Genomic DNA, 72,089 nt, shown 5'->3' on the forward strand with positions numbered 1-72,089 from the left:
GCCCTGCTCTCCAGTTGGGTTAGCCGCTCGGCCCCAGACCACATCACAACCGACAGGGCCCCGCTTCCTCTCCGAGCTGTGGTCTGCCCTGGCTCAACTGCTGGGAACCACGCACCACACCACCACAGCCGGATAACAACCCAGCGGCCAACGGCCTGGTTGAACGGTTCCACAGGTCCCAAAGTCATCCTCATGGCCCGCTGCACCGCCGAGGACTGGAAACATCAACTGCCGGGTCCTCCTCGGGTTGAGGACCGCCCCAGAGCCGACGGCACCCCATCCGCAGCTGAACAAAACCTATGGGGAACCCTCGTGGTGCCGGGAGAGCTCGTGACGGATGATCGCCACTCCCCATCTCTGCAGAGGCCCGCGACGTGGCCGGGCAAGTTCGCCTTTTGCAGGCGCTCATACATCGACAGAGCAACCACCTTCGCCGCCACAACTGTCATCCGCCACCCACGCCTTCGTCAGAGTCGACGCCGTCCGTCCACCACTAACTAAGCCCTACAGGGGACCCTTCCGTGCTGGAACGGAACAGCAAGGCATTCCGGCTGGCACTTCCAGGCAGGAACGACTGGGTTTCATAGACCGGCTAAAGCCCGCCTTCCTGTCGGAGAGTCCCGGCAGCGTCGCAGCACCCTTCCGCCCAAACGCACTCCAGCACGCCTCACCACCGCAGGCGCTGGCCGCCCAGGAAGGGACCGCCCCAAACAGCAGCCTCACAGGCGGGAGGCCCTCAGTTATCTCAAGGAGCCGCGGCACCCTTCAGCGTCCCACCAGGTACAGGGATTAATCAGACGCGCCCCTCGTCTTGGGGAGTATTTGTAAAGTCACCACCGGCGCCAGGATAGTGTTTCGCGGCGCCATTAATTAAGTCTCCGCTGAGCTTGTTTTCTTTGGTGACTTCCGTTTTTCTTCAAGCTAAATTAGTCACGCCTAAAACGTGCCAGGTCACGCATTTTAATCATTTTTACTTTATGGTATTTATACGAATGTCACACATTGTGTATCACATGTTTCTTCATTCACAGGCATCAAGACTGTATCTATATTGTGTCTCTGTATGTTTCGTATTGTAATTCGTACTGTTCACTGCATATTATTGTTTATTGTTTCGACCTCAGGTCACAGTCAATTCCATTGTCTCTCACGGCTCAAGGCCAGTCGGCCGCAATATAAGCCGCCTGGATCTGTAATAAATCAGCAGTAACCTTTACCTGCTCGTTTCTTTGACACCTTACAGGTCCCTTGTGGTAGACCTATCCAGTGTCCTAAAGAGACCCGTCCAGACATGCTACAGGTTACTTCTAAACCCACAATACAGATAGGTTTTACGGGATCAGCTCATAGAATTTAAAACATTATTCTGAAGGTTCGGATGATGAAAACAGAATTGATCCCAGAAGGTGGCATCTTAACAACAACCTCTTCAAGTACGCGCTTCCAGGAGAAAGCCTACGCCTGTTGGCTGGTGTGTGGTATATAGGCTAGTTTTAACCAGTCGATCGAAACCCACATTGTTCTTCCGTCAACCAACATCTGGAACGTTTTTGGTCGCCGTAGAAGGATTCTGTGTGGGCCAAAGTATGCCGGGAGAGGGGGCCGTTTGTGTGCATCGACTCGGATGAACGCGTACTTTACATTCATTAAGCCTGCGGGGACGAACACTTTTCTGTCTGCTTGGTACGTTGTTTTTGCTGGTAACAATTTCTCTATTGCTTTTCTCATTTCGGTGTCGTCGTTGGGCTCTTGTTGTCCGGGAAGGCGTCTGCTGGTAACGTCAATGCTTGGCTGTAGAGAACTTCAGCCGGGGATGCACTTAACGCTTCATATGGCGTTGATCTTAATCCAAACAGGACCCACGGCAGTTCTTTCCTCCAGCTGCCTTCCTGCCTTCCTGGCATCTGGTGGTTAGAGAGGTTTTTAATGATCTATGTAGCCTGTCGATTATTTCATTGGCTTCTGGATTGTAGGCGGTGGTTTGCGTTATTTTGGTTCCCAAACTATCAGCGAGGGCGTTCCACAGGACGGAAGTGAAGTTCGCACCCCTGTCGTTGGTGATGATCTGTGGAACGCCGTGCCTACTAACCCAGTCAGTAAGGGCTTTAACGCAGCTCTCTGTTGTCTGCTGCCAGATGGGGATTGTTTCCGGCCACCTTGTATTCCTATCTGTTATCATGAATAGATATTTGTACCCCTCTGATGGGGGTAGGTGGCCCAGTATGTCAATGTGAATGTGGGCAAGGCGGCGGGATGTCATCTCGTATTCTTATATCCCGCTCTCTGTGTACCTTGTGATTTTTGACGTTTGGCACAAGATGCATTGTCGTGCCCACATCTTGACGTCCTTTTTCATGACCCACCAGATACATTGCTCTGCTATCATTCTGGCAGTGGATTGGCCTGATGGGTGAGATAGGTTGCGGGTGAGGCCAAAAGCTCTCTTCTTTAAACCCTCTGGTATTCATCTCACATGTGATGGTCGCTGTTCCTTCATTGATCAACAGCTCACTCCATTTGAAGGCAGGATTTTGTGTTTTCTTCTGACCTCGTGTTAACCGCGTGGCTCTTTCTCCGAGATGCAGTGTGATTCATCGGCAGGTAGGCTGCATGGTTGAATACACACGCCTACACAGTAACTCAAGTTTTGATTTGGTATATTAAGAAAGTCATCCTGGATTAGTTGAATACCAGCCTCATGAAGGATTGATTCCTTGAATTCAATTAAATCTGTTGCTGAACTAGTTCTAGAAATACGGTCATCTATTAGTATTAAAGAATATCACGAGCTACTTCAAGATTTATAAGATCTCTGGCTAGCTCATCAAAGATATTTTCAAAAAAGGTGAACCTTCATGGGGATATAAACTGAGCCAAGGAAGACTTCACCTAATATTGGGTTATCTGCTTTCACCCACAATACGGAGTCACAAATTGTATTTTCTAGGACCTGTATCTGATTTACACAACTTTCTTGACAGATATACATAAACCATGAACACCTCCATATCTATGAGAATTATTTTTCTTAGGCCTGCAAAGTGAACAGATGCCAGGGATAGCATCTTCGTCTATTTGGTCACAACACAGATGATCCTTCCGTCAACAGACCAGCAAGCCTTCACATTATGGTTGATCCGTTTTGATCTGATTAACTTACGGTGAAGGAAAGTGAGGTCGTCCGCTGTGTAGACATCTTTCTTAGTCTCTCATAGACCCTTAAGCTTGTTTTGACTGATCCTGCCTTTTGTGTCACGCCTAAAAAATTGGCAATAATTAGCCTGGGTTGAGGTGGAACACCCTCTGGGGACCTTCTACCAGATAGCCTATAGCTAACACTCATATCTGATTCACTTACCTCAACTTCAATATCTCTTGCTAAATCAACTACAGACTGATTTGTATTCTCACCATTTGCTTCAGGAATGCTGTACACACTAATGTTTTCCTCACGACTATGCTGCTGTAGCCTGTCTAGCTCAAAGAATTGCTTCTGGGTTTTTGACTTTATGTTGTCCAGACTTTCCATCTTATTTTCGATTTCTAGCTTCACATTATGCAAGATGATTTTGGAAATACTAATCACATTGGATGCAGATTCAGTGAAAACTGGGCGCAAAGTGACCAACAGTTAAACCGTTGGACACCGCAGTGTCATGTCTAACTCTAGATTGCTTTTCAACATCTTAAACTGATGCATTTGTATCGGTGATTTCCACAACAGCAGCTCGAATGGTAACTTCTAGATCACTTGTAAATGTGATTTCATTTTCAGGATCGTCATTTGAATCATTTTCCAGGAGAGCTCTTGAACGGTTTTGTTCTTCTCCGCCATCTTGAACTAGAAATGCTTGTAAAAATAAAATTTTGTTCAAACCACCATGTTACTAAGAAGGATAAGAACTTATTTCAGGCCATAGACACATAATATCTGTCGACTTTAGCTTCATTTTACTAGATCCGAAATAGACCCATTCTCACGAACATTACATAATTTTTGCAAGCTGATGAAGAATCTTCTGGTCAATTTTACTAAAAACATGTATTTTTAAGATACATTCAAGGCGTGCAATTTTAGTGTAGCCAAAAAGTTTTGAGGATTACAAAAAGAGGCTCTCTTGGCTATTGAAATATTATATATATATATATATATATATATATATATATATATATATATATATATATATATATATATATATATATATATATTATATATATTATATATATATATATATATATGCATGCAAATAATTGCCTATTGAAAACAGTTTAATTTTAGAAAAGAAAATTATTATTTTACCTACCAAAGTTAATGAAATCATCCCAAAATCTGTATACATTCTCTCTCTCTCTCTCTCTCTCTCTCTCTCTCTCTCTCTCTCTCTCTCTCTCTCTCTCTCTCTCTCTCTCTCTCGACTTCGACAGAAAGAAATAGCAAAGATGACTTGAGATGATAAATATGGTAAAAAAATCATATGAAATATTCAACGCTGGGAAAAGAGAAGTGCCTCCGAGGAAAAGGAAGCGAACCGTGAACCAGGATCTGGTCTGAAAAATAATAATACACCGTCTCGCACCTGCAATGTTCGTTCTCTCCTGAGCAGCCCCGTATCAACCGAGAATATATTAAATGGAACAACAGCTTCCATTTCATGAGTATCACTATTAATGTTGTTTGTTTGAACATTAGTGAAACAAGCCACAAATGCCAAGGAAGAGAGGTCCATGTTTTAAAATGGATGAGAAAACCACGGCAAAAGAGAGTTAGAGTAAGATGTAAATAAAAGGTAAATATGTCAGGACAAATATATCATCGAACGATAAAAACATGTTTGCATTATAAGGAGCTGATAACCGAAAAAAACAAAATTTATTAAGGGTGCACGACATACCGAATGAAAATAAAGCATATGAAGGACAGCATACATCACAAAACTAGACAGATTTTGCTATAGTCTTACAGTACTGCGAATAACATTACTACTGTTGATGTATGAAATTAGGCTGTCAAGCAAAGCAATGAGGCACTTTCGGTCATTCAGCGCTTAAGACAGTGGAAAGAGGGAGTTGGAGTGCTTGCAGATCCAGAAAATAAATAAGATGGAATACAAGGATCCAAATGTGGAACGGGAGAAAACCCTACAGTTACCCTAAGAAGAAGTAGTTAGAGGGGTTAGACAGAGAGATTGAAGAAAGGAGGTGGAAATGAAGTAAAGTTGAGGGCTGCGGCTTGGGGCCGAAGGGACGGTGCTAGACGGTGTTAACGTTTCTGACGGTTTTTTTTTTTTTTTTTTTTTTGGTTATTCGTATAAAGCATTTTTATGTTGTTTTTTGTTTTTTATTTTGTTTTTTACTGTTTCACTGTGGCTGTCTTGAGCTCGCCGTCATCCATGAAGGAAGTTCCACAAAAATTAACTCCCCCCTCCCCCCTGTCTCGAGTAGCCTACCCATCATCAGTCGTGACTCTCGGGTAGGAGGATTGTCATGAAGCAGCAAAGTGCAATTCCAAAACTTTCCTGTTCGTTCTTCACGTAATACTGAAATGTAATGATGGTCTTAAGTGAGGCATGAAGTGCTTGGGAATCATTTCTTAACACCATAGCTTAGTCGATTTCAGTGTCAATCATTTTGACCAGCTAACAGAAGCTGCATGCTATATTTACAAGTGAGCCAAAAAGAGTGATTTGGCCCAATACTCCGTTTTTATACAAATGACACACTGTACCGAGAGGATAATTGTGAGCTTCCCGGCGGTGGAGTAGACATTGAATTTTATAGGCGTCTCAGAATGAGTGTGTTTTCGGTGTTTTGAATGCCTTTAAATTCGAAGTCATTTCGTTGTACTTACATTTCCTCTCCAGGTAGGGCTGCAGTATAGCCTATATTTTTCGGTGCTACTTTGGTTTGTTATCTATGCGTCACCTACTCCGAGGTGCTAGTACTAAACACCGTATGGTAAATGTAAAGTAGACGGCCGCACGAAGATATCGTTTATTAGCATAATTTGTCTACCACACAATATAGAAATGGGTGCATATTGTACTTTGATCCCCGAGGGGCTGCTAGTACTAAGCACGGCGTCCCAAGGAGGTTCCGCCATGTTTAATGCTAGCACCTCGGAGTAGGTGACATTCAGATAACAAACCAAAGTAGTACCCATTTTTTCCTGCTCCCTATTTATATGTATGAGCTCTCTCCTGTAAATATCGGATATAACTACCATGTGTGTACAGTGTATGTAACATATACAACAGATAACCTTTATACTGACTGAACATTAGGTCAATAACAAAAAACTGATTTTATGGTTGCCCTGCAGTCTCTCTCTCTCTCTCTCTCTCTCTCTCTCTCTCGTAGGGGATTAATGCCGCCGGTGCACCTCATGCGGCGCAATTTAGGCATTACTTAAGGGTCTTTGCAGCGTCCCTTCGGCCCCTAGCTGCAACCCCTTTCATTCCTTTTATTGTACCTCCGTTTATATTCGCTTTCTTCCATCTTACTGTCCACCTTCTCCTTACAACTGATTCATAGTGCAACTGCGAGGTTTTCCTCCTGTTACACCTTTCAAACTTTTATTGTCAATTTCCGTTTCAGCGCTGAATGGCTTTAGTTGCCCCAGTGCTTGGCATGCATACCTAAAATCTATAAATCAGTCAGTCTCTCTCTCTCTCTCTCTCTCTCTCTCTCTCTCTCTCTCTCTCTCTCTCTCTCTCTCTCTCTCTCTCTCTCATGTGCTTGCATATGTAGCCTTGGGGCGCACTTATAAAAAGTTACAGATATGTGCATCGGCAATGATGGCATATTTTTCACAGATAAATTCTGTCATTTAATTTATATGGCATATAATGTGTAAATGTCCATGTATGCCAGGTTCCGATATACATTCTGTATGTATGATTTTTATTGTTATACATAATTACATGTTTTGAGTGGTGGGTGAGTTTTTTCATAGCTAAGATATGGCGGTCACTTGTATTCATATAACCATAGCCTAGTCGATTTCAGTGTCAATCATTTTGACCAGCTAATAGAAGCTGCATGCTATATTTACAAGTGAGCCAAAAAGAGTGATTTGGCCCAATACTCCGTTTTTGTACAAATGACCCACTGTACCGAGAGGATAAGCTCGTTCTTTATTCACTGATTTTACACAATTCAGTTGCTAAAGTCAATTATAATGCATTTATCTTACTTTACGCTGTTGCATCTTTCTGTTCCAAGATCAGTGGCCGTAGATACATAATCTCATTCAACGTAGGATCCCATACCTTGTACTTTGGTTTTCTCTGACTTAAGTAGTTGATAATGGGTAACGAAAATATTTTGCTAGCGAGGCAGTGCTTTCTCTCTCTCTCTCTCTCTCTCTCTCTCTCTATATATATATATATATATATATATATATATATATATATATATATATATATATATATATATATATATATTATATATAGGTACGTGTGTATGCATATATAAAACTTGGTGTGGCTCCATAGGAAAAAAAAAAAGAGTTGTTGTTGCCATATTCATGCTTTAATTGTAGAGTCGAGGATAGCTATTCAGTGGTTCGTTAATTCAGTCTACTAGCACTGTACCACTGATCTCCGTTCTGCACGCATCCTCACTCTTTCTTGCCATCTATTCATCACTATCTATGTCTTACGCTTCTTCCTCCTAACACGTCAGATTTATTCACCATTTTCACCCACCAGTCGTCCCCCATTCTTTTCACTGACTAAACATCTCAAAACATTGCGTTAATATTTTTCACACTAAATGTATCACCACAGTCCGTGCCCCCTTCAGTTCTTCTTATCCGACTTATACCTCACACAGTTCATCTCAGTTAACTTTAGCTTTTTTTTTTTTTCTTTCATTCAAATTCAACATCTATATTTGACTTCCATAAAGGAGGACTGGCTCTACAGTTTCATTATGCATTCCCATGTCGACTGTTCCTTGACAATCCAATCTCTTCCAGATATTTACTGCATATGCTGCTACTTTCCTTGCTTCAGCTTTTCGGTGACTCCTTTCTTATTTCATCATACCATCATGCAATATATTTGCTCTCAGTTACTTAAGTAAGTCAACCACTTACAGTCTTCCACCCTCCATATCAACATTTATTGGTCATCCTTCTTGATTTCCATTTACCCTTATAACCTCACTGTTGCCTATTGTTATTCTCAACTTTCTGTTCTTTCTAAGTCTTTCAGTTGTTTCTGTAACTTCTCTTCACTATCCCCAAATCAGTAGTTTATCATGTATAAACATTAGCCACTCCATACTCCATGCACTCTGTGTTTTCTTCTTCAGCAATTTTGCACTTTAATGGAGTTCTGGTGACTTCATGCATCACTTCATCCATAAAGATATTACAACCATGAAAACATATTACACCCTTGTCTCAAACCAGTTTTTGCACCAAACCAATCAACCTGTTGCCCACGTATTCTAGCATATGCTTCACATCCATCATAAGAATTTCTAATATACCAATATTTCTTCTGTATCATTTATTCTCAATACCATCCACTTTGCCTCTTTTTTATTTTTGCCATAAGCTTTTATCAAGCTCCATGTGTGTCATGTACAGTTTTTTACCTCTGCTTTCAGACTTCCACACATCCTCTTCCTTGCTTAAAATATCACAGCCCTTTCTGTCAATCCTTTTATCAAATGTCTTACTTTCTCAATTAAAACCCTATTGTAAACGTTCTACGTTATACTGAATAATGCCGAGTTCCTGTAAGTCTTACTGTCACCTCTACTGCCTTTGCCCTTATACAAGGAACATTTAATCCCTAACCTATTAGTCTGTAACATATTCCTCTTCTAGACATACCTTACACATCCAGGTTAGCCACTTAATCAGACATTCAACCTCACACCGCTGCATCTCACATGTGCACAGTGAATGAATAACTGTGTATATCAACAAGGAAAAAGATAACTACAAAAGCCATGGCTTGAGAGGCTTTGTGATGCAAACAACAAGGACTCAACTTCTCGACTCTTTCCATTTATCTGTTTCCCTTGTGACTCCAGAGAAAAGTAAAAAATAAGTTACTGCCACTTTCAGTTGCATTAGGTCAGGGTGCCTTTAGGTTTTTGCAACCTCTGCAAGAAGCCTCCACAGACCATGGCCCAGTGCGATAACTTGCTGTTTCCTCAGAAAAATTATTCTATCTCATAGACTATTCGTAATAATGTCTGAGCATCTGATCTTTTGTGAAGGTCGTCCTGCTCTTGATTATCTCGTTGCTGCTTTACTAACTAGTTTTCCCTAAACTACCCTACGTTCATTACCAGCTCACTTCAGGTATCTCATGTGTCCTTTGTAATTCCTTCATCAGTCTCCACATTTTATAGTCACGTGTAAGCATAAGCCTGTGAACGATGGCCTGACAGATTATTGTTGGGAAAGGAGAACAACCTAGAGCAATCCTTCTACACGATAGATACCTTATATCCAGGCAGGAGACTAATATTCCAAAACAGTAAAACAGAAGAACTGGAGCATCAGACATCAATACTGCCAACTTTTTTGGTAAAGAAAGTCATACAGACAAAATCTACTTTTGTGGCAGCATTAAATGACAAGATGCTTATGTGCTGTGAAAAAAGCCAAAGTGCTGAGATGATGGAAAAAGAACAGCGCATTTAACATAGAATTATTAACAATTTACCTTAATTAGAATTCATTACAATACGAATTACTTTATTTGCTTTTGCATCATATTTTAAAAGTAATTTTGTGAAACTGGGTCCGTTGTTTATAATCACAAAGTCTCAGAAGTCATGCATTTGTTTGTCATTATCCAGAATCATCCTTCTTGTTAAATTACAATTATTTGCTGTGTTTCAAGCTTTGTGGAATAGTAGTATCGATTTAAAACCTGTGCATGCCACTGGGGAGGTATGTCATACCATTTGTAAGAGCTATAATTTTACTGGAACACTGTGATTCAACACAACCTAAGGCTTCCTTCTGATGTGAGGAATACGTATGGTGAAATAAGCGGATGGGCATCACCACCTAATTCCCTTCTTCGCTAAGCAGTAGCATCTTCCTCTAGAAGTGAGGGCTTAAAGTGATAAAACTTTTTTTTTTTATTCATTGTATCATACATTTTTCCGATAGCATGATATGTGTATTGGTGTACAATAATTGTCGTCTTATTTTTATGAGAGAGACAGAGAGAGAGAGATACCATTCAATTCTGTTCTAGTTCGTAGTCATATTTGAGTAATAAAACCTTTTTTTTTTTATCATTTTCCATACATTTTTCCGATGGCATGATATGTGTATTGCTTTAATTGTTGTCTTATTTTTACGAGACAGACAGACAGACAGACAGACAGACAGACAGACAGACAGACAGACAGACAGACAGACAGACAGAGACGTGACAAAAAGTAGCTTGTTTACCTGAGGTTTGCAAATGTCTTTCCCATAGTTCAGTTCATGTTCTTCCCGAATTATCCATTTTCCTTCTTTTATCGGAATTCCCTTTGTCTTTTTCACACTATATGATGATGTCATCTTTCTCCTTTCCCACACTCGTTTTTTCTTGAAATAAGAAAACTAAAGAAGGAAAAACCTGAATGCTATTGATATTATCATGACGTTCCAGAATATAGTTTTAAATAGATTTATTCAGTCTATATAATCACGCAAGAGTTCGTTGTGACTGAGCACGGCCTTAACGAATACAGACGGAACTCCTTTTTTGGTGTCGGGGGAGGAACTCTCTCTCTCTCTCTCTCTCTCTCTCTCTCTCTCTCTCTCTCTCTCTCTCTCTCTCTCTCTCTTGCCGCGTTTCACTTCCCGTGCTATATCAAACTTTACGGATTTTCAAATTGAGATCATTATTATCTTTTTGGGTGCAAGCGTTAGTGTCTTTGAAGCCTCACTTCTTTTTTTCTTTGGCCAGAGTCGACTTAATTTTACACTTAACTTTTAAACCAAAGCAAATGTAGCCTTCAAAAAGGCCATACTAAAAGATTAATGAATAAATAAACAAAAACACTCTCCTCAGGTGAAGTAAATACCATAAGGGTAGTTAGTACACATACAAATAAATTAAACGACTTTAGGCAGTTCTTGTGTTTTTCCGTCCTAAATGGCTTCATCCGAAACCGAAATAAAAATATGTCCAGGAACTTATTTATTCTACAGGTATTGATAAACATTAATTGAATCCAACTAGAGATTATAACAAGGAGGCATTTTGGTGATTCTAGTAAGACGTCTCTTGTCAAGATTTGTGAATATCTTATTAGCAAAAGGGATTTAAGGATCAAAGGCTATCAAGGCAGAGAGAAAGAGAGAGAGAGAATTCTGAGACGGATTGTCCACGTATCAGTATATTGGAAGAAATTCTATATTTAATCTAATGATGAAAGGTTTCGGTAATGTTTCTCAGTCAAAGTGCTTTCCCATTTCACCCAACATCTTTAGGTAAAAAATTATTAGAAAAGATTTTAATTTCACTTAAACACGAAGAACTTATCGATAAAACATTTCCTTTTGGTCTTCGATGAATTTGGTCTAACTATTCCATAACGCCATTATCGATATAGCAACATTCCCTTTTGGTCTTCGATAAATTCGAAGTGTCTCGTTGAGGACAATATAACGACCTAATGGTCAAGTTCGCTCTAGTTCGCGGCTGGTCTCTCTTCTGCCATCCACCGAAAATCAGTCAAGACTTGAATCAGTGAAGTGAACATGCTCACTAGCTTTGGATAAGGAGAACCGTTACTGGGCATATCGTGCGTTTTTTTCTTAATTAATTCTATTAAGTGTTCTGTTTTATTTCACTTTTAAAAACTGAATTTTCGGCAGGTTCTCGTTGATATCGGCTTTAGGTCGGTTTATTCAGGACTCGCGTGATTTTTACTCTCGCTATTTTGGGTATTTTATGCTCGTTCCCATTTCGTGATATTGAGTAGGACTTGTCATAGGAAGACTATTAATAGTCGATTTTCTTTCGTGCATTATGGCCCTAGTGTAGTTTGAGTAATCTTTTCCTATTTTATATTAAAAGTGCCCTAAAATCCTTCAGTTTCTTAAGTGTTAACTATTGTAAATTTTGTATTCGTTATTCCAGAAAACTATATATTAGTTAGTGACAGTATGAAAGGAAATTTATTTTGATTGTTCCTCGTTGGTATTTTTAGTTTCTCGATCATTTTTATAGTTTCTTGATAGTATTGCTTGAAGGCTATTTTATTTGGAATTGCTGCTGTTTTTATGTTAATTGTATTGATTTTGGTTGTTCCTCATTGGTTTTTTAGTTTCTAGATAATTTTTATAGTTTCTTGATAGTATTGCTTGAAGGCTATTTTATTTGGAATTGCTGCTGTTTTTATGTTAATGAAATTAATTTTGATTGTTTCTTATTGTTATTTTTAGTTTCTTGATAATTTTTATAGTTTCTTGATAGTATTGGTTGAAGCAATTTTATTTGGATTTCCTGCCGTTTTTGTGTTTATTATATGGATTTTGATTTTCTCATTGGTATTTCTAGTTTCTTGATAATTTTTATAGTTTCTTGTTAGCATTGATTAAAGGCAATTTTATTTGGAATTCCTGCCGCTATTATGTTGATTATATTGGTTTTGATTGTTTCTCAGTGGTATTTTTAGTTTCTTGAAAATTTTTAGTTTTCTGGTAATATTGCTTGAAGGTAATTTTATTTGGAATTCCTGCCGCTTTTATGTTAATTATATTGATTTTCATTGTTTCTCATTCGTATTTTTAGTTTCTTGATAATTTTTATTGTTTGTTGATAGTATTGCTTGAAGGCAATTTTATTTGGAATTCCTGTCGTTTTTATGTCAGTTATATTGGTTTTGATTGCTTCTCATTGGTAATTCGTTTCAATCTTAAATTGCTATATGTGTACATATTTTATAGTCTAATTGACTTTATTCGTTCGTGATGCCCATAAAATATTTTTAGATACTTAATTTTCAACTTTTAACCAGAATCTAGGTATCCAGTTGTTTATGCAAGTATCGTTTCTCTGTGTAAAGTTCCCCAGAAACGTGTCATTTCATGGTTAGCAACCAGTGATAATTTCTGAACTGCCGAGCGAATGTTCTTGACAAGTGCTCTCTCGTGTAACGGGGTTTTCTGTCATTTCTCCTTTCGCTGAAACTGGGTCTGTTGCACAAAGAAAACTAATTGTATAACAAGCACTGAGTCAGTGATTAGACAGTATGACTTTTATTGCCAAACCGATAGGGGTAAAGATAAGTAGATGTTAATGTAATTTAACGGTATCTTAACATGAGGTTTCTTGAATGGCACCAGGAAATGGAAGTGCCTCTGTTGTATTCGTTATTCCAGGACCCTGTAGGCTACATAGGTCATGAAAATGTATAAACTAATTTTTATAGTTTTTTTGTTAGTATCGCGTGAAGGGTATTTATCATATTTAGAAAAACCGCGGTTTTGACGTTTAGCTACTTATTTATGTTTCCCATTATATCATTTAAAGGGATGTTTCCACCGTCATACTAATGAGGAATGCACCGTCATACTACTGAGGAATCCACCGTCATACTAATGAGAATCTACTGTCATACTAATAAGGAATCCACCTTCATACTACTGAGAAATTCACCGTCATACTATTGAGGAATCCACCGTCATACTAATAAGAAATCCACTAATGAGGAATTGTAGAATTGTAGAATGAGGAAGGGTAGAATTTTAGCAGCCTAATCAACTTTCTTCGTTCGAGGTTGCCCTAAAATAGTTTGAGTAATCTTATTTTCATGTTACACCAAATTCATAGCCTCTCAATAGAATATGAAAGTGTCATTTTTCTAGGAAAAGTGTCCAAGAATCCTTCAGTTCCTTAGCTGTTAACAGTTGTAAATTTAGTTGATGGGAGAAGGGTGGTAGAGACCGAATATGCATGACAAGTGCTCCGGCGTATTATGCAAACCAATGTCATTATTCCTTTTGCTCAAACTAAGTATGTCGTTTATGGAAAACTAATTAGTTTCAAGCCAATCCAATAGGAGAAAAGATAAGGACAGGATATGAATGCAATTTACGGTATCATAGAAGTGAGGTTTCTTGGGAGGCATCGGGAAATTGGAAATGGCTCTGTCGTTTTCGTTATTCAACGGCCACATACATTAGTGAAGAAAGATGGCATCAAGCTCATTTTTAGCCTCTTGTCAGTATCGCACGAAGGCTTTTTCATTATATTTTAAAAACTGATTTTTACGTTCTTTTAGGCATCTTACATTTGTTTCCCTTTGTTATATCGTTTAAGATGAGGTTTCCGCTGTGCTATAGAAGAATTGTGTAACTTTTAAAAGTCTACTCGATTCCCTTCGTACGTAATGGCCGTATGCTATTTTGAGTTGTCTTTTCATATTATATACTAAATTTATCACTAATTGCAAGAATATCGTCACCCAGCTGTTTATGCAAGTGTCATTTCTCTTGGTAAAGTGACCCAAAATCCTTTTAATTTCATTGTTAGTAACAATTTCCAATTCAACAGTTGATGTCAAGAGACAGTTCGTTAATGTAAATGTCAAGAGCCAATTCGTTAATTGATGTCAGAGCTGCAAAAGCAAACGAAAGCACTTGACAAGTGCTCCTGCGTGCAAAGCAAACCAATCTATACCAGTTCTTCCTTTCGCTGAAACTGGGTTTGTCGTCCACTACATAGTTTGAAGCGCGATAGTCACTGATAAGAGCGTTATGGCAATTAAAATGTGAAAATTATTTCCCCATTGCAGTCCGGTAGGGGAAGAAATAAATATAGGAGAGGAAGTGACTGTAACTTAGGGTATCGTAGAAACTGAGGCCACTCTCGAATGGCCTCAGGAAATTGAAGTGGCTCTGCCGCGTTTATTTTTCAGGGCTCCATACATTAGTGAATGAAAATTAATTGTAAAATCAACTACTAATTAATAGAATTAGCAGGATGCTGTGATTGCTGAGTGGGATGCTAAGATTGTTCAGCAGAGTGAAAACATTGCAAACTTTCCGAGAATGTTAGATGACAGTATTACACAACGAATTTTCCCAGTATTGTTGAATGAGTTCAATAATAATTCGACGCAGAGTACTAGAGAATTAGCTGACGTGAGGCTAACTCGTAATATAGTGAGAAAAACAGGCAAACAAGGTTACGGAATAGAATTTACTAGTGGTAAATCTACACTGCCTTTGGGAAGGATCACTGGGAAGAGACCTTAAGTCTGCCCTGAAGGGGATGTCGGAATGCTAAATAATGATTATTCCCTGTAGACATAATCCATTAACATGATCTGAAGAGTGAATGGAGATCGTCAAATATCAGTACATGAAATAATGTAGCTGAGGAGCTTCTTTTAATGTTCAGTATCTATAGATTGAGTAAGTCATGAGAAATGTCAGATGTGTGCTGCAATACAGTCTGATTGTAGGCGGATCTTTACTGTTGTCTTAATGTGATCGAGTTTATCCATACGAAAATGAAAATGGTTTAGAAATAAATAGCCCTGTTATTTAGGGGTCTTAATTACTGCCTGTATCAATTAGGGTTCTGTTGTGATCTGTGAATGAGGAATTAAGTTACTGGACAGTTTCTCTGACTAATGTTTTTGGTCAGATTCTCCTCATGGTAAAGTCCGGAAATGGATGGAATGGGTAAAGCTTGTAGGAGTATGGTGTAGCACCAGTAAAGTAATGAGTGTGGTGCCTGTTGATTAAATATGGAAGTATAATGGTATATAATATGTAATAATTTGAACATTTAAATTGTGCTGTGGTAGTGTCAGCGGTGGATATCTGTAGAAAAGAGCATAAGTCGTCGTCTCTACTTCATTCATTCTCTTCTTGCTGATTCCTGCTTAGCTTCTGCGGTTGTCTCGAATGGTCACGACCTCAGCGTGGTGAGACAGTGGCACATGGTTCATCCAGGATGGATGTGTGACATTCGTCACGTATGATCCTTGGCTAACAGTGACCAAAACATCCCAGGTTAGTATTGAGTTTTTTGTTGTTTTTAGTTCTACACATACAGGACAAATCATTTCAAAATTTACTCCTTAGCGATTAGAAAGTGGGGTAGATATTTCACGTATGGTAAAGTCCTTGAAGAATGAAAGGGATAGTTAAAATTTATGACAATATGGCAGTAGTTAATTACTATAGAAATGTGAGATATTTCTACTAAATAAAGTACATTTATGGAAGTTAATTCTCTGTTGTTGATTTTTTTAAGGTCATTAAACTTAATTAAATCAAATTTTGTTAACTGTAGTATTCTGATATTTGTCTCCCAAATCAATAGAAAATATTTTTGAGATAGTAATGGTACGGTTTGACGGCAAATGCCTAATCTAATATACTTGGAGAGCACAGGAAATTAAGACTTTTCTTGTTTCAGAATACTGGGTCATCTTTGCTGCTCAAGATCGTCTTGGCTGCTCAAGATCATCTTGGCTGCTCAAGATCATCTTTGCTGATCAAGATCGTCTTTGCTGCTCAAGATCTTCTTTGCTGCTTAAGATCTTCTTTGCTGCTCAAGATCATGTGTATTGATCAAGATCATCTTTGCTGATTAGGATCATCTTGGCTGCTCAAAATCATTTTTGCTGCTCAAGATCATCTTTACTGCTCAAGATCATCTTGGCTGATCGAGATCATTTTGGCTGCTCAAGATCATCTTGGCTGCTCAAGATCGTCTTGGCTGCTCAAGATCGTCTTGGCTGCTCAAGATCGTCTTGACTGCTCAAGATCATCTAGGCTGCTCAAGATCATCTAGGCTGCTCAAGATCTTCTTGGCTTCTCAAGATCACCTTGGCTGCAAGATCGTCTTGGCTGCTCAAGATCGTTTTGGCTGCTCAAGATCGTTTTGGCTGCTCAAGATCGTCTTGACTGCTCAAGATCATCTAGGCTGCTCAAGATCATCTAGGCTGCTCAAGATCTTCTTGGCTGCTCAAGATCATCTTGGCTGCTCAAGATCATCTTGGCTGCTCAAGATCGTCTTGGCTGCTCAAGATCGTCTTTGCTGCTCAAGATCATGTGTACTGATCAAGATCATCTTGGCTGCTCAAAATCATTTTTGCTGCTCAAGATCATCTTTACTGCTCAAGATTATCTTTACTGCTCAAGATCATCTTGGCTGATCAAGATCATTTTGGCTGCTCAAGATCATCTTGGCTGATCAAGATTATCTTGGCTGCTCAAGATCGTTTTGGCTGCTCAAGATCGTCTTGGCTGCTCAAGATCGTCTTGGCTGCTCAAGATCATCTAGGCTGCTCAAGATCATCTTTGCTGCTCAAGATCATCTTTACAGCTCAAGATCATCTCGGCTGCTCAAGATCATCTTTGCTGCTCAAGATCATCTTTATAGCTCAAGATCATCTAGGCTGCTCAAGATCATCTAGGCTGCTCAAGATCATCTAGGCTGCTCAAGACCATCTTGGCTGCTCAAGATCATCTTGGCTGCTCAAGATCGTTTTGGCTGCTCAAGATCGTCTTGGCTGCTCAAGATCGTCTTGGCTGCTCAAGATCTTCTTGGCTGCTCAAGATCATCTTTGCTGCTCAAGATCGTCTTTGCTGCTCAAGATCTTCTTGGCTGCTCAAGATCATCTTTGCTGCTCAAGATCGTCTTTGCTGCTCAAGATCATGTGTACTGAACAAGATCATCTTTACTGATCAAGATCATCTTGGCTGCTCAAAATCATTTTTGCTGCTCAAGATCATCTTTACTGCTCAAGATTATCTTTACTGCTCAAGATCATCTTGGCTGATCAAGATCATTTTGGCTGCTCAAGATCATCTTGGCTGATCAAGATCATCTTGGCTGCTCAAGATCGTCGTGGCTGCTCAAGATCGTCTTGGCTGCTCAAGATCATCTAGGCTGCTCAAGATCATCTTTGCTGCTCAAGATCATCTTTACAGCTCAAGATCATCTAGGCTGCTCAAGATCATCTAGGCTGCTCAAGACCATCTTGCCTGCTCAAGATCATCTTTGCTGCTCAAGATCATCTTTACAGCTCAAGATCATCTTTGCTGCTCAAGATCATCTTTACTGCTCAAGATAATTTTTACTGATCAAGATCATCTTGCCTGCTCAAGATCATCTTGGCTGCTCAAGATCATCTTAGCTGCTCAAGATCATCTTGGCTGTTCAAGATCGTCTTGGCTGCTCAAGATCGCCTTGGCTGCTCAAGATCATCTTGGCTGCTCAAGATCATTTTGGCTGCTCAAGATCATCTTGGCTGCTCAAGATCATCTTGGCTGCTCAAGACCATCTTGGCTGCTCAAGATCATCTTGGCTGCTCAAGATCATCTTGGCTGCTCAAGGTCATCTTTACTGCTGAAGATCATCTTCGCTACACAGGAAGAAACAAATATGAGATGAATTTCTTTGCAGAGCATTACTTGAAAGGTTAGTTTTGTATTGTTAAATAATTTTATGCTTTTTTTATACAAGAAAAAGGTTTAATTAACCTCTCGAGGCTAAATAGTTTATAGATAGTCAAAAAGTTTATATAATTTCTCAAGACTAAATAGTTTGCGGATAAACAAAGGTTATTTAATCTCTCGAGGTTATATAGTTTACAGATAATTTTTATTTAATCTTTTAATTTTATTGATTTTGATTTTCTCATTGGTATTGGTTGTTTCTTGATAATTTTTATAGCTTATTGATAGTATTGTTTGAGGGTTATTTTATTTGGAATTTCTGCCATTTTAATAATTATATTGATTTATCCTATAAACTAAAAATACCAATGAGAAACATTGGTATTTTTAGTTTATTGATAGTATTGTTTGAGGGCTATTTTATTTTGAATTCCTGCCGTTTTTATGTTAATTATGTTGATTTTGATTTTGTCATTGGTATTTTTATTTTCTTGAAAATTTTTATAGCTTCTTGATAGTATTGCTTGAAGGTTATTTTATTTGGAATTCCTGCTGTTTTTATATTGTATTGATTTTGATTCTTTCGCATTGTTATTTTTAGTTTCTTGATAATTTGTATAGTTTCTTGATAGTATTGCTTCAAGGCTATTTGATTTGGAATTCTTGCCTTTTTTTTTTTTTTTTTTTTTTTTTTTTTTTTTTTTTTTGCTGATTATATTGATTTTTATTGAGCCCTGACCTAAAGCGACAGTGTTCATGTAAATAGTTATGTTGAGTAAAGTGGAAAACCACCTGGAGTTCCTCTTGCCTTGAACTGAAGTTGACTTAATTCAGCTGTTTTACCTAAAAGCAGTTATTAAGAAATCGTGAACTCGGAGGTTGAGTGGATTTTGTATATGGTGTATGTTTGAGAGGTTGGTTGAAAATTTTAGATAAAATGTGTGAAGGAAATTGAAATTTTGTTAAAATGCACAAAATACGTGCATTGATAGTTTCAGCGGCTTTTTTTGCCACTGGTGACAGCGAATGTGGGTCGTATTTTCTAAAAAGTTTGTTTATGCGATTTAACTGCCGTTTAAATCATTCTAAAATATGTGACGTGATCCTTTTCTAACATATTTTACCTGTATTTAATTCACTGCTAAATCAAAGAAACAAGGCAAGAAGAGATGTCATAGCAGCTATGCTGAACATAACGTAAAATTCCAACGAAATACTCGTACATGTTTCGACCCTTGCCAAGCCTCCGCCGTAGATCGCCTAGACCAAGGTATATAGAAGGGAGGTCTTTCAATATACCTTGGCCTAGACAATGCCCTTGAAAGGCAAGCACGTAATTACCCAGATCCAAGCGTTTACCCTTCATATTCGTCATCACAGTTGTCTTTAGTTCGCTTTGCGTCGAGTGGCAGACTTCATTAGCTCACTAATCACAACATCGTTATTAAAACGATGCCTAAAGCTCTCCCTTTCATGTTCCTGTGAACTGGGGATTTGTCCCGCAGTAGTCAGCACCTACTCGGAAGTTGTTAAGAGGATTCCCAAGAGTGGCTTTTCATTTAGGATTCCTGTTTGTTTGGAACGACTCTTCAATCTTGTTACGGGTGTGTGATGTTGTAGAGAGAGAGAGAGAGAGAATTAAGGTACTTGACACAGGGAGGTGAAAAAGATGGTCGGGGGCATGAGGAGCGTGAACAGGATAAATTATCGATAAGGTGGGAAAGACAACATTCCTGAATTGCACGAGTTCTGAGATAATTAATGTGTTCATAGCAATGGATTAACGTTATGCTGTAGTACCAATGGTAATGCATATCTACCCTTTATTCTGATATTTATTTCTTATTATTGTCCTAACAGTTGCTGCCGCTGTCTTGATTTTACATACATACATACATACATACATACATACATACATACATACATACATGTGTATATACACATATATATATACATATATATATATATATATATATATATATATATATATATATATATAATATAAATACAGGAAATATATATATATATATATATATATATATATATATGTACATATATATATATATATATATATATATATATATATATATATATATATATATATATATATATATATAATTTTGATATATTGTGTACTGTAATTATTTTGGTTTTTAAGTAAACCAGTTTATAGATACAGTATTCTCATGGTATGGAACTGTTCCGATGTTGCCTCTCCTAGAATATTTATCTTACGAGAAACGAGAAGACATCTTCCTTTTAGGCCATACTTATTTTGGGGGGAAACCTGTTTCTGGCTCGTTTGCCACTGAAGGCGTGTCCAGTCATTTTCTTTGATGGTGGGGGTGGGGACGTTATCAAATTGTCATAGTTGATCTGTACATGGGAATTGATGCAAAGGTCGGAAGGGTTACAATAATGAAAAAACAGTAAGTGATATCTTGAATATTGCAACGTTTTACGAGGAACAATATATTTAACATACAAAAGGCATGGTAAATGTAATAATGAATTTAAAAAGGGGTATAACAAATGTAACAATGAATTACTGAGGGGTCAGAATTTCTTGGCCTTAGCACCAGGAATTATTATAATTGTAAACACACGCACACACAGACATCATATGTGTATATATAAATATGTATATATATACATGTATGTATACTGTATATATATAATACATATATATTAAATAAATAAAAAAAAATATATATATATATATATATATATATATATATATATATATATACGAGTATATATAATATGAATGCAGGATTGGACTGGACGTAATACACTTTCATGAGGTACTTCGAGTTGGTTTTCTTTGCCTTTTTAATCATTGTCATAACATCAGCACTGTTTGCACTATCAAATCTCGTTAGTCTTTCGTTTGTTTCATTCTTATCAGGTTCAGTACTTACTTGATTTGTCGTTTCAACAAACGTGACAAATATACTCTCAATTTTTTTTCTAACAAAATTCATGGACATCATCAGCCAGGTCTAGATCACGGAAACCTTTAGGGAGCCTTTTCTCCCTTTACATTTCCAGTTAGGCTGTCAAGAAGCGTGTCACGTATTTATTTCCATTCCCGTTTCTCGAATTTCCTGAAAGTAATACGCCATTGGCCGCTTTCTTTTGAAGTAATTGTAACGAGATTTTTCTTATTATATAATCTTCCCATGCATTTTCAGTCTTTAGCCTGCGCCATTTGTCCTCTGGTTCGTTTCTGTTTTCTGTAAAAGAAAACTATTGTGCCGGCTTTGTCTGTCCGTCCGCACTTATTCTGTCAGCGCTTTTTTCTGTCCGCACTTTTTTTGTCCGTCCTCAGATCTTTAAAACTACTGAGGCTAGAGAGCTGCAAATTGGTATAGATATCATCCACCCTCCAATCATCAAACATACCGAATTGCAGCCCTCTAGCCTCAGTAGTTTTTATTTTATTTAAGGTTAAAGTTGGCCATAATCGTGCTTCTGGCAACGATATACGATAGGCCACTACCGGGCGGGGGTTAAAGTTTCATGGGCCACGGCTCATACATCATTATACCGAGACCACCGAAAGAGAGATCTATTTTCGATGGCCTTGATTATACGCTGTAGCGACTGTACAGAAAACTCGATTGCGCCGAAAAAACTTCGACGCATTTTTTGCTTGTTTCTCTTTGTAATCTGAGTCTCACCCATGGTTTAAGAAAGAGAACAAGGGAGCTCTGTCCTTGGTAACTATGCGTCTCTCCGTCAAAGGGCGCACATTATCTTATGTACTTTTATTCACCTGATCGTAAACTTTCGTAGGGCAATTCATAGCCTGCTCTTAATAGGTTACCATGATCATGGGGAATATTTGTATCTTCATTAATTTTCCGAGTAATGTCGTTGATAAAAACATGCCGAGAGAAGAAATTCGATCTATTCTAAAATTTCTTTTTCCTTTGCATATCCTTTATCCAACCAAATATGCTATCAAGAGAGATTTTTGAATAAAAGTATTTGATGTCTGCTTATCATTCCGATTCTTCGTCTTCCATCAGTTTGTAGATGGTGTAGTGATTCTGCTGGTTGGAATTGGAATTGGATTATAAAATTTAGGCGAAAGGCCAAGTACTAGGACCTTTGAGGTCATTCAGCGCTGAAAGGGAAATTGGGGGTAAAAGACGGTTTAAAGGTATAATCAGGAGAGAAACCTCTCAGTTGCACTATGAAACAATTGTTAGGAAAGGATGGAAAATAAGATGAAAGAAAGATCTGAACGGAGATACAGTAAAAGGGACGCTGCAAAGAACCTTAAATAATGCCTACAGTGCACCGGGTAAGGTGCACCGGTGGCTCTACCCCCCTACACGGTGATTCTGCAAGTGAATTGCGAATGTAAAATCCTCATAGCGAAGGTAATAAACCATTGTTGGAAATATGTAAACATCTTTGCCGTTCAGAATTTCAGAGTTGGGAAGAACAAAATTGGATACAGATGGCACAAGCTGGATTTTTTTCCTAGGTACTACCATAAATGTTCAATTTGCCATATTTTCACAGTATCCCATGTTCATTATTTGGTTCCCTCTCAGCGAAGCAAAGTTCATTATCAACAAGACTTACTTGACATTACGCTTCATCAGAGAAAATATAAGGTTATACATATTACAACAAAAAGCTAAATTGTGCGCTAGGTTGTTGAAGCATCTTTATAGTTAATGTGGGGCAAAGTCTTTAGACCAGGGTTAGGGTTGCAGCCCGAAAAAACAAGCTTGTTTTTTCCGATAAAAAAACGGGGTTTTTCGCCAAAAAAACACAGCCTGAAAAAAACAGGCCAAAATTTAGTTTCTAGTATATTTAAACATTTATTCACGTTCTATTGCTTCCTAAACTACAAAAAATGGCTAACTGTGCTTATATTATGCACAGAGTTTGGGTAGCAAGGCAGTTTAACACTGGAAAGAAAAATCTGTAAGTGTGAAAAATAAAAACTAGGGAAAGTAAAGAAAACTAATCGTATCTCAACCATCACCCACTTGAGATTATGAGTGTTTTGGGTACATAACTGCATTTATATAATTAGAATTTCAATATTTCACATTTGAACATTGAAATTTTAAATTATCAAACAAGTTTTACTGTTATTTTTCAATCATATCTTGAAACCATGAGGAACTGGGGTCAATTATTTCAATTTCAATGCATTTGAACAGGAAGAGAGGTATGGAAACTGTATGATTGGCAACAGTTCCTTAAAAGTATATGATACAAGACATATATGTGTTCAGTATCAAACATGTTCAGCTGAAACTTGTATCATACATGTATCAGATTCAGAGGTATGAAAACTATATGATTGGCAACGGTATGTATTGTACAACACATGTCCAGTATTAAACTTGTATCATATTTTCCTATCAATAATCTTTGTTCCAGAACCAAAGTAAATGCGCATAGCATGGCAGTGGGCAGTTGTTGTGCTTGGAGAGTTGGTGGAAGGTTACTGTGCTCATTACAAAAGGTAATTTATGATATGGTGAAAGATATCTCTTTCTTAGTGATATTCTGTTTACATTGTGACTTCGGTGTAAATATGAATATATAATTAAATATATATAGGGAAAAAATGGGATTCGTGCTTTTTACACACACACACACACACACACACACACACACACACACACACACACACACACACACACACACACACACAGATATATATATATATATATATATATATATATATATATATATATATATATATATATGTGTGTGTGATATATATAATTGTTATTAATGATGGTCACATTATTTTGAAGGAAATTTTGTTTTTGTGTTGTAACTTGTAACTGCAAGATTTTTTTTTAATTTTTCTTTGTTACTGATAATAAAAATCATATATGCTTGAGTATTCTGTTTGTTATTACATATCCTAATATCAAAAGAAAATTGTTCTGCCTCAGTATATATACAGCAATAATAGAAGAGAAAAATCACACTACTATAGATAACAAAACAATATCCTTATTTCAATTATTCCTCTAAATTCCTCTAATCTAGAAGGAAGATGAGTCTTGAACACATCATAAGTCTATAGTAACCACAAGTAAGGTCTTCAAAAATGGAGAAATTGGATGCAAGGAAAAAAAACGAAAAACACGAAAAAAAATATTCCGAAAAAAATAAACAAAAAAAAAAATTTCACAACCATAGGACTCTTGACAACGCGGTTGTAACAGTGTTGCCAACGGCAGGGTAATTACCCAAAACACGATAATTTGGCCTCATGTGTTGTGTGTAAGGGTGGTTATGTAATCGTAGCAAATATGGGTAAAGCGTTGGGTAATGACAACTTATCGGCTGTAGTGATATATAGTTTTCAGCAAAATAAAAGTTGCACTTAAAACAGAAAGAGAACTGTCGTCTTTAAAAAATAACATTAACTTTTATTGCAGTATATAGCAGAACGTACTGCTTTGAATAGTGTTGCTTTGGTGTGCTGTTCGATGTTCCAAAGAGTAAATCAGAGAATTAAAAATGAGGAGAAACACAGTTTTGAGTATTTTTAACGAATGTAAAGAGTGTTGATGAGTTAGTATTTACAAATTTATTATGCTTTGCTAAATTGGCTCAAACATTTCCCCACTGCAGTGCTGAACTGAGACTTAAAGATTTTTTCGATTCTCAATGTCTCAAATATAAAAAGGAAACAAAATGGGACCAAAGCTATTGAATACCATTTTACTGGTTAAATCTTCAAAGATATCTAATGTATGAAACTAAGTAAAGATGCTAAACCTGAATTCTACAAAGCTTGACAGTGTTTCAGTGTGGTTTTAAAAATGTAGATAGTCCCTAAAGGTTATCCTAGTAGGGTTATTTCACATCCAGAGTCATAGGATAATGAGAGGAAAAGTGAGTTAATTTCAATATCTGTGTAGTGTACTGTAGGGCGGAGAGATCTGCCAGATGGTGAAATTTTTCACCACATTTGGAAAATCTGATGAAATGTCAAGCTTCCTGGTGGTAAAAAAAAAGGTGAGAGTTTGGAACCAACCAAAATTTGGTGAAATCTGGTGAAAATATTGGCTACCAACGGTTAATATTAAAATGACCTGAAATATTTTAGTTTTTATTCACTTCAGTGCAGAATTCTCATTCGTTATGGAATTAATTACATTTTTTAGGTTAACTAAATTTCAGTACATAGCCAAATTGTCACTAGCGTAAACAACAAATGCCGTAATCAAATGTCGACTAAAGTGCTTGTTAGCATTGTTTGCATTCGATCTCATCTTATGATAATGGGAATCTGCTGCACTGAATTTGAAATTACTGGAAGCAAGTTAATCATTCTTTAATTGAACATGAAGTAAAACCACGTTTTTTATTTCCAATATGAAAGATAATTTTTTAAAGGTCACTTATAAAGAGCTAGAGGATCTCTCTAACAGTTTTTTTTTATTTATTAGTCGTTAAGAGATCTAGTTTTTTTCAGTGCTTTTCAAATTATGAAGGATTTTTTTTTTTACCAGGTTTGATACAAATCTATGCCACAACATGAGTAATACAAAATTTAGCAGTTGAAAAAATGTACTAATGATTTTTCTATTTCCATTTAGATTTATATGTACTATATTTTAATATGTTGCTGAATTCTGGAGAAATTTCGATGCTTGTCTGGTAAATTTGGCATCTCACAATCTGGCAACACTGAGGTGTGCGGGGTTGGCAGCTCTGGGTTGTAGTACTTTGAGTGCGTGTGTTTTGAACGTCGGTGATTATAATACTTGATGAAATACCGTCAATTGGGTTTCATGTGATGTTCTTAGGGCGTGAGTGTAGAAGAACTGGCGGTTCCGCTGACGAAAACAAACTTAACCTTTTCCAGAACGCCATGTCCTGACCTAACCAGGTCTTACCTTCCTAACCTCACTTAGTGCAACTGCGCCGACCTGGCAGGTTTTGGGGGGTTCGTCCCTGCCCCAAGGAACACTAAACATCGGTGACACCGGACTAAGATTCCGTTGGGAGGTGGTCCCGTCGTTCTGCAAACTCCATCATTTGAACGACCCAGAGTTTTGGTGAGTAGGCTAGTTTGGCTGGATTAGAGAAGTGTCAGTTACATTTTGCTCCTGTCTGCTGTTGTTGAAGGAACTTAAGGTGAATGTGAAGAAGGCCGCTAGAAGAAATCGTTTATTAGTATGATTTATGACCAAACGGTATCAAAAAGGTGTGTATATAGGCAACAGTTCAGATGAGATAAACGGAAATCTACATAAACAATGAGAAATGTACGGTCTTTTGAACTTATTTTACTTTCATCCCCGAGGGGCTGGTGCTAAACATGGTGTCCCTCGGGAATGGACCTAGACAAATCACGGTAAATTTCTCATCTGGGTTAATTTCTCATTGTCTCATATGTACTGTCTTATGTACACACTTTTTTTGTAATTATTGTTTGGCCAAAAGATTGTATTAGCCTGATAGAACATTGATAAAACTGAAGACAACTAACGCACCCTTCGGGTTTGGTAATTATGTTTACGTGCCAAATGGCTGCCGTGTTTAGTACCACCCCTTGGTGATGAAAGTAAAAACATTGGTAAAATTTTATAAGTTGCCAATAAGACTCTAGCCAGCCACTTTTGTGCAAAAAACCATTGTAGGTTTTTCATGCAAATATAACTAGGAAATGATAGGGCACCAAAAGAACCTTAAAATACCAATATAACTTAACCTAGGGGTGTTTACTGGTTACAAATTTGCTGTGTTAGCTATGGAGGGGGGGCCGGTATTCTTACCTTGTAAGTCGTAATTTGATTAATTTTTTTATTTATCATTTGCGCATAGTGTTTATGGGGTTCAAAATAACGAGAATGAAGAGCTCTTTTTAAAAATGTAGGTTACAATTCCATAGTGTGTATTGGCAACTTATAAGATAATACCAAAACATTAACAAAGGAAAGTAAATATCATGGACACAAACAAAAGACATGAACAGAAACAAAGTCTTGAATAAAAGGCAGTAAATATTATGGTCGCCAACTGGCAGGAACCAGGCTGCGGTGGTAGTCAATTTTACTATAATATCAGCGTGTGGCTGTCTCCTTTACATTTATTGGAGTTTTGGAGTGTTATTTCCCACTACCGGCCGTCCAAGCATAATCATGATCACAAATAAGTGAAGATAATGATAAAGCCATTTAATGGAGAGGGTGATTTAGCCTAATGGTGTGATTGAGGAAAGTGAAGTTGGTTATAAAATGTTGGGGAATTTTTCACTTTTCGTTTTTAAGAGGGCTTTTTTAAGAGGGCTTCTTGCCTCTAGCCCTGTACAGTATCAGGAGATTGGGAAAGAGGCACTGACAGATTTTAATAGAATTGAACCTAGGCTAGAGGAGACCATATACAGACAGACCTTTCGCAGCATATGGGAAGTTGGCTCATATGAGGTGGAGTGGTGGACAGGTAGACATGTTCGCAGATGAGATGTTGTTTACTGACTTCGAAGGCTTTTCAAGGGAAGGTTGGAGAGAGTTGTGAAGTTAGCAAAGGGAAGGTTGGAGAGAGTTGTGAAGTTAGCATAAAGTTATGAATGGGTTCTTAGACAGGGGCTCATAGGCTAGGTATAGATGAAGTAGCCCAAGAGCAGAATATTGTGACACTTCTGATGAGTGGCATATTGACTAGAGCAAGAATTTTAGCCACAAAGAATGTTAAAAAGGTAATTGCAAATCTAGACAATAAGCTGTTGTATAAAGATAGGATGGTTGAATTTTGGCCATTTAGGGCCATGTGTTTCTGATGCGGTAGATTTCATATAGCCAGGTTCTGTAAAGATAAAAGCTGAATTTAACTGCTGTTGATGTGGTAATGCAAACCCACTTGCATCTCAATGCATCCAGGAAACAACCAGTGAAGGACTGTTGTACCAGCTGCCACCTCCTCACTAGAGTGAAATTGGTATTATTTTACTTTAAACCATTACTAGATCAACAGAGTTTTTATATTGTCATGTTAAGTCTCTTGAACATGCTTGATATGAAACCCAGGGTCGTATGTGTCACAAATTTACTGTTACCAAAGTTTTTACAACAGATGTTGCCACATAGCCTACTTGGATTTTTTTCTGGGTTGTTTATGGTAATAGTGTCATGGAGTTTATTTGTCTGAATGCAGTTTAGGTATAGATGGGTTACATATCTTGAATATCTCTTATGTCTTCCAGGAACTGCAGGTACATTGGAAAATGCTATAACATAATTGGTTCTTTTGTTATAAGTCACAAATTAAGAGGGATTTCGTAAATTAGGCATTGCTTAAAAATGTCAGATTTACTTGGCAGTCATGGTGCCCTTAGTTTTGTTCTTCCTCCCCAGATTAGGCTATTTTGGCTGCATCGCTAATTTCCATGCTCTGAATTTCTTCTTTCTCACATAGATGGTGTTATTTGCCTTTGCAAACATTTGTTCCTACACTATACAAACATCGGTCTTTACATAGGAATATGCTTCAGCGCAGCTGGAGACCAGCCTTTTAACTTTAAACAAGGTAGTTATGTATTTGGCTACTGACTACGGGTGGGGGTCCCGCCCAGTCAGTATGCATTTACTCTGCTTTTGGCTGTGGAGAGAGAGAGACAGACATGTCACTTTTCCTTCTGTGCCTGCCATTTGACTGATTCATTTGTTTGTGGTATGTTTTCATGATATATATTAGTGTTGCTCTTTATGCTTATATCTGGAGATTAATACTCTTTTGTGATATAATGCAAATCCAACCCCTTGTGTGTTGCATATTCTATATTCTGATATAATAATACTGTAATGCAAATCCAACCCCTCATTTTACCCTTGTTGGTTGCATATTCACATAACACAGCCCTACAGCTTTATTAACCTTGAGAGTGGTCAGACTGGTTTTTACGTTGCCAGGGTACCGAGCTTAAACAACTTCCTCACCTCCACTTATACTCTACAATGCTTCGTCTTATTAAGAGTTTTATTCTTTGGCAGTGTGAGGGAAGGTTTGTGTTCTGAAAATTATTATTTGACATTTGTAATTTTTTGTGTTTTTCAGATGTTGTAGAGCTCGAGGGACTTGGGAATTAAGGGTTCTCTCGCTAGCAATAGCTCTGTACAATATGTTGCCGATTGCTCGTTCTGATTCATCTACAGGCATGCAAGCAGCTGTTTTTCGGGGTCCTATGGAACCCATGGCTCGACTCGGGGAGAGAGTGAGTCCAGAGAGTGTGTGTGCGCTTATTCCTACCTTCCCATCCCTGACTGGGAATGGTGCAAGGGTCCTGGGACAGCGAGACGGAGATAGACTTGTGGTAGAAGTTGAAGAAGGGAATCGAATTATCATCGCCATCTTCGCTTTCACTTTCATCTACTTGTGTGCTATCTCTTCTGGGTGCTCTCCCACATCTTAGGACTCGGGAACCGTGCTGTGGTTCTCTCTGAGACCCAGCAGCACAGGAGCACCAGGTGTGCAGGACTCCTCAGATATGACCCGTTGAAGAAATAACCTGTGTCACCGATACTATTTCCAGGAGTTCACCTCCCAGACTAGTGCATACCTCCGCTTGTGTTTCTTCGACATGGGTAGAGGGAGCAACTGAAGATCATCCTATACTTGACTTGGAAGTTCCAAGTGCTCGGACCTCCAAGGAGAACCATGTCACCCTGGGTACTCGCCCCGAGTTACCTTCACCAGTATCGTGGAGTTACCTCCACGAACTAATAATAGCATACCTCCTCCCATGTTTCTTCGGACACTCTGGTAGAGGGAGCAACCGAAGATTGTCCTGCGCATCTGAGCCTGAAACAGAGGAAAAACATGGTGCTGCCCCCACCCTTCTGGGAGGAGAAACATTCCCACCAAGAGGGATGGGACAGCATGAGGCATAAGATCTGGAGACCCTTCTCCCAAAACTTCCAAAGAGGAATCAATGGAAGAAAAGGAGGAGACAAACCTGATAAGGAAGGAGAAGCAAGACGAAAAACAGAACAATGAGGGACTACAGAAATGTCCATTGAAGGAGAAGAAATTCCTTCCCAAGATGGTGCCTCCAGTTTCCTCTTGTGCTACTTCTTGGCAAATCTCTTCCATTGCTCAGGAGTCCTAGAACAACATTCAGGGCAAGGGTTAGTCACATTACAAACATTCGATCTGCACCTACTACTAGTTGAATGGGGGTCAGTCTCAAAGGAAGCCAGAAAATGTGAGGAAGGATAGATGCCTACACCAGGACATTTCCTCTGAGGTTTACGGGAACTTTTAGCTGGGTTTTGGGATTGCATGATAAAAACCAAAACACGCACACTAAACGAACACTGAACACAAATACAACAAAGAAACACAGCAAAGGCAAACCGGCTATGGAGAGGAAGGAGAGAAAGAAACAACCTCTCAATGGTGGTAAGAAGAAAACTACAACGTCACCTGGTTGAAATAAGGTCACTGCCCTCTTCCCATCTCACCTCCATGATGGATGCCAGATGCCACCAATTCCTTGCATGAACAATTCTTGTTGTTTTTTACCGGTTTCCAGCTGGCGCTAGATTTACCCTAAAGTTAAGACCACAGGTTTGTTAGCTATGAAAAATACAAATTAAGAAAGAAGCGAAAAAAACACCCCTGGGGTTGCCATACTCCAATCTTGCCAGAGGAATTCTTATCTCTGGTCAGGATAACTCCTTACATTCCAGGAGATCCTTCAAGTTCCAGCATAGACTTTTTATATGTACTATACTACTACTATTGATGTTTTACAACAAAGACAAGTCGACCCAGACCTAGTTCGGTTAGGCATGGGAATATCCAAGGACCAAGTTAAGACAGAGGGCACTTTTACTTTTCAGGAATCAGCAGTAATGGAGGTTTCCGCTTCATTGGCCTTTCAAGCTATTTCTTCGTTAGACCTTTGGTCAACAGCAGAGGCAAAGATCTCCTCCACTGCTGTGGCCAAGTCTACAGACAGTGCAGCCATTCTGAGATTATAATATTACAGTCTGGTGGGAAAACCATCTTGTACTTGTCCCATCTAACGGCTAATATGTGGGCCAACAGGCTGCTTAAAAGAAGAGACCCTCTCCAAGTTCTTGAAATTTGTCAGCATGGATTCAGTGCTAGCCTTAGGGAATGGGGATATTGTTCTGACACAATATACAAACTGTCGCTCCTTTACGTTAGGAATTACTTTTAGCGTAGGCTGGAAACAGCCGTTGAACTTTCGAACAAGGTGGTTAGGCAGTTAACTACTGTCTGGGAGGCAGGAGTACTGCCTGCCCAGATGTAAACATTCCAATTTGCTTTCAGCTGTAGTGCGCTGCAGACGTGTTTCTTGCTCTCTGCCCTGACTGTCTTTGAGCTTTTTTCCCAGTGGGATCCTTGTTTTTTGTCTGAATATGAATGTGGATAAATCCCGTAAGCCCTCCTTCCCCCAGCGTGTGTGTCCTGGGGTGGGAGGCAAGAAATGTAACACGTTTAGATCTAGCGTTGATATGGACCCACACGCCCTCTGCCCCACCTGCAGAGGACGTGTTTGTTCTCGTGCTTCTCCCTGTTTGGAGTGGTGTTCCTGGTCAGCCGAGAAGTGGGCAAAGTTTGAGGGGAGGAGACAATACCATAGGAAGTCCGCCAAGGAGTCGTCGTCGTCCAAGGGTAACGCCCCCGACGACTTCCGTGGTGGCTGATCCTTTGGGATTGTTTCTCCCTCCCGGCAAGCTTCCCCCTCTTGCTACCTCCCCCTCGGGTGAGGACTCCCCTTCCCCTTCCTCATTCATTTCATCGGGTGTGGAAAGCCACGGGGGAGCAGACGTTCAGGACATCCTCTCTGGGGCCTCTCCTCACTGGGGGCACGAATTTTTTCCCCCGGAGCGGGTGGAGGCTTCCCTTTTTGACCCGACTCTGTCCTCAGGCTTGGGTGTGGAAGCATCTGTTGGTAACCAGGCACCTGATCTCACCTCTGCCTGGCTGCACCTGGGTCTTCCTGGCGTTCCATCACTGGAGGGCCTGGTATCCCATTTGTCAGGTGCTCCAGTGATGACCCATGCAGCCACCGCATCCACCACCACGACCGTCACCATGTCATCGTTTGGGAAGCTTCCTGTGACGGTGGCCTCGCACCTGGACACCCAGGTGTCAGCCACTCCTGCCAGGTTCCATTCCATGCCGCTGCCTCCTGGTTTCCTGGCCCCATTATCCCTGTGTCGCCCCTCGCAGGTGGTGATTTTGTTAGTACCATTCATGTCCATGCCTGCTCCTGTTGCTGACCCACGCTCATTCCTAACCACAGCTCCGGCTCCTGGCTACACTGACTCTCGGCCAGGCCTGGCTTCCCATGCACCACCCGTGCCTCCAAGCCAGGCTTCACCTACTGGCTTTCCTGGCTCCCACGCTGCTGCACCTGCCCTGGTAACTGCTGGCCCGAGCACCGTCTCCGTTACCCGGGTTGCGACTGCTTCCCTGGCCCCCGTGGCTGCGCCTATGCCTTCTGCTGCTCCTGCGTGGATGGGGGACCTGACTGCCATCCTGAGGAAGATGACGAAGAAGTTGAAGAGGAGATCGAGGAAGGTGTTGTCTTCATCTTTGTCTTCGTCGTTGTTGTCATCTGCTACCTCTTCTTTCTCTTCTCCCGAGGCTCACCAGCCGAAGAAGAAGAAGCCTGCCTCTCCCCCCCCTAAGAAGTCTCACACCGAGACTTGTAAGTGACTGCTTCCTTCCACAGGGAAGGCAGTGGGATCTCTCGTTGACCCCTGGGTCAGGCATATCGGGAGCCAAGGGCATGCAGACGGCGGTTTGCACTCCCCCGCTGCGCCGAAGATGCCTGCTTCTAAGGCCAGTGGGACCGTGTTGGGCACTCATTCGCAAGACGCTTCAAGTACTTGGGTCTCTAAGGAGACCCGAGCACCCTGGTCTGGTATGGGAGAAACCTCTCTACGTATGGATTCTGGCACTGGATGGGAGAAAGAGTCCGGGCAAGCAGGTGCCCTGACCCTTCCTGCTGGTACTTGTTCGAGTGCCAAGCCAGGTCCCCGAGAAGGTGTGCCGGTCCCTCGGGTCCAGGCACTTGGTGAGGTAGAGGAGAGGTCCCCTGCTCAGTCTTCCCGAGAGGTTTCAGCCTCGAAGGAGACTGGGGCGCGTCCAGAGGACAGTGCAAGTTCTCGCCAGCCAGCCACGCGCTCAACTCCTCCCAGTCCCCAACCACATCCATGTGGCCAGCATGGATTGGGGGAGCGAAGTGCGTGGCTCGACTTGTGTGAGCTGCTCTGCTCTCTTCGGGAGAACGCCTCACCCAGGCGAAAGCGTTCTCCTCAATCCGGGTTGCCATCACCACTGCGGGTTGGTGACCGCTCCCGGCCCGCTGCTCCTGTTGGTTAGGCCAGCAAGACCAGTGGGAGTGTCTGATCCTCCTCGCCTGTCCCCTCTACCTCCTGGGCTCCTCCCAGGGGATGCGAGTTGGACAGGAAGAACTCTGGTGAGTTTTCTCCCCAGAGTTCTACCTCAGGGGTGTACGTGCCCGACTCGGTCCTCGGTTCGGCAAGGTCATACACCCACGTGGTGCATGAAGGATCACAGGGGTCTGCCGAGGTTCTCCCTCCTGTAGGGAGAGTAGATCGGGAGGACCACACTCTGGAAGGACTCGAGGGTCCTCTTCCCCAGGACGCGGACACCCCCGAGATACAGAGGACTTTTGCCGAGGTAATTGCGCTGATCCGTCAGCACAACGACCTCGGGGAAGCGACCACGGCTGCTTCTGTGGATTGTCCTTCGTGCCTCAAATCCCTCTGGGGACCCAAGAAGGAACCCAAGGCTTCAGTGGGGCTGCCGTGGTCCACACTTGCTGAGGGGGTTCTCAGTCAAGTGAATGGTCTTGTGTCTGGGCAGGACAATTCACTACGATTGAACCACTTGGACAAGCTGCTTCCCCCTCCTCTGCCTCTTCAGAAGCATTTCCATACACCATCAGAGAGGTTATTGCTGCCTAAGCAGGTTGACCTGGACCTGGCTCGTCTGGATCCGGGTTTCTCGTTGCAGCAACTTACTGCAGAGAGTATCTCCCTCTCTCAGCAAGAGGCTGAAACCCTGGAAGCCACCGCCATGGCAGCTTTCCAGGCAGTCTCCTGGTTGGATCTGTGGTCATTCACAGTATCCAAAGTGGCTGCTTCCTCAGGTGCTATCGTACCTGGCGATGACTCCGCTTTCGGGAGACTGTGCCAGTCTGGAGGTAGAGCCATCTCCTACCTTGCCCACCAGACGGCAAACCTGTAGGCTAACCTGGTCCTGAAACGGAGGGACGCTGTTCTTTCTCGCTTCTCCAGGTTCATGGGGCCCGAGTCGGCAATGACCCTGCAGAACAGACCGTTGCTGGGGTCTACCTCTCTCTTCCCTGGAGAGTTGGTGGATGCTGTGGTGGACAAGCGTTGGGCCAATGACAGCGACCGCCTTGTTCACCAGGCAGTGGCCAAAACCTCCAGGTCTTAACGTTCCACTGTGGCCAGGCCCTTGGGTCAGGCTAGCTCTTCCTCGGCCCCTAAGAAGTCCCAGTCTTCAAAGGATTCCCATGGAAACACCCAGCCTTCTTCTTCCTCTAGAAAGGGTGGGTCTTCCCGCCCCTTTCAGCCCACTTTCCAGTTCTGTAAAGGGGCCAAGGGGAAGAAGAAGAAGGGGAAACGCTAATGGTGGCGTTCCCCCCCAACTGTTGCCGAAGGTGGGGAGGTGCCTGTCAAGCCATTGGGCAACATGGCAGCGATACGAAGCCAAGACCTGGATAGTGGCTGTCCTTTGGGAGGGATATCTACTACCTTTCGAGTCTCAGCCACCCCTCACCTACACTCCGGTCCACCTCCGCACCTACATCCAAGGAACACCGAAGGACTCCACGCTACAGTAAGAAGTGCAAGCCTTGCTGAGCAAGGGTGCTGTGGAAGTCGTGTCGGACCGGTCCCCAGGCTTTTACAGACGTGTCTTCCTCTTAGAGAAAGCCACAGGGGGATGGAGACCATTCATAGACCTCTCTCCCCTGAACCAATTCGTTCGCCAGACTAGGTTCATGATGGAAACGACTCATTCTGTGCTCGCTTCCATCAGGGAGAACAACTTCACGCTTACAGTGGACTTGAAGGATGCGTATTTTCAAATACCCATTCATCCGTCATCTGCGCAAGTACCTCCGCTTTATCCTTGGGGAGACAGTCTTCCAATTCAGGGCACTCTGCTTTGGGCTCTCGACCACTCCCCAGGTGTTCACGAGAGTCTTCTCCCTCGTGTCAGGTTGGGCCCATTCACAAGGAATACGTCTACTGAGGTATCGCGACGACTGGCTGGTCCTGGAGAGCTCCTGCTCGCAGTTGCTGCAGGACAGGGATCGGCTCCTTGAGTTTTGCCGCAACCTTGGGATCATGGTGAACCTCGAGAAGTCGGATCTCACCCCCAAGCAGAGGATAAAGTACCTGGGCATGTTGATAGACACAGTAGCAGCGAAAGTCTTTCCCTCAGACTCTCGTATCAGCAGGTTCAGGCAGGCAGTTATGCTCGATTTTGTCCTGGATTTCGTAGCAAAGACTCAGAATCCTTCAGTCCCTGATGCACGGTTCAAGTCTTTCACAATCCCCTCCACAGAGGACTTTGTAGGTAATGAACCAGACAAGATGCTACTGTGTCCTGTTAGAGTGCTGCGGCGCTATCTGAAGAGGACTCGACCTCTCCAGCCTGATTGTCGACGACTCTTCATTAGTACTGGCTCGACCAAGAAAGAAGTGACTAAGAACACAATCTCTTTCTGGCTTTTTGAAAGATAAGGAGAGCGTATTCTGCTGCTGGAGAAGACGACACTGGTACGCTTCATCCAAGAGCTCACGAAGTCCGCAGCATAGGTCCATCGCTCGCATTCCGGAAGAACATGTCGGTTTTCCAGGTGTTGAAGGCAGGTGTGTGGTCCCAACAGACCACCTTCACCTCCTTCTACCTCCTGGATGTTGCTCACAAGTCCTTGGACACTTTTTCCTTGGCTCCTGTGGTGGCTGCTGAACAAGTTGTATAGCTTACCCGGCTCCTCTAACAGGACAGGTTGCATCTCACCTAAGATGTACAGTTGTGATTGGGAGAATGAATGTAGAGTGACTGGTCTCTCTTCTATCTCCCCATCTTGGCTGTCTTCCCACGGGCAGGGAGCGGATGTGCCGTTACATGCTGGATCTGGCGGTCGATGCAGGTAAGCACTCACTCAGCTGGAACTCCCATTCTATTTCCACTCAGGTTTATAGAAGCGATCCCAATCATTCCCCTTGCAAGGGGGTGAAGGAGACCATGACAGTAAGACAAACCCAATGCTTGTGATTGCCTTAATGTCACCGACTCCAGGTTCTTCCTAACCTACTTTACATGAACTGACGATTCCTCTTTCCTGCAAAGGGACCCAGAAGTCTGACAAATGATCCTGTGTTTCTTACAACCCGATCATTTTGTCAGAGGCAGTTTTCCTTTCCTCGCTCTATCGACAGGAAGGGAAGACAAGGTGTGGTGAGTCTTCCTAATGTAAAGGACCGATGGTTTGTATATCGTGTTCGAACAAATCACAATTTTTAAAGTAAATTGTATTTTTCCTAACTATACAAACCCGAGGTCCTTTACATTACATTTGATGCCCAGCTCATGCCACCCCTCAATCAGATACCTGGGCTGAAAGGCAAATTGGAATATTTACATCCGGGCAGGTGGTACCGCCGCCTCCCGGACAGTAGTTAACTGCCTAACCACCTTGTTCGAAAGTTCAACGGCCTTTTCCAGCCTACACTGTAATTCATAATGTAAAGGACCCCAGGTTTGTATAGTTAGGAAAAACATAATTTATTTGAAAAATTGTGATTTTTAACCTCTACATCTCTGTATCCAAGAGATCAGTTAGACTCCGCACTCAGTAGATGTAGAGCTGATAATAATGAGAGGTTGGTACATCAAGCTGTCTCATAATCATCCGTCCCTGCTCGTGCTGGTGTAATGGTAGCTGGGAGAATATTAATTAGGAATAGCGTAAATATAAAAAAAAAAAGAGAGAAGCAGATAGATAGAAGATAGAGAAGCAGAGAGTGAGGTTGAGAGCCCCACCAGTTGTGGGTTGAGAAGAAAGCAAGGCTCATACTTTGATTCGTATTCATACTATTTAGCTTGTATATATATATATTTAACTTGTATATGTACAGTGTTATTTTTACTAGTGTGATAATGAAGTTAAAAGTTAAGTATATCTTAGTTTAACCGGACCACTGAGCTGATTAACAGCTCTCCTAGGGCTGGCCCGAAGGATTAGATTTATTTTACATGGCTAAGAACCAATTGGTTACCTAGCAACGGGACCTACAGCTTATTGTGGAATCCGAACCACATTGCAGCGAGAAATGAATTTCTCTCACCAGAAACAAATTCCTCTTATTCTTCATTGGCCAGTCGGAGATTCGAACTGGCGGCAAACAGAGTGGTAGCTGAGAACGGAACTCGCTCGCCCAACAAGGAACATGATAATGAAGTAAGAAAGCTGCACTGTGTCTTCCTAAGCCTTCTGGGACTCAAATGTTACTACAACTAATAACAAAGAAAGCTAGGGGTAGTTTACAGTTTAGTTGGCCAGGCCGTGCAACACCTGCCCGTACTACAATCACTCCACAAAGGTAAGTAGTTCCGCGACCCAACCCTGGTCGCAACCCCAAGTGCGTGCCCTGAGATCTGACCCAGTCTATTCCCAGTTCCAAGATGTCGTCCATACTGTCCGCGTCGCATTCCTCTCACGTGCAATTTGCCACCACCAGTCCGGTGACGATACTCAATTTAGCTATGCTTTGCAATGACGAGAAGTCATTGATAGTGTATTTAATAAAGAGTGGCCTTGTTGGTGACTTCAGTGGTGTTTGTGGCCACTGCAAAGAAGGAACTGTTGGTCTGGTGAAACATGGCGACAGTTTCCAGTGGCGTTGTAAGGCATGCCACTGCAGGAAACACACATCCATTTTCCAATGATTCTGATTTCGACTAAGGTAAGTGGGTTTTTTTTTATCAATTTACGGTTACACATTTTACTGGCTTTCTGGGTGGGTCGGGGGGCTTCGCCCCCCCGGCCAGGTCAGGGCACGCCGTCTTGTGTGAGGTTAGGTAGGTCCGATCCGGTTAGGTCAGGACCTGGCATAACAGGAAGATTTTGGTCGAATTGTGTTAGCTGGCTTTCTTGGGGGGTCCAGGGGCAAAGCCCCTGGCCAGGTTAGGGCACGCTGCCCTATATTAGGTTAGGTAGGTTACATCTGGTTAGGTCGACCTGGCATTACAGGAAAGGTTAGGTCTGTTTGTTATGGAAATGATGGTAAACATTAGCTTCCGACCCGCCACCATCTTGTTTGTATTCGTCCCCCAGTTTCCTAGTTGGAACCTACTGCCACCTGGTGGTGGGTACCGACCAGAAAACTGGCAGACGACAGCCTTGGCCAACTAAACTGTAGGCGCTCCAAAGCTAGAAATGAACTACAACAATAAATAAAGCAAAGAACATCGTAACATTTGAAGGTGGTAAAAACATTACATTGGTGACAGCTGTATGGAATCCAAAGAAGACATAAAAAGTGCAGTGTAAAGAACAAATCGACAAACAAACAATTACATACTCAAGAATTTAATAACAGAAGAAGTGAATCATAACGTCGATGAAATTCCCACTACAAAATGTCAACAGCCAAAACAGAACAAAGGAAATAACAGGCGACGAAGTGAATCATAACAACAAAACAAAACATTACCGCTTAGAAAATCCACAACTAAGAAACAATTGAACTACGAGACCAACGCAAGCATACCAGTCAACGTGAAAAGGCAAAACACTTTAGCCTGTGTGTTGGTGACTATTGAAACACACCCAAACAGATTCTATGCACAATCTGTTAAAACAGATGAGTGCATTTCACATGTATGACAAAACATTCCCGCTAGAGTTATCGACACACACACAAAGCAGATTTCTATATACAGTACAATCTGTTATAACGGATGAGTGCATTTCACATGCACAACAAACATTTCTGTTAAAATCAACATTACTGGTGAAATCTAAGAAAAGACGAATCCCTGATGAAGCAAGAAAAGGACAGTTTTAGTCAAGACACGCAGGATACGACGTGCCTACAGTGAACTACAGTGTTGGTCGTGAAAGGAAAGGTGAAAAAGTTCCAGAGAAACAGTGGTAACAAGTAACAGTTAAACAGAACGACAACAGAAATAAGTAAGTTGGGATTGGAAGGTTATATTATTCTCTCTCTCTCTCTATGATTATATGAAACATTTTTTTTATGTTCTCTTTCTTAGAAGGTATAAAACTTATAATTTTATATATGTAACTTACCAAATAATTACATAGCTATAGTTTCTACTTTATGCGGCAGTCAAAATTCGAAATTCGCGGTAGCGCTCTTTTGTTTTGAGTGTAGGTATGTTGCCCCGCCCACTTTCGGGGAAGAATAGGTACAACTTAGCTAAGGAGCTCAATTTCTTTCTGCCGGTTAATGACTGAACACCAGTTATTAGCAGCTCTCGTTTTCGTTTTCACCGAATGTCGGAGATCGTCTTTGGTGAAGTACTCTTTTGTTGGCAGCGCAGCTATTAGCTTAGCTAGTTTTTTGGATAATTTGAGTGGTATTTATTCATTTGGAATTCTTGACCATTATGTCTGACTCTAGTTTATCCAGCTTTAGGTACTGCAGCAAAGGCTGCAAAACTAGACTCACGTCGGTAAAATACAACCAACATACAATTTGTTGTACTTGTAGGGAACAAATTTGTTTCCCTGATTTGACTTGTGACGAATGTAAAGACTGGGAGCAGGGTAAATGGAAAACTTTACAGTCTCATTTAGACAAATTGAAAAGGGACAGAATTAGGAAAGCTACAGCTAGGGCCGAAGCTAGGGCTTCTGCTAGTATGGGCCATTCTTCAAGGGAAGATATTGATGTTTTACCTATCCCTTCGACGCCTGTGACAGCTTTTTCTCCCATTTCCAGCCCTCCAGCTTTTCCCATCACTCCTGTACCTAATTCTTATTCTGCTGAACCCAATGCCATTGCCAGCTTAGAAGCACAGGTAGACCAGAAATTTAATTTACTTGTTAATACGGTGTCCCAAATTGGGAATTCTGTGAGTCCTAATGGACAAATTTAATAGTGGTGTGTCAGTGGAGGGGGCGGCTGTTCGTCCCACCGATGCTTCTAGACCAAGGTCCCTGCTAAACTCCCCTTGCAAACATGGGAGGAAGCAAACTGACAGTCCAAGGGAGGTCGGTGGGGTTTGCCCACGAGCAGTCGTCGCGTCATCCGAACCCGTTGTCCACCGATCCCAGGCCGCGGATGAATTCTGTTAGAAAGGTATTAGGATAGATACGCACACTCTTTCTTCAAGTGGATCAGACTCGCCCACATCAAAGAGACGCAGTGACCGTTTCTCTCATGTATCTAGACCACTGAAAAGGCTAGGCGCTTCTATGGACTCCGATTCTCCCCCACCTCGTAAGCGAGCAGCTGAGAGAGATCATAGCCCTCTCCCGTCTTGTAGTTTCTGGGTTTCGCCGACAAGAGATTCTCGCTCTCTTTCTCGCACAAGAAAACGCCCAGACAATGTTCGTAAACGCCAGTTCACAGATGGTTCAGGATCCGACCTTTCACCTTCAGAGCGCCCAAAGTCCAAGCTCCCAAGATCCGAACGCCCATCATCGTTTGAGCGCACACCTTCGTCGGAGCGCCCATCACCTGAGCGCACTGCTCCAACCTTACCTGTTCGGGAACACCCAGCTTCCAAGACGGAAGAGCCCGTGTTGGCCCCCTCGGAGCAAGAACGGCAGTCTTCAGAGCGCCAATTATTGGCGAACCAAGCGTCCATGGACAGGGCATTTGCCTCTACAGCGGGTGGACGCATATCATCCATGCGCCCAGTCGTGGGTGGTGCATCTTCAATCAACCCCTCTTCTCATGCGGTCGTGACCTCTCATCAAGAATTTCCTTCAGTCCCTATAGACCCTTCTTTGGCGCCGCTTCAACTCCGGCTTGACAAAGTGTTGAGCCTTCTTGAGAAACCAATTCCAGCGGTACAGGACACCGCTCAGGACCCCTTAGAACCTCCAGGATCTCCTGTTTTGTCCGCCGAAGATCCTGTAGAAGAGGAACAACCCACCTCTCATTACTCGGCTCTACTCAGGTTTTTCCTGGTCTGCTGCCCGTCGTCCTTCTCCCCAGTCATTCCTTTATCGCCGGGTTCAGCTTACCTCGGCATGCGTCAACCTCCAGGTACCACCAGACTTCCGCGCCTGGTGTTGTCTTTGTCTTCGAAGAAAGCTTTCGGCCGTATGGATGCCTGGCTTGCAGAGAAGAGGAAAGTCAAGAAGGCGGTTTTCTGTTCTCCTCCTTCTTGCTTAGTAAGACAGAAGTATCTGGCTTATGCAACGGGAGAAGCTCCGTCCTTGGGAGGCGCTGCCCCCTCTCAAGGAGACTTCTCCAGTATTATTGATGCTTCTCGTCGTTCGGCCTTCGCTTCAGCAAGAATTCTCTTTTCATCCTCTGAATTGGACCACCTTCTCAAAGATGTTTTTAAAGTATTTGAGATTTTTAGTTTCTTAGACTGGACTATAGGAGCCTTGACTAAGAAAATAGAAGACTGTGCGTCACTTCAAGAAAACTTCGCATCGGACTGGCTGGGTGTTTTGGGGTGCGCAGATAGAGCTGTTAGAGATGGAGCAGTAGAGCTAGCTATCATCTATACTACGGGAGTACTCAAGAAGCGAGATTTGTGGTGCTCGTTTACAGCTAAAGGTGTCACTCCGTCAGAACGTTCTTCGCTTCTATTTGCACCTTTAGTCAAGGATAACCTTTTTCTGCAAGATATAATAGATCGGATTTCAGTCGATCTTCAGTAGAAGTCTACCCAAGATCTCATCACACAATCCACCAAGAGATCGTATTTTCCTATGAGAACAGCGTCTACTACAACTACTAGGACGTCATCACCCCTGCAACAACATCCCTTTCAAGGAGGTAGAGGCTGTCTACAGTCTCGTCTGAGAACCAACCTTCGAACCTCCAAACCATCTAGGAAACCATTCAAGTCCAACATCAGGAAATGAGACTGCGGTCCTTCATGTCCCAGTGGGAGCAAGACTGTCACATTTCTGGCCAGCATGGGAGAAGAGAAATGTGGAACCGTGGGTACTGAAAGTCTTAAGAGAAGGTTATACAATCCCCTTCGAGGAAAAACCTCCATTAGTAACCTCTCCAATCAACTTAGCAGCTTACTCAGTAAACTCAGAGAAGTTTTCTGCCCTATCTCGAGAAGTTTCAGCCCTTCTGGAAAAGAGAGCAATAGAAATAGTAGGGAATGTAAACTCAAGGGGATTTTACAACCATCTCTTCGTGGTTCCCAAATCATCGGGAGGATGGAGACCTGTCCTGGATGTCAGTGCCCTGAACTGCTTCGTTCAAACAACGAAATTCAGAATGGAAACGAATCAGTCAGTTTTGTCGGCCATCCATCAGGGAGACTGGATGGTCATGATCGACATGCAAGATGCGTACTTCCATATTCCAATTCATCCAGACTCCAAGAAGTATCTAAGATTTGTGTTCCAGGACAGAGTCTTCCAGTTTCGGGCACTCTGCTTCGGACTATCCACGGCCCCTCAAGTTTTCACCCGGGTGCTCGCGCCCCTTACGAAATGGCTTCATCTTCTAGGGATAAACATCTCTCTGTACCTGGACGACTGGCTTCTTCGCTCCCCATCGAATTATCAATGCACGGAGGACTTACAGAAAACGCTTTGCCTCGCCCAAGAATTAGGACTTTTGATAAATTTCAAGAAGTCGCAATTAGTCCCCACTCAGTCTATTCTCTATTTGGGGATAGTGATAGACTCTCGGAGTTTTCGGGCTTTTCCATCCCAACAAAGAATACTTGCTTGCCGAAGGAAAGTCCAGGACTTCGTGACTCGCAACTCCTGCTCAGCCAACGCATGGATGAGTCTTCTCGGAACTCTCTCATCCATCGAGAAGTTCGTTCCATTGGGCAGACTGCATTCAAGAGCACTTCAGTTCTACCTCAAAGCCAATTGGAACAGGAAGTCTTTTCCGGACTCGTTCATTTTCAACATCACTCCCCAGATAAAAGAGGATCTCAGATGGTGGTTGGCAAAAAGACAGATTTTCGGCAGGAAGGTCTCTAGCTCCAACAAACCCCGGCCTAACGTTATTCTCCGACACTTCGGATCTGGGTTGGGGAGCCCTCCTCAACAACATGGAAGTATCAGGAACTTGGTCTCCTTCCGAGAGAAACCTCCACATCAACGTGAAGGAACTAAAAGCAATTCATCTTGTACTTCTACATTTTGCAACGATAACCTACCACAAAACAGTAGCGGTGCATTCGGACAGCATGACCGCACTAGCGTACATCAAGAACCAAGGAGGGACTCATTCTTTTACCCTCAACGAAGCGACGAAGGAGCTTCTTCTTTGGGCAAGGAGCAACAAAACTCTTTTAGTGACTCGGTTCATTCACGGCAAATTGAACGTCATGGCGGACGAATTGAGTCGAGGAAAACAGGTCCTACAGACGGAATGGTCACTTAATCCACAGGTATGCACCGACCTGTGGAAACTGGGGAAAGCCGTTAATAGACCTGTTCGCGACGTCGAGGAACAATCGGCTTCCGTTGTATTGCTCCCCAGCCCCAGACCCACAAGCATGGGCAACAGATGCCATGTTGCAGTACTGGTCAAATCTCGACCTTTACGTCTTCCCTCCCTTCAGCATGGTGAGAGAAGTGCTGAGGAAGTTCAATTCTCACGTCAACGTGTCAATGACACTAGTCGCTCCCTTTTGGCCACAGAAAGAGTGGTTTCCCGATCTTTTGAGCCTTCTGACAGACTTCCCAAGGCTACTTCCTCAGAGGAAAAGTCTTCTCAGACAGCCACACTTCCTCTGATACCATCAAGGATTATCCACTCACGCTCTGACAGGCTTCAGACTGTCAGGGAACTTGTCAGAGTGAAAGGATTTTCAAGAAAGGCTGCAGAGGCTATTGCTAACTGCAGACGACAATCTTCCTCTGCAGTCTACCAATCCAAGTGGGCAGTTTTTAGGAAGTGGTGCCAAGAACAAGGAATTTCCTCTTCTAAAACTTCTGTAACTCAAATCACTGATTTTCTTTTATACCTCAGAACAGCGAAAGGATTCTCAACATCGACCATCAAGGGTTACAGAGCAATGCTGAGTTCAGTATTTAAACATAGAGGATTAGACCTGTCTTCCAACCAAGACATAACTGATTTAATTAAACATTTCAACACCAGTAAGCAAGCTAAACCCACAGGAGTCGCTTGGAATTTGGACGTGGTCTTCAACTGGCTTTCAGGTCCACCTTTTGAACCGATATAGTCGTCGTCTCTTCGCAATCTTACGAAGAAGATATTGTTCTTGGTGGCACTTGCCACTGCCAAAAGAGCCAGCGAACTTCATGCCATTGACAAAAGGATAGGCTTCTCACAAGGCAATGCAGTATACTCATTAACTTTAGAATTTTTGGCCAAAAATAAGGATCCGGCTAACCCTTGGCCTCGCTCCTTTTCTATCAAGAGCCTCTCAGAAGTATTAGACCCAGACGAGCAAGAGAATGTCCTCTGCCCAGTAAGAGCTCTAAGAGTATACCTCGAGAGAACCAAAAACCTTAGAGGTTCGGCCCCTAATCTTTGGTGTTCTGTTAAAAATCACAGCCGTCCTTTGTCCAAGAATGCACTGTCATTCTTTTTAAGATCCGTAATTTCGGAAGCACATTCGGCAATTCAAGACGATTTACTTCCCTCGTGCAAAGTAAAGGCTCATGAAATAAGAGCTGTGGCAACGTCTTTGGCTTTTAAATGAAACCTGTCTCTCTCTTCGATTTTACAAACAACTTTTTGGAGGTGCAAGTCAGTGTTTGCCATGTTTTATTTATGGGACATTGAGACAGTGTATGAAAAATGCCGTACTTTAGGTCCCGTTTTTCGCAGCTGGCATGGTATTGGGGGACAAAGGATAGGATGAATGCCTTCCCTTTTCCTCGATCCACTCTCCTTGAATAAGGGCAGTCGTACTTCTTGGGAAGTTTGGTGTACACTGATCTTAAGTGTCATCAATTGGTTTTTTATGGTTTTGGATAAAAGGTCGTACGGTGTAGGTTAATTTTATCTGGTCTTTGTTATTCTATTGTACTGCGCCCAGGGCAAGGGCAATCCACATATCATTATGTGACCCATTGGATTTTTTAGCTTTGGCAACCTGCGATTGACCTCCTACGTTGCAAAGCACCCACTCAGTAGAGGTGATTCTTGGCTCTACCGCCACACCGCTACAGGTCGAGAGGAGCTACGACCAGAGGCAGTACCCGTCTGCTGTTGCTCCCTCACCAGGTAAGGTTTCAACAAGCATTCCAAGATGCTAGCTAATTTGCTATCCCAAATTACCCCCCATATCAAGTAGTTTTTTGGGTAGTATATGTCCATTCATCCCACCTCCACTCAATGTGGGATTCAGCTATGTAATTATTTGGTAAGTTACATATATAAAAATGACATTTTTATAATAAAATAAAGTTTTATATATGCTTACCATATAATTACATGATCGGAGCCTGCCATCCTCCCCTCTCATGGACATAGAGCATAAACGAATTGAGCTCCTTAGGTAAGTTGTACCTATTCTTCCCCGAAAGTGGGCGGGGCAACATACCTACACTCAAAACAAAAGAGCGCTACCGCGAATTTCGAATTTTGAGCTGCCGCGTAAAGTAGAAACTATAGCTATGTAATTATTTGGTAAGTATATATAAAACTATTTTATTATAAAAATGTCATTTCTCTCTCAAAAATTTTATCTTATATTTTTTATGTTTGATAGATAGGAATCTTTAATATAACATAACATTCTTTTGATGAAATATTTGTTGAATACTGTTGTGTATTTGTGTATAAATTTTTTTATGATTTTTAGCATACTGGTAATATGCAGGATTCGTTTGGCACATTGTTGAATGCTGTTAGAAATAGACATTACATTTTAATACCAACAACAGTTAGACATAGTCGAATTCCAGTGCCAAGTTCACGAATATCATTAACGCAAGAAAGTACTAACACTAGTAACACAAAAAGCAGTATTAATAATAATACTAACACATTTCAGTTTAGAACAATGGCGCAAGCAGTGATCATTACGGAAGCCACACAATTCTGTGGAAGAGTGAAAAGTTCAAATCCTGACAAAAATAGGCTAGAATCATATTCTGTGAACCAGTGACTAGCTGATGCAGACAGTTGCATATCTACAGGGAGAAAAACACATGAGAGCTAAAATTGACGAAGCCTTGCTTCTCGTTAGTTCAGAAAGCAGTGATGCACATAGAACTTTAAATTCAGTTAGATTCAGCAAAATAACCACATACATTGAATTTAAATGCATTTGTTTATCAATCTGGGAACCAGTTAGTCAAAGTGATGCATTTTATATAATATTAATAAATTCCTTACCAAGCATTATGATGGAGAATCCATAGCACATCTTCACACAGATGTTGAAGAATCGACACACAAAGTGATAGAAGACTTAAGGAAACAAACATCACCATAGTAAATAAGAATGATTTTGGTGATGAAGAAAATGATTTAGTACATGTGCTAGCACATCCAAAACAAGATCTCATAAAAATGTCTTCCTAACATCTCACCAAAGAAGACTCAAGTTTTGACAGTTCAGTGTAGGGCTTGTCAACCATCTCCTTCTTCGTCCAAGAAAACTCAGCAACAACCCTTCCAGGCCTGGGAGAGGAGGCAGAGGCAGGGCCAGGGGAGGTAGACGATAGGAGGGGCGCTCCTCCCCATTTGCTGCCATTGGTGGGTGGGTGCCTGGCCAGCCATTGGGCAACTTGGCAGCAGTTCAGGGCAGAGACCTGGGTAGTAGATGTTCTTTGGGTGGGTTATGTACTCCCGTTTGAGTTCCCTCCCACTCGCCGAGTGTCCTCGTCACCAATCAACTTTTTCTCTATGTTTAACAAAACATCTAGACCTTCAAGGCGAAGTGAGGAAGGTGATGGAAAAGGAGCCATGGAGATCATGAAGGAAGTACTATCTCCAGGATTTTACAGCAGTCTCTCTGGTTCCCGAGACTACAGGTGATTGGAGACCAGTAATAGACCTATCGACCCTCAACCTCTTCATCAGGAAGACACGGTTCAGAATGGAAACTCCTCGTACAGTTCTTCAAGCCATCAGGGAGAACGATTTCATGCTCACAATAGATGTGAAAGATGCGTTTTTCCAGATTCCGATTCATTAATCTTCCCAGAAGTATCTTCGCTTCAGTCTGGGAGAGAGACTTTGCCAGTTCAAAGTTCTTTGCTTCGGTCTTTCAACACAAGTCTATAGCAGGTCTTCACCGTAATTTTGACATGGGAACCATCTCAAGGAATTTGGATCTTAAGATACCTCGACAACTGGCTGGTGGTAGCAGATTCCCAGTTAAAATTGATCCAACACAGGGATCGTCTTTTTCATTTTTGTCACAACTTAGGCATTGTGATAAATTTGGAAAATTCAAACATCAGTCCAAGTCAGAGACTTCTTTACCTGGGTATGATAATAGAAATGACAGCAGCGAGAGTATTCCCTTCGAAACAACAACTAGAAAAGTTCACGAACTTTGCCCATTTGTTCCTCTCCAAAGAGAGGCAACCCACTCATCAGTGGCAGGTCATTCTGGGTTTCCTGTCATCCTTAGGGAAACTAGTCCCTCACTGATGAATACACATTCACTCCCTCAGGTGGCGACTAAAGGAATTTTGGTCTCCTACAAAGGATCCTCCTTTGTTCCAAGTATCGTTATCAGAAGAAGTGAGGGAAGGCTTATCTTGGTGGCTGAATGACAGGAACCTGACTACTGTACTGGAGTGCCCCCTCACTCTCCACCTCCAGAGATTCTTCTGTTCTCTGATGCCTCACACGATGGTTGGGGAGGACACTTGGAGGATCTTCTAGCATCAGGAGTGTGGGATCACTAAGAGAAACAGCTTCATATCAACATCCTGGAGTTGAAAGCTGCCTTCCTAGTACTTCAGGAATTTCAGGAAAGGGCAGCAGGGCACTCCATGCTTCTAATGTCTGACAACACTACAGTGGTAGCCTGTGTCAGCAAACAAGGGGGGTTAGTGTCTCATCATCTTCTCAACTTGACAGTGCAACTGCACTAGTGGGCTGTATCTCAGTTAGTAGATCTCTCTGCCAGATACATCCAGGCAAGGACATGGTGACGGACAATCTGAGTCGCTGGGGTCAAGTTCTGGGAACAGAGTGGTCACTGCATCAAGAAGTGGCAGAAAGGCTTTTTCATCTGTGGGGAAGGCCATCAATAGACCTATTTGCAACGAGACATAAAAAACTAGAGGTATTTTGTTCGGTTGTTCCAGATCCCTGGCCCGTGGCGGAGGACGCCCTTGAACATCCTTGGGACAATCTGGACATTTACACTTTCCCCCCCCCATTTGCCTCATCCATCAGGTCATCAACAGAGTAATGATTTCCCAGAACCGTAGGATGACCCTGGTAGCTCCAGTGTGGCCTCGCACAGAATGGTACCCCGATCTTCTAGTCTTACTGACAGAAGCACCAAGAGAGATCCTGCCTTGGCGCAACCTTCTATGCCAACTGCACATCAAGAGATTTCACCAGTCAGTATGTCCTGTGAGCGAGAGGCTTTTCTTGCAGAGCAGTGATTGAAATGCCAGGTTACCTCAGGAGGTCTTCTACTACCGTATACCAGAGAAAGTGGGCCATTTACTGTGATTGGTGTCGTCATCGGGGGGTCTCTCCGGTTGGAACTACTATTCAACAGGTAGTGGACTTCCTCATTTTCCTCCGTAGGGAGAAACTTTCAGTATCAGCAATCAAGGGATACAAGGCTGCCCTAGGTTTGGTTCTATGTATGAAAGATGTTAACCTATCTTTTTCATGGGAGATTTCTGTGCCCAAGAGTTTTAAAGAGTCCTGTTCCCTGAGAGATCTTAACCCTTGATGGATGGATCTCCTCAATAGAGTATCTAGAACAGGTTTTGGGAGGTGGACAGATCCCCTCTGAGGAGGATTAATATTACGCACCATACGATTTGCCTATATTGAGTGGGAAAGAGTTTCCAATACTTCAATGGCCCATAAATGAATTGTGGTAACTAAAGAATTGAGCTCAGCTCGATCGTGGGCTTCTTGGGAATTTCAGTATTGTTCTTGACTTGGAGGGGGAATGTCTTGCTCCTCTCTCTGCCATAATGTCTTCTTATTTATTTGCTCATAAATATACCCAGGGATTACTGTTGGTTTTAGTTCTTATCTTTTATGATGTCAGTTATAGTTGTAATTTTGCAAAGAAATATTAGAAAAAACGGTATAAATCCAAAGAAAGTTACCGCATTTCCCAATCATAGTAAATGTATGTAAATATTTTACAACAAATATGCTCAGAATTTGTTACTGAATTTAGTTCTTATGTTATGATATTGTGTGATTTGTAATTATAATTTTTATATATGTGACTTACCCAGTAATTACTTGGCTAAGAATGTCTATTCAAATGGCAGTTAGAATTCTGAATTCCGCGGCAGTGAATCTTTTGTTTTGTGTAGGTGACTATGCCCCGCCCACTTTTGGGCTAAGATAGAGGAACATCGCCAACACGGCAGTTTGTTTCTGCCGCTTGTAGCATCAACCTGGTGTTGTTATAGCAGCTTAGAGTTTTGGATTTGTAATTTTCTTCCTTGATGAAGTATTTTTGTAACCTTTTCAGCATTTTTTCTCATAGTGACTTTTTGGAGTTGCCTTTTCACGACTTTTACTTTTCAACTAGTTAGGTATGTCCGACACTAGTAGTTCTAGTTTTTGAAATTAACACCCTCATCTCTCAGATTTTGATAAAATTTGGCTTTATAGGGAAATCACAGGCCCTGTATCCATTTCTGAAATTTTTAGACCAATCCAACAAACAGTTCAAAAGATATGACCTCGAGAAATTTGAGGTCACGTGTGAGGTCACATATTTTCACCGACCCATAACTTGGTTAATAATGATCAGAATTGCATAAATGTATATACATTTAGAATCAGAAAGACCCAAGGAATTTAAATATACAGGTTTTAAAACTGTAGGTTGAAAAATATAAAAGTTATAAAAAAAAAAATTTGAGGTCACAATTTGACCTCCGGGGTATCAAATGAGAAATTTTTTTATAGATGTGAAAAATGAAGGAAAGGGCATTAGCTATTAGAATCAGCAAAAAAAGTTTGTGAATGTAAGTATTTTTCGTGAAACTAACCTATAAGTGAACACCATATTGATAAGCCGGGCGTCAGTGAACTACCTATTTTTTCACACTTATGTTCATATTTTGACATATTTTTGTATAGACATAACAACAAAGTCAGGGTTCTTAGCTATGAGAAACAATCATAAAAAGCAAAGTGTATGTTGGTAAGCTATGAGAAACAATAAACAGTGTTGTTAAACAACCTGTTGAAACAAGTTGCTACTTGTTTAATTTCAGCATCCTTGTCCACAGGTTAGTACAGTTGCAGCCATATAATTGGGTGGCTGGTGGGTATGGTGCTCTGATCCTCAGAGACTATCAAGGCTCAAAACATCAAGTGTACACAGCTATATTTTCTAAAAATTTGTTATCTAATTGATATTTCTGTATTTATATATTTACAGATTACATCACAATGGTTCAACATTTGAAATACTGCCAGGACCCAATTAAAAAACAGATACACTTGCTGAAAAATGTGATAGCAGACTGAAAAAAGACTCATTGTTGTGTGTGAACTGTTGGAAAATTATAATGAAAACAAGTCTGATCAAGATTCAAGTGAATCATGCACTATTGACAGTGATTTGAGTAACATTCCTCCAATTAAAGATGTGAAAAATGATAGTGATTGCTTCATAGCGGAAAATCCTTCAACCTCACTTGAACCAGTTCTTGCACTCCTAGACCAAACACCAATTACAAAAAGTAAGTACGAAATCAACAATATAACATATTTGATACTAGCCTATATCTGCTTGAACTACTATATGAACAGTTATATTGAATTTATGGTAGCTACTGTGTATACACTACAACATATATAATTTGCAAGTTTTTACTTTGAAATGTTAAATCTTTAATATTACTATCGAGTTGACAAAATGCAAGCTGAGCTACATCCAGTTCTTTAGATATATTCAAGTGTGTGAAGTCTCCCTATCTATTGTTTTCAGAAGGGCTGTCATCAAGTCAGAAAAAGCGCAAGGTTCGTGGTAAGCTATTATCTGCTGAGAAATTCCTGAAAAAGAGTCTGGAACTCAGTTATAGTGCTGAAAATCTTGATAAAGAAAATAATAGTGCAGAACCTGAAACTCAGTCTGAAAAACATCTGAACAAATTAATGAATGAATTGAAACAGTCATTCATGTAGAGCAAATGTCACAATTGCAAACTACAAATATTGACACTCTCACCATACACAATTGATAAAACAGCTAGCTTCTTTCAAACTACATTATACATGGTAAAAAAAAAGCCATTTACTGAAATCAGAACATGGAATCCTTCCAAAAGTTCCAACAATGAGCAAAGGAAAAGTAATAACTGAAGAGAACAAAGATATAGTTAGAAGATTCTGTGAGTCAGATGATGTTGGTCAGATGATGTTGGTCATATGTGTTGGCAAAATTTAAAGTTTGCCTGAACAAAAGAAAAACCAGCCAAACGATTTCTATTACCTCATTTTAAAGGAAATTTAGTTATTACATATGCAAAAATCATTATAGTATGTTTTGTCATTTCCAAACAAAAGTGAGGTAATGTAAGATTGTAAAGTGTTAATGAACACAATGAAAATGTTTTAGCAATTAAAGCAGATTTATTTTGCTCTAAAATTATTATTATAACATATCTGAGTAAAAATGAAAATATTATAAAACAAAAAAGAATCCCACCTCCAAGTTGGATTTTCCAGTCTTATTGTAGCAGTGAGAAATTACGAAAGCCATGGATTTTCTTTTGCCAGTAACATAAGGGGACAAAAGTGTGTGTACAGGATAGTGCTGTACTTTAGTGCTCACAATAAAAACCAGGACTCTTGTTACGCCCGCGCCCTCTGTCCTGAACAAAAGGATTGCATTAAAGTTATCAGTGCTGAAGGTCCAACAAAGGTGCAAAAGCGATTGATCCTTGGAAATTTAAGAGAGATTTTGAATCATCAAAATGATGAAAAATTGGATTTTCCACATTTGCAAAATTACAGCCATGCATTGGTAGTGATGGGAATTCTGGTCTTTATCATCAAAATCCAAAATTATAGATCTGCATTGGGAGAAAGAGGTCTTTCTTACAGGATCTTCTGATTACAGTGTCTGCAGCAGAGAGAGAGAGACCTGCATGATGCAACTTTGCAATGATTGCCCAGGGAAGAGGGTGTCCTGAATTTTCTCGAGTTGCTTGACAGTGTGAAATCAGCCCCAAATGAAGTAACTTACAAGCAATGGGTGATTGTTGACTGTTGTACAGTGGTTGATAAGGTGGAACCACTACATGAATACTTATCCCTAAGCATGAAAATCTGTCGGTTGGTTCGTCATCACTTTGTTGCTCAGCAACAATCCCAGTACTATAAACAGTTGAAGGAATCGTTACCACCTGAGAGCGAGGTAGTTGTAGTAGGGAATTTCTCTGAGAATTATTCTTTTATTGTCCAGGATGCTGCTCAAGGTTTTCACTGGGACAGTTCACAGTGTACAGTTCACCCTTTTGTCATCTATTACAGATTATCTGTAGACCAGGAACTTAACCATTTTAGTGTGTGTTTCTTATCTGCATCACTAAAACACAACACTATAATGGTTTACACATTCATAATGAAGCTTATGACTTAGGTTAAATTCAGATGCCCACAATTAAAGACGGTGCACTATTTCTCAGATGGATGCGCTGGCCAATATAAGAACATATAATTTCACAAACCTCTGTTACCATGAAGAGGATTTTGGTCTGGCTTGTGAGTGGCATTCCTTTGCTACATCCCATGGGAAAAATGCCTGTGATGGAATTGGAGGGACAGTAAAAAAGAGCTACTGCTCGTGCCAGTTTGCAGAGAACTACTGAGAGGCAAATTCTTTCACCAGAACACATGTTTCAGTTTTGTGAAGAAAACTTAAGCAAGAAGATCAAATTTTTCTGTGTTACTACAGCAGAATTGAAAGAGGCAGAAAAGAAGTTGGACCATCGATTTAAGGAAAGTAGGGCCATTCCTGGAACTCAGAAATATCACAGATTTGTTCCCCTGGACAAGGAAGAGCTGATGGTGTATCCCATCTCAAGTGGCATTGGAGAAAAGAAAAGAATAAGGAAAGGTCACATTTCTAATGAACCTACAGTACTTGGTAACCCAAAGTGTATCAAACCGGGAGAGTATGTTGGATGCATTTACAACAAGGAAGTTTGGTATGGAATTGTGGAGGAATCCTGTGAAGAGTTTGATGATTTCTTAGTGAACTTTCTACACCCTTCTGGGTTGTCAAGAGCAAGTGCATATTATTATCCATCAAACAAGGTGTGCCAGGACATCATATATTAACTGTAATGAGTTGTCCTAGCCTAAGAGGAGGCAGCAGAATTCAATACATTTTTCCAAAAATAAAGAAATTGATGAAAGCATTGCAAATGCAAAACTTGTGTTGGGTAACACATAAATCCATAAAGTAGGTGTTGTTCTTTGTTATAACTATTATTTCCAGTGCAGATTAGCAGTAATATAAGTTTTATTTCTTATATTCTTGGTGTTTGCCAAGCTCAGAATTATATCAAAGGACTAAGATATTACAATTCCTGGAATATATAAGCAGTTTATAAATTTGGTGTTTACTTAAGTGACATGAAAAGTACCAACAGTGATTTTTTATTGTTTTGTTCACTTGTAAGTTATTTACATAAAAGTACCAACATTACCAAACATTTTTATGATTGTTCCTCATTGCTAAGAACCCTGTTTTTGTTTTTATGTCTATAAAAAATCTGTATTTCAAAATATGACCTTAAGTGTGGAAAAATAGGTAGAACTGACGCCCGACTTTTGAATATGGTGTTCACTTATAGGTTAGTTTCATGAAAAATACTTATATAAACAAACTTTTTTTGCTGATTCTAATAGCTAATGCCCTTCCCTTCATTTCTTACATCTATAAAAAAATTTCTCATTTGATACTCCGGAGGTCAAATTGTGACCTCAAATTTGGTTTTTTGTATAACTTATTTTTCAACCTAGAGTTTTAAAACCTGTACATTTGAATTCCTTGGCTCTTTCTGATTCTAAATACATATACATTTATGCAATTCTGATCATTATTAACCAAGTTATGAGTCGGAGAAAATATGTGACCTCACACGTGACCTCAAATTTCCCGAGCTCATATCTTTTTAACCATTTGTCGGATTGGTCTAAAAATTTCAGAAATGGATTCAGGGCCTATGACTCCCCTATAAACCAAATTTCAGCAAAATCTGAGAGATGAGGGTGTTAAGCACTGGTTGATCTGACAGAGAATGCCCCTATTGCAGTAAGTCTGCAATACATGGATGACAGTATTGACTTATGATTCTCACACTTTGTGTTCTGGTTGTAGAGGACAAGTTTGCTCTATTAATTTGACTTGTGACGAGTGCAGGGATTGGGGAGAACAGAAATGGAAAACTTTAAATTCACATTTAGCTAAGAGATCAGAAGAGGAAAGCAGCCCTAAAGCCAGCGGGAAATTAGTTAGTCAGGCTTTGACTCCTAGACTGACATTTCTGTTAATTCTCCAACTGTTAACCCTTCCCCACCTGCATCAGTTAATTCTCCTAAACCACCTACTCCTTCTCCTGGCTCCATCACTTCCGAACCCGATCGCTTCGCCAGCCTTGAGAATAAATTTGAGCAGCGATTAAATCTGTAAGTGAGTATAGTGGCCCAGTTAGGGGCATCAGTGCGTGTCCTGATGGACAAGTTTGAAAAAAGTGCTAAAGGTGAAGTGTCAGTGGAGGAGGCGGCTGCTCGTCCCACTGATTCTCCTAGGTGTCGGTCCTTGCCATGCTCCCCGGTACCTGGGAGGAGGCATACGGTATCCCAAGGGAGGTCAGTGGGGTCTGCCCATGGGCATTCGTCCCCTCAGTCCAGCCTGTTGCATCCCAGGTTGCGACTAGAGACAGCCGCTGGAAAGGCGTCTCGGAAGTTCATCAGCTTTCATCAAGCTCTGAGAGTCCTCGCCTCATAAGAACTGTCTTTGTCGCTTCCCTGATGAATCTTGCCCGCTTGAGACGTTCCTTGGGTAAAGATCAGTCCCCACATCCTCCTTACAAGAGAATGAGGGAGCCTTCCTTCAGTCCTCAGCCCTGGTGTAGCAAGTGGGACAGTCTGGAGCGCTTCTCCTCTCCTCAGCGCCAGGAGCGAGGATCTAGCTCTCCGCACCTTTCGAGCAAGCAGCTCCAGCTTTCGTGTAAGTGCCCTGCTCCTTCTGAACGTCCTGTATCGACAGAACGTATTGATGAGCGCCATGAAGCAGGCAGGCACCCTGCAGCAGCCAGGCGCCCTGAGGTGGTCAGATCCTTCTCTTGCTTTGAACCCAGCTCTTGAGCCTTTGTAATGTAAACTGGATAATATCATTCATCTTTTACAGAAGCCTGCAGCACAGACAACTCCTGAATTAGACTCGGTTTTGTCCCCGATCTCTTCTGAAGACGAGGAAGGGGAGCAGGACTCATCTTCTATGCTGTGTGCGACAATCCTCAAGTTCCTTCTGCAGCAGTTCCCTGAATTTTTCACACAGGCCACTCCTTCCTCTCCAGCTTCGTCTTTCTTGATGAGCAATCAGCCCATGAATTCGATGAGACTTCCCAAGATGGTTCTCTCTTCTTCATCGAAGAAAGCTCTTCGCCAAGTAGAGAACTGGCTTTCCGAGAAGAGGGAACAAGGGAAAGCCTGTTTTAGTGTTCCTCCCCCTCATCTCGCATGTATGTGGTACTTATCGTACGTAATAGGAGAAACTCTTTCCCTGGGAGTGGCTGCCTCCTCCCAGGGGGACTTTTCTGCGCTCATCGACTCAGGGCGGAGGTAAGCTCTTGCTTCAGCCAAGACATTCTTCTTAGGCCAGGAGATAGACCATCTTTTGAAGAGTTTGTTCAAGTCCTTTGAGGCGTTGTGTTCTCGACTGGTGTGTGGGAACAGTTGCCAAGAAGCATCAAGATCCGGCCTTTTTGTGTGATGAAGTTTCAGACCTGTTTAATTTTCTCTCCTGTGCAGATAAAGCTGTTAGAGATTGCTCACAGGAATTAGCTGCCCTTTATGCCATGGGCATGCTTAAGAAGCATGAACTTTGGGTCTCTTTCACATCGAAGGGTGTTACGGCCCCACAGAAATCGGCTCTCCAGCTTTCCCCTCTGGACAAGCAACATTTGTTTCCACAATCCACTGTAAGCGAGATTGCATCGAGTTTACACCAAAATTTGACTCAAGATTTATTGACCCAATCAACAAAATGCCAGAGGGACTGGTCTGCTTTCTCAGTTAAACTTTCACCTCCTTTCGATCAACCAAAGCCGTTTCGTGGAGGGAATCAAAGACCGCACTCCAGGTCCCGAGGGTTGGTTAAATTTGCTTCCAGTGCAGTCAAGAAATTTTCTTCCAAGCCATCCTCTCGCAAGTTAGAATTCAGTCCTTCATGCTCAGGTAGGGGCCAGGCTTCATCTCTTCTTGGAGAGATGGAACAAAACAGGAGTGGATTAGTGGGTGGTGAAAGTTTTAAAGGAGGGATACTCAATCCCCTTCAGGGAGAATCCGCCATTAACCAACACTCCCATTGTATTGACGGCTTACTCCACAGGATCGGAGAGATATTCGGCCCTATCAAAGGAAGTGTCCTCTCTTCTGAGCAAGGAAGCCATAGAAGTAGTAAAGAAGACAGACTCAAAAGGATTTTACAATTGCCTTTTTGTAGTGCCCAAGGCTTTGGGGTTGGAGACCGGTGCTCGACGTAAGTGGGTTGAACGTCTTCATAGAGAAGACAGAATTCAACATGGAGACCACCCATTTGGTTCTTGCTTCCATCTGTCAGGGAGATTGGATGATCTCCCTGGACATGCAAGATGCTAAGTTCCTTATTCCGATTCACCCAGACTCAAGGAAATTCCTCTGATTCTTTTTCGAGAACCAGATCTATCAGTTTCAAGCACTTTGTTTTGGTCTCTCGATGGCCCCACAAGTTTTCACTCGAGTGTTGGCTCCTTTGGCAGATTGGCTACATCTAGTGAGAGTGAGTGTTGCGCTATATCTAGATGATTGGCTGATTCATTCACCCACGTAGAAACGTTGCGTGTAGGACTTGCAGAAGACTCTTCTTTTAACCCAGGAATTGGGACTGCTAATGAATTTCGAGAAATCACAAATTAATCCTTCTCAGAAAATTCTTTATTTGGAGGTTCTGATACACTCTGAGTTTTCAGGCTTCTCCGTCACTCAAGAGAGTAGAAGACTGCCTGAGGAAAAAGTTAAGTATGCCTTAGTTTTACCAGACCACTGAGCTGATTAACAGCTCTCCTAGGGCTGGCCCGAAGGATTAGACTTATTTTACGTGGCTAAGAACCAATTGGTTACTTAACAACGGGCCCTACAGCTTATTGTGGAATCCGAACCACATTATAGCGAGAAATGAATTTCTATCACCAGAAATAAATTCCTCTAACTCTTCATCAGCCGGCCAGGGGAATTGAACTCCGGTCCATCGAGTGACAGTCTGAAGCTCAACCGACTCAGCCAACAAAGGGCTTGACTGCCTGAGGAAGGTAGACCGCTTCACTCTTGCTCCGCCACCCAGTGGATGAGCCTCTTGGGGACGATGGCTTCTCTGGAGCAATTTGCAAGACTGGGGAGACTGCACGTGAGACCTCTCCAATTCTATTTAAGAGCTTGCTGGGATCGGAAGGTGCATCAAGACTGTCACTTCTTTCCAATAACCTGGGAGATAAAGGAGGATCTGCAGTGGTGGAGGTTCGCAAACAGACTTTCGGAAGGGAAGTCTCTCTTTCCGGTGAGCCCTGACCTAGACTTCTTTTCCGACGCACCAGATCTAGGTTGGGGAGTGCTCCTCAGAAACCTGGAAGTCTCGAGGAGGTGGTCTTCGGAGGAGAAAGGACTTCATATCAACTTGAGAGAGTTGACAGCGATACATCTAGATCTGCAACACTTTGCGACGTGGGTTCACAACAAGACTATAACGGTGCATGCGGACAATACCACAACCCTAGCGTATATCAAACATCAACGGGGGGGCCACTCTTTTCACTCTGTGAAGTAGCGATAGACCTGCTATGCTGGCCGGATCAAAACCAGACTCGATTAGTCACCCGGTTCATGCAGAGCAAGTGCAGTGTCCTGGCGGACGAGTTGAGCCACCACAAACAAATTCTGCCCACAGATTAGACACTAGATCTTCATGTGTGTTCCAGCCTTTGGAATTTTTGGGTTCAACCAACCATAGATCTATTCCCAACTTCCAGGAATTACCGCCATCCTCTGTTCTGCTCCCCCTTTCCGGACCCTCTAGCTTGGGTGACGGATGCAACGATCCTCAACTGGTCCAACCTGGATCTTTACGCCTTCCCTCTGTTCGGGATGATTCGAGAAGTAGTAAGGAAATTTCGTGGCTCCCTTCTGGTCACAGGAGGAGTGGTTTCCGGATGTGATCGATCTTTTCCTAGATTTTCCAAGGCTCCTTCTCGAGATTCCAGGTCTTCTCAGACAACCTTGCGTCAGGAAGTTTCATCAACGTCTATCCTCTCTGGTCCTGACAAGGTTTCAACTGTCTACAGACTCATTAGAGCAAAAGGATTTTCTAAATCAGCAACAGAGGCTATTGCCAAAAGTAGACGCAACTCCTCCAATAATGTCTACCAGGCCAAGTGGGCACATTTTAGGAGGTGGTGCAGAAGAAACAAAGTTTCTTCCTCTAAAACATCTATCGCTGAGATAGCAGACTTCCTTCTCTATTTGAGATCATCTAAGGGGTTGTCTGTCTCAACAGTAAAGGGTTACAGAGCGATGCTCAGCTCCATTTTTCACCATAGAGGTGTAGACATCTCGAACAATCAAGACTTGTTCAAACTGGTTAAATCCTTCAATATCTCCAGGTCCAAGAAAGAGGGGTCCTTCTCTTGGAATCTTGATGTAGTTCTTAAGTGGCTTTCCAACCCTCACTTTGAACCTATGCGTTCTTCCTCTCTAAGGGATCTGACTTGGAAAACTCTTTCTAGTTGCCTTAGCAACAGCTGAGAGAGTAAGTGAACTTCAGGCAGTAGACAAAAGGATCGGTTTTTCGCAAGGGAACGCAGTCTGCTCCTTATTGCTAGGATTCCTAGCAAAAAGTGAAAACCCATCACATCCTTGGCCACGTTCATTTTCAGTTACAAGCTTAACGGATATTCTAGGCAAGGAAGGGGAGGGGAGACAGCTGTGCCCAGTACGTGCCCTCAGATATTAATTACATCGTACGGAGAAGATTAGAGGCGCGTTTGGTAATCTCTGGTGTTTGGTGAAGAACCCCTCTAGACCCCTATTGAAGAACGCTGTTTCTTTTTTTTTCTGGAGGGATCTCATCGTTGAGGCACACCCACAATTAGTGGAGACTGACTTATCGCTATGAAAGTTAAAGCTAACGAGGTAAGAGCAGTTGCTACTTCGGTAGCATTCAAACACAATGTTTCTCTCTCTGCGATCTTGGAGGCAGCTCATTGGAAATGCAAGTCGGTGTTCGTGATGGACTATTTGCAGGACGTCGAGACACTTTATGATAAATGCAGTACCCTGGGACCTGTGTCCGTAGCTGACGTAGTGATGGCCGAGGAAGTGTAGGAAGTGTCCCTTCCTTTTCTTTTCTCTTCACCTTGAAAATGGTATTGAGCTCTTGGGGAGCCTGGGAGGGTACGAAGTACCTGGAGTGCCCACCAGTTTTAGTGTTGGGCAGTGGTCTTGTTTTGTATCGTCTAATCATTTATGTTTTTTAATTAAGGTGTCATAGGCATTGGGACCTGTCCCCCACAAGAAACAGGAGATCAGCGCCTGCCCTATGAGCCTACAGAGGCCCAGGAGGACTTTAACTTTTTAATTATGGTGTAGGTGACTTTGTTTTGTGGTGTATTATATTTTGTGGTACTAGCCCAGGGCAGGGGCAATTTTGTATGCTTTGTTGGCCGGTGTACACCTGCGTCGCAAAGCTTGGTTTAATACTTCGTCAGCCTTCGGAGTACTCCTTCGCTGCAAAGTGTCCTACTTCAGTAGAGACGCGTATGGCCATGCCGCCATGTCGCTACAGGCTGAGATGAGCACCACCAGAGGCATTATCTACTTGCAGCACCTCTCACCAGGTAAGGAACAACATTTATCTCATCATTTATGATTTAAGCTTTTGTCCATGATTTCCCCCCACCTTTCAATGTGGAATCAGCGCAAGCAATTACTGGGTAAGTTACATATATAAAAATGACATTTTTATGATAAAGTTAAGTTTTATATATACTTACCCAGTAATTACTGATGGAGCCCACCCTCCACCCCACACATGGACTCTTTTTTGCACAAACAAATTGTTGTGTTGGCGATGTTGTTCCTCTATCTTACCCCGAAAGTAGGTGGGGCATAGTCACCTACACAAAACAAAAGAATTGTTATCGCGGAATTCAGAATCCTAACTGCCATTCGAGTAGAGACGCTTAGCTAAGTAGTTACTGGGTAAGTACAGTATACTGTATATGAGACTTAATTTTATCATAAAAATGGAAGGTAGGGAAAATTTTCTGGGGTTCGCATTATGTGTATTTAGCCTGTCCCTTCAGGGTTAAACTTCCTAATTGGGACCTAACACTGGTACTGTACTTAACAGTGTCACAAGCAGTCCATACAAACCCAAGACCTTCTTCAGACAGGAATTTAACTCTCTAGAAGGTTTTCCTGTTATCCTTAGCATCTTCCAAGAGAGTAATGAACTACATGGACTATCTTTTGACGTTCAACACACGAGGGGTTGGGGGTTTGTAGCCATCCCTTCACTTTCAGATTTTGTTGGTGATGACCATGATGAATTACTCTTATGTCCTGTTAGGGCACTGCACAACTATCTAAAAAGGACTTGGCACCTCAAACCAGGTTGTCAAAGACTTTTTGTTAGCACAGGCTGGGTCAAGAAGGAAGTGTCCAAGAATACTATCTCCTTTTGGCCCCAAGAGGTAATTAAACAAGCTTATTCTGCTTCTTCAAGTCCAGAAGCCAATTCAGTGCGTGCAAGAGCACATGATGTTAGGGGTCTGAGTCCTTCCATCACGTTCAAATGCACCAGTTGGTTCAAAGGATCTTAAAGGCATACCACCTTCACATCCTTCTATCTGCAGGACATTGCCCACAGGTCCTTGGACACTTTTCTTGGGTCTGGTGGTGGCTGCTCAACAAGTTGTGTAGCTCATCCAGTGCTTCTAGCAGGACAGCTTGTATCTTTCCTAAGATGTTGGTTTTGACAATGAGAGTGAGTGGTTTGACTGGCCTTCCTCCTCTCTCTCTTTTTTTCTCCTCTGCTGGTGGGCAGTGGAGAGAAATTATCTGTCATGCGCTGGAACTGGTCAGATACAGGTGAGCGTCGAGCTACTTCCCTTTAGTTTTACGATTGTTCATACTCAATAGTACAAACTATTTTGGAAGCAGATCCCTTCCTCTCTCTTACAAGGGGAGAGAGAGGAAATGATGACAAACAAGGCTGGTGGCTAATGTAGTTTTGTTGTCTTCTACAGTTGAATTCTTTATTTCATTACAGGACACATTGTAACAGGAATCCCACATTGTCTCTTAACCCAGATGTCTGGCTGGCAAGTAACCTTTTACTTCACAGTTCAGAGGCGTATGACTCCTTCATGTGTCCGTCTTTGACCAGGAGGCGGGCCCTGGTGAGCTGAACCTCCAGTCAATTCTGAGGCTTCTCTGTCCTCCCTACAAGAGTAAGTGGCCCTTATGGTAAGACCAAAGATTTGTTCTCGGTATGAACAAATGACAAATTTTTAAATCTATTTGTATTTCTCATAACTAACAAAACTGCAGTCTTAACATATACTGCCCACCTCAAGCCAACCTTGCATACTTTACTTGGGCTAGAGAAAACTGACGCGAAGCTTCCGAGATGGGCTAGGGGAGGTTGATTCCTCCTCCCTCACACTGCCATCTTGGCCATCTCCCAATGCCACCAACTCTTTGTAACTTTTTTTAACCGGACTCCAGCTGCCACCAGAGAGTTTCCCCAAATGTTAACCAGACTCCAACTGGCGCTAGAGAATTTCCCCAAATGTTAAGACTGCAGGTTTGTTAGTTATGAAAAATACAGATTGATTTAAAAATTTGTCATATTGCCTCCCCATGTTTTGGCAGTACAATAATAAGACTTGGTTGATGGCTGTGTTGTACTTAGAATGGCATGACAAGTGTTTAATTTGTAAAGAGAAGATACAAATTAGAGAAGAGACTGCCATTATGGGTCTGCTTCATAATTTGCAATGCTCCCAGCCATCCTCAGTCCACAGACAAGACTGTGGAAGTGGTTGTCAACGTTCCTAGCTTCTGTGAAGTCACTGTTGCAGCCACTTCCTGGTGTGATCAAGTGCATCAAGGTGACACACTGCCTTAACTTACGGTGAATTTATGCTGACCTTGATGTGATGTATAGGAAAGGTTCGCAATTAAAGATGCATTCAAGGCCATGCAACTCAGCTCACATTGGGAGCTGTTATGGAGTGAGGAAGTCAGTGATTTCAAGGGCATCTCCATAGTAGCAGAGGTCAAAAATATCTTTAATGCTGTGAAGGAGGTTTGCAAGGAAAGTTCTTCAGTGACATGATTAAGGACGACACCAAGGAACATACAAGAACGTGGAGAGGAATGAATATTGAGGATTTTGAGGAACACCTTGATTCTCTAGAGGAAGGTGAGGCAGAGCCACAGTTTTGATACTCGAAATTCAGTTTGGGTACTCAAGAAATTCTCAGATGTTCCAAAATACACTAGCCTTAAAAGAGGTCATCCTCAACTGTGATTCTTCATTAAAACAAGCACCCTTGTCACTAAGAGGGTGTTATGTCTCCAACCCTTGCAGATGTATGTTTGGTGAGGCAAAGTTAAATTAAACAAGTTCCCATAAATTTGTTTTCCAATAAAACTTAAGCAACTATCAGTGATACAATCTTCAAACTCCCAAGCTCCTGCCATTATTAAGGTGGTGGTTCCAAGGCTTGCAGACCCTGAGTGCTTTCTTTCCTCATCTTTTATCCTCTAGTCTCCTTTGAAGCTTCAGCATACAGAATTCAATTCCTGTTTTTATGATGTCTAGTTAGAAGTGTAAAATTTGCCTAGGGTATCACTTTTGTACTGTTCCACAGACGCTTTTATAGGTATGCAAATACCCTATGTCATGTATTATGCCATTTTGTAGAAGAATTTTGAATTTGTATGATTTTTATTTTAACATTAAAGTTCTGGAACCAGATCCATGCATACTTTGAGGGCTAGCTTTTATTTTTCAGGAAGTACATGCCATCTATTTCTTATAGTTTTGAAGTGATACAGATTTTTTTTATACAGTACTTATTTCAAGACTCACATGGTTTTTGCAGTTTAAATTATCTTTTGGGCCAGATATTCATTGACTTTGTTCTAACAAATGCTGAAGAAGTCATCTTTGAGATTTTAGGTCAGTTTTGACCAGTTACTTGTTATAAAAATACTTGCAGTTAACAAGAGATGGATCTAGTTTGAATGTATTTTGTCTCTTTTTAGGTTATCTGCATTTATATTCTTTGGTGTTGCATGTTCATCATCATTTAGTAAATTATTTTGCACAGTACTGAATTTCATCCAAGGCAGCCTTTCACCCTCCAAGGGGAGCTCTTGAGGAAGAATGCTGTTGTCACAGCTGGTGACTTTCTTGGGAGAACTGTGAAATGTATACCTGACCCTCAGTACAGTATACCCAAAGGGTTGTCAGTCCATGAATGTTGGCCCTAGCACTGAGGGTGAGGTTTGACAGATGGTTTTCTTTGCCGAATCTCATCACTTATCAGGTACTCTTAAGTTTCAACTCTTTAGGTCCATTAAATCCAGAATAGTTAACCGTAGTCACTTTCTTTTCTGTGTTCATCATTGGAATGCTTGTTAAACAGCAAGGGTAAAAATGAGCCAAGACATTTAGGCATAACAGGAGAGTAACCCAGTTCTTCCCTGCATAACACAAGTCTTTCAGTTTTATCAGTTAAATGAAGGGTGCATTAGCCTGACTATTGGACTTTGAGTTCTGATATGTCTAAATCAAGGTTTTTAAATAAATTTCTAAATGCCTGCCTATCATATAGGGTAGTTTTGACCTCAGAAAGGGTAGGGTAGTTTTGACCTCAGAAAGGGTGCATAGGTTCAAGGAGCTTCATAAAAATTGCAGTTATGATTGAAAACAATCATATTTAAGAAATTTTAGAATTATAAGTATTTTTAGGATTAGTGGAAACTACATTTGGCATTTCATTTTATTACAAAAGTATGAGCAATTTCTGTGATGGCCCTGACCAAGCAGTAAATTTACAAAACATACAAATTGTTTAAAAAAGCAACTCTCTGTACATTCAGTATAGTTTTGTCATTCAAAATTTAACAACTGTTGTCAAATGGTTAATGAAAATACTGTCCATATAATCACCGTCCTAACCTGTTACTGCAGTTCAGTTTTATTTTCCAACATATATACTGGATAAATGTATTGGCAGTGTAAAAGTCTTTGGCTTAGTTTAAGTTAAATTAAGGTACAAACCGAGGCACAATGAAGTGATATTTTGTCATTTTTAACTAATCTGTGTGGCATGCAGTAAAATATTAACAAAAGACTACTTTTCATAACTACTCTTACAGGATAAAATATTCAAGTAAATGCCACCTTCTGAATATGAACACTTCATACCACCAATTTTATTTTCTGGCTCAGTTTTCTAACATATAGTTATGTTACAGTTTCTTGTGTGCATGTAAGGACGATTTTTCATGTAATGAGGCAACTTTTTATTTTCATTTTAAACAGCCAGTAAACTCACAACCTTCTTATTTTTAATTATTAAAGTTTTACTGCTGTTTAATGCATATAGACAATGGCCATATTTTCATTAACAAAGTTTTCTGTGAGTAATATTGTATAGTATCAGGGCTTGCAACCAAACAAATACACTTCTTGGATTTTCATCATCCTCAAAACTCATAATTTATAAACAGTAATAAAATGTTTCATAATGCATGGCACAGTAACTACTTTCATAATCATTGAAAATTAAAATTGTGAAACCTGTCTTTGAACATTTGGTTAGTTTTTACATAGTACATAAATATAAAATAAATATAAAGATACAAGTTAAAGTATATAAGTAATATGTATCAAACATTTTCACTTCACTACTAGCAGTGTACTTATATTCCCTATCTCTTCAAACCAGCTGATATTTCATTACATTTCTCATGCACACTTGAGTTAGAGTATTCTTTTTTAACATTTATTTTAATTTTCAAAACTGCCATTCAAATGTGAAGATATTTATATTTGCTTAAGTAAATATTTATAAAAAAATTTAGTCATGCTTTGACACTTTACAGTAGAAAGCAAACCTGCTGCAATATAATTTTTGCAGTTAAACTTCAGGAGTGAAAGTATACGGTTTGGTAACTAGCTTTCAAGCTGGACAACAAAGAAATTATGTGTGAATGTCATAAACTCTGGATAACATTAGAAGTTTTTAGCCTTGGGTGATGTTACTCGAGAGTTATATCACTGTTAGATAAAGTAACTGCTTTCGCCTTAGTAAAGATGTCAAGGAAACAAAATTTAATCAATTGTACAGTCTTATAGATTTCAAAACTTGAAAAACATTTTTCCTCAGAAATTAGGGTATGTTTCTTAAAAACCTATCTTTCGGGCCAAGGAAGAGGTAAAGTCTTTGATTATCAGTGAGCAGTTGGCAGGGCAGCCCTTGTAAAAGTAAAGGTGTTTACAAAATCCACTCCACTCCTTCTCTATCCATATTTCCTTCCAAATGCTGAACAAACCAGCACTTTAAGTTTCCAGTTTCCTTTGCTGCTAATATTTTAACCCTGTTGGTGCCAGTTCTTTGACATATGTCCTAACATAGGTCTTTCCATATTTGTCATACCATACATAGAAGTAAAGAAAAGCCTGACAATTATTAGGAACTGGACAAATTAATAACCAGAAACCCATATAAGGTCATCAGAAAATAAATGTGAAAGTCAAGCTTCATAGAAATTCAGATACCCACCAAAATAATGTTTAAGCCAGGCAGTCTGGATCACCTACAAAAGTATTACAATACTGTATATAAAAATGAAGGTTATATTGAGAAAAACTTGAGAGAAATTGAAATAAATTTTGTATCTGTCAAGGACCAGCTCTGAATCCTTTATTGTAGCAATGGATTAGGTTGAAAAGGAAAGCAGAAAGGTAGGCCCCAAGGAGTTGCTATTTGCATATGATCTAGCAGATAGCAGAGTACAAGGACAGGTCACAGGAATATTTGAAAGAAATATTTGAAGATTGAATGAAGAGGAAAGGACTGTTAGGTTAAGAATACCTTAGTTTTACCAGACCACCGAGCTGATTAACAGCTCTCCTAGGGCTGGCCCGAAGGATTAGACTTATTTTACGTGGCTAATAACCAATTGGATACTTAGCAATGGGACCTACAGCTTATTGTGGAATCCAAACCACATTATAGCAAGAAATGAATTTCAATCACCAGAAATAAATTCCTCTAACTCTTCATCAGCCGGTTGGAGACTCGAACTCAGGCCTAGCGAGTGCTAGTCCACAGCTCTACCGACTCGCCCAACGAAGAGCTTGGGAAAGGACTGTACTAGTACATAAAACTAAAGTTAAATCATTGGAAAGGAAGCTAAGGAGAAAGTACAGTTGGGAAACTGGCCATGCAAGTATGGGATGGGCTAAACTCAAAACTTGTAATAATGCAATAATGTTGTCTTGAGAAGCTCCATTGAATGGAAAAGAATGTACTTGCAAGCAAAAAAAAAAATTACGGTGATTGGAAAGGAAGCTAAGGAAAAAGTACAGTTGGGAAACTGGCCATGCAAGTATTGGATGGGCTAAACTCAAAACTTGTAATAACGCAACAATATTGTCATTAGAAACTCAAGATGGCAAAGTATAAATGGAGTAGACTGTGAGGCATGAATTGAGACTAAGAGCAGCAGTAGCATGGATAAAGCAGTGTGCTTGGTTAATATTGGTATCCCATTATTAAAGAACAAATTCTAATGTGTATAAGACCTGTGGTAGTGTATGCAAGAGCCAGTTATAATTAAATGTAAAATACTTCAATTAGGTTAAATTATAAAAAATCTAGTGTAGAGCGCAGTGGACAAATGAACTTCAATAGAGATGTGGTATCCAATTGCTGATAAATTGATTATATCCCCAAAATTCATTTGAGATGATTTGGATATACCATGAGGTTAGAGAGGAACAGTTAGTTAGAAGTGGAATCTGGGGAGTGAGGACCAGTGGGGAGACACTGGAAACCATGGAAAAGGTACTTTGATGAAAATCAAGACCAGATGAGATTCAGGTAGGAAGCACAAAAGACATTAGTAAGCTAAAGAACTCATTTTATATCTAACCCTTTTAAAGGAAGTTACATAAAGGCATAATGATGATGATGATGAATGCCTTTTGTGAAAGCAAGTTCTCCTAATATTATATATTTAAAAAATAGCTTCAAAGTTTTTCATTATCTCTGACACATAGGGCCATAATTATAGTTGGGTGCTTGAGAGATCAAGCAAGGTACAAAAGTCCCCAACTCCAGTAAAGCCGGAACACACACGCACAAAAAATTTACATTTACCTAAGAAACAAACTACTTCAAAAATATAAACATTTGTTTTGAATCAAACCTTTCGTTTCCATGTATGTTAGTATATTCATCATGTATGCATTCTTTGGTTATCAGTTATAGTTTACTGTATTGAGAAAATGTTGTGTGTAGAAGTTTAGCGTACAAGTCTGTGAATATGAACGGTTTCAAAATAATTCTTTAAATACAAAGGGGATCATTAGGATTCCTTGTAAAGAGCAAACAATTTATAAAAATTCAACAGAGCTATGGTAGTGATTATTACAACACAATAAGAATTAAACATTGCTTCACAACATTGAAATTTTACAAAATGTTTTAAAATAAAGTACTTCATAAGATAAAGTAGCTTCATGCAATACACTGCTTTTCTTCTGAACCCATTATTTATGGATTTCTGGACAATCTAGACAAATTTAGGATTACCTGATGGTTTTGCTGGAAATATTTTAAAACTCATAGAGGGATAATGTTACCTAGGTTTCAAAAACTTATTAAGCAAAGAAACAAATGAAATTGTAGAACAATAAAATGTTAAGAAAATTGAATACTATACTTAAAAAATAAAAAGTTTGTGAAGATTAAATGGAAATACAAAAGCACATTGTTACATACTGGGATGTTTACATCCGATCAGCTGATATACCATACCAGGTCATGGTGTTAAAAACATTAAGGGATAAAATTGTTTCATCTCACTTATAATGTATTTAGATTTTCCATATATATTAACTTATAGTACTGTAGAGTTTATTATTTGGAACAATACTAGTTACTTGGATTGGTATACCTTAGGCTTGGCATGATTGAATATAGGCTAAGTAAATTTTATAATTTTGTTGCTATATTAGGTATGATTTTTGTATTCGAAAGATAAAATAGTTTTAAATTACACCTTTAATAGTTACAGTAACATTGCTGTACTATGTAATATAACTTTGTCAAGGTTTATGGTGTAATTGTTGGTAGGCAATGTTAAAAATGTTTCTTTGATTGTTAGTAAGAAATATGTTCAAAATGTTTCTTTAACTTTTTATTATATTAAGTAAAAGAAAGATATAATAACAATAAATGCATGTGAATTATTGATACAGTTAAAAAAATTGAATTGCTACAACTAAAACTCAAGCCAAATAAAATAGGCATGTAAGCTTTCATCTCTTGCTGCACATTAAACATTTTCTTGAATTTAATGAAAAAAACAAGTTGTTTTGTACACATTCTGTCAGGAAATTTAGTCATTTGATTCGTTTGTTTTATAAGAATGAAACATTTTCTTAACTCTTTAGTAACTGCCGTGTGCAGTATATTACTGTATATTATTATAATCTGTATATTATTATAGTCTGTAATAATTGGTCTGGTACATACAAAATTGTAGGTTGACAAAACTGCTTAATACAGTACTTTGGTTTTTTAACTGCTGATTATTTTAATATGATATTTATATGAATTATATCAACAGAGATGAAAATATCTTATATTACACCTTTATTGAATTCATAAATTTGGTTTTGCCCAATATTAGTGTGGATAAGCAATGTTTTACTGTCTGGTAAACTAAACTCAAAACTGCTGAGCTATTCTGAATGAAGCTGATTTTTACATTCGTGCTCCAGTGTTGTGCTAGCAAATGGAGTTAGTGTGCATTTTCTTTAGCATACTATACAGTATATACAAATGCTTGCAAAAAAAAAATATTATCAAAATAAATGTTTAGAGGCTCTATATATGTATTTTTAAGGTATAACACCTAAAAATGTACAGTACCCTCCTATAATGACAAACAAAATGGTCCATTTGATGTAAAACCATTGTCAGTTTCCTGCTTTAGCTTATCAACCACAAAAGATTATTTCAAACCATTTAACATAATAATGTTGCAAGAAATGTCAAGGGTTTTCCGAAATAGAACAGCTGATCACTGCAGTTAGTTGATGAGAACTTCTTCTAGTTGGAACTTTTTGCTTAAATTGGAAAGAATCTGGAATGATTCCAAAAGATTAGATTTGAACCCCCTTGAAAAATAAAAAACAGTAGTCAGTCTCTCAAAATGACCAAATGCCTTGAATTTGGTACTTTTAATAATTATATATATATAAACGGCTTAATGCCTTGAATTTGGTACTTTTAATAATTATATATATATAAACGGCTTAAACTTTCAAGTATAAATATATTAAGTCCATACAAGACTGGCCAGAAGGATTTGTTCTGTTGGAGGAGAGGTATACCTTGCTCAGTAGCTTACAGCTTCTTTATTGGACAAATTTATTGAAAGCTTAAGATAATTTTCTCTATAGTTTATGTTCCAGACTTTTCATTCACTGCTGAGTGACATTTAGTCATAACCTCTTCATTTAATGTTTTATTACACTAAATGAAGGGTATTACTTCCACCAGTTGGAAAGGAGTGAAGTTTTACATACCTCTCCATCTAACTCAGCACAGGATACTGCCAGCTGCCATGGCTGACTTGGTGGCTTTCTGTCAACCTGTGTGCAGGATAGTGCACCTGATGCTCATTGTTTCTGCCCTAATCATGAAAACCAAAAATGTCTAACATTATTGCACCTCATTCTGTCAAAAATAGGTAATACCCTAAGAGAAATTATTGGGAAGGTTCAGCAATATCTGATAGGAAGGTGTTGCACCAAAGAGTGGGAGAATGGAAGTGTCTACAAGTAGTGCATGGTTTGGAACTTGTCATTGTGTTATTTCCAGCACCATACCCCACAGTTTTCTGAAATATGAATTTTTCAGTAGTGTAAATGGCTGTGTGTATGCATACATATTGTGACCCACAAATATGTATGAATTGAAGTAGGCTCCATGTAAAGGAATCCAAATCCTAGCTCATCAGCTGTTCCTAATGGCAAGGTAATGGAAATGAAGTGAAAGATTTGCAGTTATGCAGAACAGGAATGGCACCCTGCTGACTGTGCAGTAAGTGCCTCGAGTCCTGTCACATTTGGTCAGTAACCTTGATATACTTGGTCACAGTTTTCAGTGGCATAAAAGGTGCTGGACCAACTGATAATAGCAAAGGTGTCTTCAGCTGCTAGTGGCAGCACCTTTAGGTAATAGAAAATCAACAGCCAAATAACCTAAACCATGTACTATCCAAAGCTGGGTAAAAGAGTGGGAATATCAATGAACTTGAATAAGGAAGAAGAGTGGGTGGAACTACCAGGTTATGCCAAGCAGAAACTGTTTAGTAAGCCAAAGATATGCTGAAGAACATATCCAAACAGAAACAAATAGGCTGATTCCTTCCTGGTGTTGAGTTGAATTTGCCACTCTGTCTCCTGGAGTGACTTGTGGTTATAGATAATGAAAAGGAAAGCTAGCTCCAAGGCAAAAGAATGCTTACATTCTGTAAGTAAATCCATGGTATTGGCAATTTTGCTTCCTGGTGCCATCTAGCAACCACAAAAGTTTCACCCAGTGCTGCAATGCAGTACATGCAAAATTGTTACCAAGTTTTATTTAATAAATTCAAGATGCCTAAGATGCTTGCTTAGGACATTACCAACCAAGACTCATAGCGGATAGCCTTTAATTAATAAAAATCAGATAAAAAAATGCCTTCACTTCAATTCC

This window comes from Macrobrachium rosenbergii, chromosome 3, assembly GCF_040412425.1.
Source record: "Macrobrachium rosenbergii isolate ZJJX-2024 chromosome 3, ASM4041242v1, whole genome shotgun sequence".
Lineage (NCBI taxonomy): Eukaryota > Metazoa > Arthropoda > Malacostraca > Decapoda > Palaemonidae > Macrobrachium > Macrobrachium rosenbergii.